Source organism: Copidosoma floridanum, unplaced genomic scaffold (genome assembly GCF_036245765.1).
Source record: "Copidosoma floridanum isolate Cflo_tuat_1 unplaced genomic scaffold, Cflo_Japanese_pri ptg000004l, whole genome shotgun sequence".
NCBI classification, from domain to species: Eukaryota; Metazoa; Arthropoda; class Insecta; order Hymenoptera; family Encyrtidae; genus Copidosoma; species Copidosoma floridanum.
In genome coordinates, this window is record NW_028321881.1 from 37,889,919 (window position 1) to 37,962,007 (window position 72,089).

The 72,089-nt window shown below is 34.6% G+C and overlaps 1 protein-coding gene across 3 annotated transcripts; it reads left to right on the forward strand.

Moving 5' to 3' along the window:
• Positions 1 to 1,976: 1,976 nt before the first annotated feature.
• LOC106642424 (palmitoyltransferase ZDHHC3) lies at positions 1,977 to 40,895 on the forward strand. 3 transcript variants are annotated; one of them, XM_089595881.1, is made up of 6 exons: positions 1,977 to 2,115; positions 2,224 to 2,461; positions 5,791 to 5,976; positions 6,238 to 6,459; positions 6,543 to 6,755; positions 40,201 to 40,895. In XM_089595881.1, exons 2-6 carry the CDS (start codon positions 2,231 to 2,233, stop codon positions 40,360 to 40,362), a joined length of 1,014 nt encoding a protein of 337 aa, XP_089452007.1. In that variant the 5' UTR covers positions 1,977 to 2,115; positions 2,224 to 2,230; the 3' UTR covers positions 40,363 to 40,895. The 3 variants fall into 3 exon arrangements, with proteins under 3 accessions (XP_089452007.1, XP_089452011.1, XP_089452014.1); XM_089595888.1 differs by lacking the exons at positions 1,977 to 2,115; positions 2,224 to 2,461 and adding exons at positions 5,383 to 5,398; positions 5,474 to 5,638; XM_089595885.1 differs by lacking the exons at positions 1,977 to 2,115; positions 2,224 to 2,461 and adding an exon at positions 5,186 to 5,638.
• Positions 40,896 to 72,089: the final 31,194 nt, after the last annotated feature.

Sequence of the window (72,089 nt, forward strand, 5' to 3'; positions counted from 1 at the left end):
CGTTCTTATGTACGGCGCTGAAGCACAAGTAGAAAGAGACACAGAATTGAGCGTGGATATCTGTCTCTTTCGCATATTGCCAACGGTGGGAAAGTTTCAGCAGCCAGATTTAGCAGAGATGAGTAGAGAGATTGCTAACGCCAATGCTACGACGCGCAACGACTTTTTGGCACTGATCGGAGCGCCCCACCACTGCCAGCCGTCGAACCGGGCGCGCATCTTACTACTCGTATCGGACTGTCCGATTTCTTGTGAGTTTTAAAATGTATGAATTATACTTATAGCTTAAGAAATTTATTTCATTATTATGAAATTGCGAAATGGCCTTGCCAACGAGAAGTATTAACTTACTAAATTATTGAATAGATTTAGTATAAAAAATACATTTATTTCGACGTATCGAAAAAAAAAAAAAAAAAAAAATAAGGTAACATTATTTATAAACTTGAATAATAAACAAATAAAAGAAATTTAACTAAAACGATAAACTACATTAAAAAAAAAAAAATCTTCAGAAAGTTGGAATCGATCCCGTGATAGCAAAATAATTCGAGCGGCGGTACAAGCATCAAGCAACTTAGCTACCAAAACTTCGTTGACAGTCATCTTAAAGCCACTTATATTCATTTAAAATCTTTGTAGCTTGTCCTACAGTTCATAACAATTATGAGGGAAAATAAAAAATTAGTGATTATAACTGAATTGCCATCCTTAAAAAAATAGCTGAACATTTTTTCAAAATAATACTGAATTTCAAAATAAGTATTAAAAGTAGGGGAAAAAAAAGAGCGGGAGCAAAAATCAGTTTAATATATATACGATTCACTCGGTTGCAGTCAAAAGAGAAAAACTTGTGTCGTCGCTTGCTTTGGCTGCGCGCTCAGATATATATAGCTATAGTCAACATTTCCACTCCTCTCCTCGTAGACACACATTCGGTATACCCCTTCCACGTCTCTCCAAAATGTGCGCCTATATGACCATTTCCACGCGAATCCATTCCTCTTCTCTTAGGCGCACGCTGTCCGATACGAGTAGTAAGATGTGTGCCCGGTTCGACGGCTGGCAGCGGCGGGGCGCTCCAATCAATGCCAAAAAGTCGTCTCGCATCGTAGCATTGGCGTTAGCAATCTCTCTACTCATCTCTGAGATTTAGTTTACGTAAGCTGCAGTTACATGGAGCGCAATAGAGCAAGCAGGATAGAATTGTCCCCATAAGTGACTGTGTTAAGTCTATTGCGCCGTGCAGTAGGGCTATGCTGCAGCGCAATAGACTTAACACAGTCGCTTATGGGGACAATTTTATCCTGCTCGCTCTATTGCGCTTCATGTGACTGCAGCCTTACCCCCACCGTTAAGGCCTACGCAGTCAAATTAACATAAGGTGCACAGTGCACAGTGCACAAGAATAACATTGGTTGGTATATCTATATCTGTAAAAACGTAAAGCACAACGCGTTGTGCATTATGTATATAGATATATCAACCAATGTTATTCTTGTGCACTGTGCGCTGTGCACCTTATATGTCAATTTGACTGCGTAGGCCTTTAGCAATTTGCGAGTGACCGTAGACATATAAAAAATAGACTGCTCGTTTTTATGTACGGCGCTGAAGCACACGTAGAAACAGACACAATATCGAAACTGTATTTATCTCTCTCAGCGCTCTCACTCACGTTGCCAACGGTAGGGAGCTTGCATCAGCTCCACATACATTACATAGTTCAAACTCAAGGAAAAATTTATTTGTCAATAGGTACAGATTTTTCATCTTAAGAATCTAATATCTGGAATCTATTGTGGCAAACACTGTGGACTGATATTTATTTATTACGCGCGAAATTTTAATATTTGTTGTTATTCAAGAAACAAATAACAACACAACTAAAAATTAGCAGTACAGCTATATATAATCATTACAAGACAAGCCACAGCTAAGCACACAAGTAATAATTTTGTTTGGACAAGTTTTAGAAAACAGCTCACGCATTCAAATTTCGCGCGTAAATGATCAATCAGGCGAATTGAAGATCAAGTTACCGACCAGTGGAAACGGATCAAAGTGACGCAGGCTGTCCTGGCTGTGTTCGCCTAAGGCTTTGTTTGTTATTAAGTATGTTAAGGTCACGTGATCATTTATCATAAGTGCGAGGGAAACAGCATGATATCACTGTCTCACTCGCACTTATCATAAATATTTATAGCAACATATATATTTCAGAATAGTGATGCTATACTTACCTAGGGAATCGAACAGCACACGTACTTGTGAGGAGCATCAAAACCGCGATGAAAACGAAAGTTTCAATTTTAGCAGTAAAGAAACAATTCCACATAATGTTTTTGAGAGTGGCCTGAACTCAAATTCGACTTCAAGTAATTCGTCGTTGATTCATTATTATACACAAGATCAGGTCAATCCTTGTGGGCATGAGAATTCTGCATCGTCACAAAATGATGTAAGTTGTACCAATAACAATATATGTATTTGATTTACTATATATACATAAAAGTGTCACAATGCATAAGCAAACATGTAAATTTATTGTACAACTTTTTACTGTAATCCAAGCCAAAGTTTATTTATGGCAGAGTCTTAGTGAACATAGGATAGTGTCTATTCGGACACGTTCCGTGTATATTCCGTGCGTTCCGTGTATACTCCGTAAAATAGTCCGTATACACTCCGTGTAGACAACATCTAGATGGCGTGCCTTTCCGTTATCTTCCGTAATCTTTCCGTAAAAATCGTTGTCTACAATACCTCACGTAGTTTCTAGTGGAAACAAAACTCCGTATACTTCCGTGAGGAAAAAAAAAGTTGTCCCTATCAATCCGTGAAGGCAATACCAAGTCCGTAACGATCCGTAAGAGAAAAAACAAAGTTCGTAACGGTCCGTGAGGACAAAGCCAAGTTCGTAATGGTCCGTGAGAACAAAGCCAAGTTCGTAATGGTCCGTGAGTATAAAAACCAAGTACGTAACGGTCCGTGAGGACAAAGGCAAGTCCGTAACGGACCGTTACGTACTTAATTTTATACTCACGGACCATTACGGAAGATAACGGAAAGGCACGCCATCTAGATGTTGTCTACACGGAGTGTACACGAACCATTTCACGGAATATACACGGAACGTGTCCGAATAGACACTGTCGTGAACATAGCACCGAACTGAGTCGAGTAAGGAAGGAATCTTTTTTTGAACTGAATCACATGGATCCAATATGTCTTAATGAGGTAAGCATATTTTATTCATTCAATACAAGTGGACTACAGCACTCGTTTCCACAAAGTGTAAATTGCGGTGAATCCCGAATTTATTGTGATTTAGAGGCTTGCGTGTAGTTTTTTTTCTCACTTTATTCAACGTTTCCAAATTGTTCTTTGTTTGTAGAATCTAGATACCCAGAATCAAATGTTATAGATTTTGTTTCTTATTTACATAAAAAACACGCCAAATATAGTTTCAAACTTTCACATGCTAGATATTTTGGAAAGTGTTACCCCACCAATGACAAATGGATTGAACGGCTTTCATTATCACCAAGCGCCAGACCATATGTAAAAATGTTTAAGCAAGGGTGCTTATTTACTTCATGTAAAAAGAGCAGACTGCGATCAGATAATTCTTACGGTTTAACAGTAGATGGAGATTATGTTAAACTTTTAGAATTTATCGTGGATTCAAATGAATCGAAAGAGTATACACTTTGTTATCCATTAGAAGTGGATCAATCTGACGATCCTTCGAAGCGAATAATCAGCGTATCGCAAGTATTAACACCTATCGATACTGATAGTATTCAAAAGGTGTGTGTTTATATCGTCTCAGAGATGCTTCCCGCAGAGTACGTTTGTGCTGTTCCAAATTTGTTGTACGTGTAAAGGCTCATTCCAATCTTTACAGTTTGTAATTTGCATTAGCATTTTTCGGACCATATAATTATGAAGAAATTGTATAAGAAATCAAAATTTTTATATCGAATATTTTGTACATTAGACATTTGATAAATAAAAAATGTTAATTTTTTTTGAAACTGAAAATTTATACCTATCATTTTTTGAGAAATAATTACATATCTACATTATCACTAAGTTTGTGTTCACATTAAGAGTGATTGTTAGTGTAAAACAAATTAATGTAAAAAAGTTTATGTATGTACGTGTATTCCATACGTATAATTTACACCCGTGTACATATCAAGTATATGTTTACGTATAATTTGCCCAAAAAAATTTGTGTGTATTTTTACGTCTAATTATACGTATATCTTACAGGTATAAATTATACATGTAGGATATACCCATGTATTTTCAGTTGGGATTATCACGTGACCTTAACATTCTACAAACGGAGCCTATGCAAACACAGCCCTAGTAACAAATTTACAAGTACTTGATTTAAAAAAATGTTTTGTAAATGGGTTTACACTAGATTGCATAGTCATCAAAAAATGTGTGTGTGTGTGTGTGTGTGTGTATTGACCCAAAGGCTGAATAACTTATAACTGATAATTAACAGATTAATACCTACTAAAGTTTTCTATCCTGATAAATATTTTGTAGAACCCGCAGTGCGCAGTACGGAGTAAACGACATGTACCGAACAACAGGAACGTAGCACTGGGACCAAAAGCCACTAGACAAAAGTTACTAGATTCTCTTATTCAATATTTAAATTTATCATTTACAAACTTTGTGACATTTAATCACATATTAATTTATATACCTCCGTAATCCGCAAATGAGGAGAAATCGAACCGTACAGGTAGAATTGGATTTTAACCCACTTTAGCACTTGAAACAAAGTTTTTTTTACTTCAGCGCCACGCCCAATTTCGACTTTTTATTTTGCAAATATCTCGCAAACTATTGATCCGCAAATAAAAATTCAAGTGGAGGATAAATCCGCAAGTAAGGAGGAATCGTTAAAGCCCTGAATGGGTGCAAAATATTAATATTTAATATTTACGGGCGCCAACTTCACAAGTCTGCATCAGCTGGCAGTTTACTGACCCCCCAACTTTGGCAATGTGCGAGAGAGACAGATACACACGTTCGATGTTGTGTCTCTTTTTACGTGTGCTTTCGCGCCGTACGTAAGAACGAGCAGTCTATTTTTTCTATATGTCTATGAGTGCCACACGTAATAATGAGCAGTCTGTATTTTTATATGTCTAATGTTGGTTACGAAAAAGACGTTTAGAATTTTGAAACGATTCAAAACTAAATCGTTCGGGCACCCTGAGCCTGGGCGCCCACATTTTTAAATACACTCATAAGAACGAGCAGTCTATACTTCTTACATATATGTAAGAAGCTATAGCTATGGTAGAAAGAGCCATGTTTGTACATGCATTAATGCATTAGCTCATTGCACGCCAAAGAAATAAAGGTTTTTTTGTTAAAATAAAGTTTGCCTGGGTATATTTGTTGATAACTATATTGTTACATATGCGGTTACGAGAAGGGTGATAATGATGATGCTGCGACTCCTGAGATCCCAAGATAAGTAATCTTGATGTCCAAGATTCAAGAGCTTATTGCAATGGATTATGGGTATGTAGCTTTCCATCACCATAGGGACAAGGACATTCACAATCGTTGCTGCGGTGGCAAGCTATGGTGCATCAAGGTTTACAACTCTCCTTCATCATCTTGTTTATTATGACACATTATGCTCTATGCTACTACTGAGGCTGCTGTTACTGTTGTCTAAACGGGTTCACGTGTCACATATTTGAGTAATTCGTCCTACCCTTTGTTTTTTTTTTATTCTTTTTTCAGGACATATGTGGCATCATTTGTGCTGTTCTCACTTGGCTGCTCATCATTTATGCTGAATTCGTCGTCATGGCAGTTATCCTTGTGCCCACGATCAACACCATTTACTCTAGTCTAAATGTAGCGATATTCCAGTTGCTAACTCTTCTGGCCTTCATTTCTCACCTAAAGACCATGTTCACGGACCCAGTAAGTGTACAGTCGATCTCTCTCGCTCTCTCTATCCCTCTTTGTGTGTTACTTTATATTAGTCATATTATCTATGTCAGTTGTTTAAAAATGATTTCATACATTGTTAAACAAACAAACTTATTAGTATTATTTGGACTTGGTAAAGTAATGTAAGCTTTATCTATTTTACTTATGTATCAAGTGTCTTAGTTGTTTCCTGGAACGTGCATACATTTATGCTTTTTTTTAATCAGTTAGTTATCAGCTTTACTTTTCAAGGGTGCAGTACCCAAAGGCAATGCTACAAAAGAAATGATACAACAAATGGGATTCAGAGAAGGTCAAGTAATCTTTAAATGTCCAAAGTGTTGCTCCATCAAACCAGATCGAGCACATCATTGCTCAGTATGCCAAAGGTGCATTCGAAAAATGGATCACCACTGTCCTTGGGTCAACAATTGCGTTGGTGAAAACAATCAAAAATACTTCGTTCTTTTTACTGTAAGTTAATACATTCTATGTTAGGATTATTCCGTATTTTACTTACTTAGTCATAACTTACCCTTATTTTATCATCATTGCAGTTTTATGTTGCCGTCATTTCTTTGCAATCACTGTTTCTCTGTATTCAACAATTCACAAGTTGCGTGAGGCAAGAGTGGCGTGACTGTACAACCTTTAGTCCACCAGCTACGGTAGTCCTACTCTTATTTTTGGCATTTGAAGCTCTTCTTTTTGCTGTATTTACTGCCGTCATGTTCGGTACACAGCTTCAAGCCATTTGGAATGATGAAACTGTAAGTAATATATCGATTTTTATTTTATCGACTGAATAACTATGTTAATTAAAAATTGGTTTATAAACGTTCAACGTAGGTGTCTTTTCTCCAGAAAGATTTAATTTTCGGTTTGGTAATTTTTTTAATTGATATAATAAGGAATAAAATTAACTAGAAATTATAACTATCAGAAAACTTTTTTAAGGAAAATCGTTTTTGGAATAATACAATAGAAATAATAATAAAACATCTCTATATGAGGTAAATCCAGACTGGACGACAAAAAATTTCTTTGTATGGATCAAAAGCCCAACAAAAAGTGTCATGAGGACAGAAAAAAATGTCAGAAAGTTGTCTGAATTTAAGCAAGAGTATTGCTGCCCTGCGGGCTGCGTCTATTTTGACGAAGTCCACCCACCTGAAAAAGAAAGACGAAATTTCATGTGGGATTACTTCTGTAATACCTTGTGGAAAGCCATGTGGCATTACATGATTACATATGGTTTGACGTATGGCATTACATAAGGGGTTTTAGCTTGGTAATGCCATATGTAATTCCACTTAAAAAAACACATAGAATTACGAAATCGTACAGAAGTAATTCTACATAAAATTCCGACATTTTTTTTCAGGTGGGAACTAATTTATTAAATATAAGTTGACGAGGGATCGCGGTACATAAAAACTACGTAATTGACGAATGATGAAACAAAATCCACATAAAAAAACAATTTTTATAAATTTAATTAAACGGAGGATGGGAAGGAACTGGGTAAAATACAAAAGAAATGCACTGATTATGAGCCACGAACGAAGATATATTTCGTGGCTCAAGGGAAAAACTCTGAAGAGAAAAACCCAAGAGAAGAAAAATTTACGAAAAAACAAACTAGTGAGGTTGAACTATAATTTCGAGATAAAATGTCTTGGAATGAAAAGTGCGCACGTGTGTATGTGTTGTTACTCGACAAGCTCGCGGCGCAAACTCGCGAACCGGGCAGATAACGCGGGCTATTCGAGGGTCTTTACAATCAGCTGCCTGCTGGCAGGTACTTACGGCGATGCGGAGTCGCTCCTCGACGATGCCTCTCGCAGGCCAAGTCTACTCGGGAGCAGTAGAGCGGGTACGCTGAGATCAGTAGGCGTCCCTACTGGCAGCGTTTGAAGGCCGAGATCGACGGTATCGGCCTTGGTGACCCTGAGTCCGGCGTCGCCTGCTATTCCAGCAGGATCCGGACACTCAGTACCAAGCACTGCACTGGGGAGAGCTCAAGCACAGCCGCCACAACAATCGCAGGAACAGGAAAACTCCGGAGGATGCTTCTCACGTCCACCAAAACAAAATTCGCTTCTTGTAAACCATAACAAAAACTCGCTTCACGCGCGCTCGCCGGTCCAAGCTAATCTCATCTCTTTTCGGCTTTTTTTTCTTTTCCCTCTTTTCCTAACTGTCCTCTTCGCTTTTCCTCTTTCCCCTCTTTCCCTATCGGTCCTAGCCTACCGATGATGGTTCGACGGTATCTCGCTGTCGCTGTGTGTAGAAAACGTACATGTGCGCGTCCGCACGTTTGTCAAAAAACTCACGAATCGACAAACGTCGCACGGTCCGTGAAGCAAATTTTCACTGTGCTTTACTCGCAGCACGCCGAGCTCCTCGAAGATGATGCAGATGACGATGATGATTTAGTGATGAAAATTAAGAAAGAAATTAACCCCGAAAAGGTGACACCCAGATGCCCATGTGCGTGATGATGATGAGAAAAGATGTAGAAGCCAATAGAAAGAATATAATATCCAACTATGCCAGATACTCGAGATCGCAGTTGACAACTGTAGACCGCACTGTACAGACAGAGAGTTAGGAACTGACCCGGTGTGCCCACCCAAAGTAGTAGCAAAATCCCCTCCCCTTTCAATTCTTCAACCCGCTGCAGCTGTCAGGACCCGTCAATCTCTGACACCTTATTTGAAAAACCATGAAAAAGTCAGTGAGAGAGAATGATGTAAGCAATTATAAGAGAGGGGAAGAGATCTATGACCCGAGGACCTGAATGAGAGCAAAAAAGATGGAGATGTAGTTGCATGATCGAGAAGGAGAGAAATGTTTAGCTAATGAGAGAATAGAGAGAGAGACATAATGAGAGTTGGTGCGAGAGCGGTTAAATGTACATTGGACAGTGGGTGCTTGGATACCCAAGTAAGAAGTTATACTTCTATAAAATTATATGCATGATGATATGATTATTAATATAAATTGCGACGAAGTCGCAGCATCGATCACACGGACGCAAGGGCATGGCGATGTTAATATCTAAGCACTATGGGTGCGTGTCTGTGTGTGTGCTCGGCGCGATCGGGCAATGACTCTTAGACTATGAGTCGTGCGCGCTCGCTTGATGAGCGGTACGGAAGCGCCTATACGCAACCTATAAGCACTCGTGCGAGAGTGCAGCGTTGGCCGCGATGGTCAAAAGTTTGCTGCCGATCGCAACCTTCAAAGCGCTTCATTATCAGCGCCACCGCCGGCCAAGCTATGAACTATCGCTGATGTATGATGAAATCCTAAATAATAACACAAGTGCCTATCACCCGATGACCTGGGGTACTCGCTGGCCTCATTATAAAATAATAGATCTTAAATAATAACAAAAGCCCCTATCACCTATCGACCCGGGACGCTTACTGGCCACTATATTAATGAATATAAAATTAACTCATATTTCAAGCGCCTACCACCAAGTGACCAAGGGTGCTTACTAATCACTTTATTAATTAATAAAATAATTAATTGATAACACAAGCACCTACCACCAAAATACCCCGGGCGCTTACTGGCCACTCTAATAAATAGTAAAATCCTAAATAATAACACAAGCGCCTATCACCTAATGACCTAGGGGGCTTACTGGCCGCTATATAAATTAAGAAAATGTTAATTAATAACACAAGTGCCTATCACCCGGTGACCCGGGGTGCTTACTGGCCACATTATAGAATAATAAATCTTAAATAATAAGAAAAACATCTATCACTCAATGACTTGGGGCGCTTACTGGCCACTCTATTAATTAATAAAATATGAACTCATAACACAAGCGCCTATCACCCATGGCCTGGAGCGCTTACTGGCCGCACTATTAAATAAATTGTTAACTACTAACACAAGCGCCTATTACCAAAGATCCTTGTCAAATTTCACAATTAATTGAAGTATTAAATTGATGACATCGCAATCCTATAAAACAGTACGTTTTGGACGCTACATTTTTATATAAGAGTACAAAAAAAAAAATTGTTTTAATGTATGTATCATATAATTATCCTAGTGCTATTAACGCCTATTAATTAATGAATATTAAATTTCAGAATCTTTTTAAGATTACTCTAACGTTGCATCATGAGTCTTTAATTTTCTAACAATTAATATTATCAGTAAATAATTGACCATAACCCTTACTGTTCCGTACGAAAGTAGTAAATAAAAATATCACTTCTTAAAAATTAAAATATTTATTTTAACAACAATGTCTCGTTACAAAACGATGTTCTTGCTTCGAAAATTCGCAGCGAAAATTCTGAAAGCGCTCTTGCTCAACACTTACTTTTTTATCTCCCGTCGCTAGTAACCAAAAAAACAAAAAACAAAATACGCTCGCCCATAGTAACATACAAAAACATAAAGTGAAAATCAATATTGTCTATCGTTGCTAAGACGATGACATTTTCTCCTCAAAAAACTGCCTCTCGGCCAAACGTCCGTGGGGAAGCCGTTTGCTCTCCCACCCCGTGGTCCCCCCCTTTTATTGAACACCTTAAATGTGTTCGGTGAGAGGAAATAAGTGTCCCCAGTCCGGCCCTTAATTGACCGGCCGTGACACTTCTATCTTCGTGAAGAGAAGTTTTTCGAGGTAGAAATGAATACTAAAAATTATTAGGAATATAGGCGAGTGTTTACAAAAGATACCGCAACACTTACTAATATCTCTCTATATAATAAACCAAAAAGGGCTTTAATTTTTATTTAAAATTTATTATTTATTTCGTTCTATTAAATACTCTTCTAGAATCATTTTTTTAAAATTGTAAATACAGCCCCGGGTCATCAGTTGGTAGGCGCTTGTGTTATACATTATTGTTTTCCAATTTATAGAGTGGTCAGTAAGTGCTCCAGGTCATTGGGTGATAGGTGCTTGTAGTATTAATTAACAACCTACTAATCAATAGAGTGGCCAGTACGCGACCTAGTTCACCGGGTGATAGGCACTTGTGTTATTAATTAATATTTTATTAACTGGTAGAGTGTACAGTAAGCGCCCCGGGTCCCGAGTTATCAGGTAATAGGCGCTGGTATATAAACGTCATATGTATACATTAGCGATAGTTCATAACTTGGCCGGTGGTGGCGCTGATCAAGAAGCGATTTGAAGGTTGCGGTTGGCAGCAAACTTTTGACCATCGCGGCCAACGCTGCGAGAGTACCTTTTTTCGAGCAACGTGTAGCACGATAGCTTGCACGTACGAATGCGTTCGTGCCTTTTTTAATGAAATAACCTACAAAATAATGCAGGATGCCAATAATACAGGAGAGCAGCTATCATAAAAAGTACTTGTCGTTATTAAAAACGGTTAATTGGGCAAATAATTATGATTGCAATTAGATACAAGACTTGGAGATATGTATTGCCTATGTAATTATGGAGCTGTGATTCTAAAATTGAAGTACACAATCATATTTTACTGCTTCAATAAATTGCTCCCAGGCCCTCCACAAGACAACCAATAGAAGTGGCACCCTACCAAAGGCAGATTGGTGTTGTCATAAAGTGATAACCAACACAAGTGACATCCTACCAAGGACAGATTCGCACCTGAAAGCAAGCGTGAGCGCCCTCTGGGTAAGTAACCACGAAATGTAGGTGTGATGCAGAAATACAGCTGTTACGTGCAAATAGAATAACAAATTCATAAATTTACGAAACTTCAAATTATCTATCTCTAATTTCGTCATAAAATTCATAAGAGGACTTGGTTGAAATCTTAATTTAATTGTTAAAAAAAAAGTGAGTCTCCTGAGAGCAAACCGTGAGCAGCATTTACGTTTTCTGCTGCTCACTCCAATTTTCCTAGGGTTATAGTATAGATGTATACATGAGTAAATTGAAAGGGTTGCAGTTATATCATTTTTAAATTGCAGACATGCTAGAAAAGCTTGTATTATAGTTCAACAATGTCATAACGTACGAAAGAAGTCTGTTGTACTTAAGTTTTCTAGAGAGCTTTCTTCGTTTCTTAATTCAATTGTAAATTTATGCTGAACTTCGATAAGTTTGTTTGTAAAAAAAAAAAAAAAAAAAAAAAAAATAACCTACTTTAAAAAAAACAGTAATGCAACACCGTGTTTGCATTTATACACCGATCACGCAAGAACACTGTCCCTTGAAATTTTTGTTAATTTTGTCAATTGAAAAATTCAATTTGTGAGTCTCATCCTTCAATCCGCTTGTTTTCAAACGCAGCGCAAACACATTTAACTGACGTTCATCTCGGCTTGGAAACCCACGATGTACCGATGATTTGCATTCAATACGTGTTCACACTCCACATATGTCCGTTTGTCTTTACCAACAAATTTTATTAAATTAACAATGCTAATCATTTTGTTATTTAATGTTATTTCATAATACCCATTGTATTTACACGTAACAGTTATGATTGTGTACTTCAATTTTAGAATCACAGCTCCATGATTACGTAGGCAATTATCTACAAGTCTTATATGTAATTGCAATCATAATTATTTGCCCAATTAACCATTTTTAATAACGACAAGTACTTTTTATGATAGCTGCTCTCCTGTATTATTGGCATCCAGCATTATTTTGTAGGTTATTTTATTAAAAAAGGCGTGCTATCTTGCTACATATTGCTCAAAAAAAGGTACTCTCGCACCAGTGCCTATAGGTGGCGTATAGACGCTTCCGTAGAGCGGCGCTGACGTGACTTAGGAATGAGAGACCTGGCTTATTGGTTGGTGGCAGGTAAATGGTTCGGGACGGTGCCTCTACTTTTGAAAGTGTGTAACGGTCTGAAACGTGAAGACCAGACCGGTGGAGGCACCGGTACGACTTGCCGGTCAAAACCTTATGCCAATAAAGGTTAAAAGATGACTAAATAAATAAAAAAGGGCGCTATTGTATAAATAGCCAATCAGCAATCGTTGATCAATGGTAGGCGATCGATCAAGGATTGTTGGTAGGGATTTTTCCGAGGTATCGAGCGAGGAGAAGTAGCTGGATAAAGCAGTTCGATTTTTCGCTATCTCCCGTTACGTTGTCTGATCGTGGTAAAAATAATTCGAGAAATTCGGAGTATCATCGAAAGCCTACTGTGTGGCTCACCATATTGTCAGAGTTTTCCTCTAAGGGTCTTATGACCGGAGAGGAAGCTTGAGGGTTTTGGCTGGCTGGGTGCGGTCGGGTGGCGTGAGTTGGCGATAGGATGGAAGCCGGAGCCGACATCTAGAACTAGGAGTCCATTGACATCGAAGGTCAAGAGTAAGCCAGTGAGTATGTGTTGGCTGTTTTTAGAGTAGTGGCTGTATAGGGTGCGCACGGGTCGTGACACTATGAAGAAAACATCACGGGTTTCTTACATACAGGGCGTTCTGATTTTGAGCCCGGAAAACTATATCACGAGATAAAGCTCATTAAAAGCTCTCAAAAAGCTCTTTACAAAATTTGGATTCGATGGATAATTAACGAGATATTGTTGATTTAATAGTCGATCAATTCCTCCAATGGCAGAGCATTAAGCCTCAGGAGGCGGGGCCTAAGCATTGTGGAGGGGCGACTACGCATAAACTCTTTAACAGGGAAGGTGATAATAGGTATGCCAGGAGACAAGGTTACCGACTGCAGAGATTTGATCAGTTACCGTACCAGCGCAAAATTCAAATAGCAAGGCCGAAATATTTTAACCGGAGATCTGATTTTTCAGGAATGATTACGCACGTCCACTACGCTTATTCAGTGCATATTTTTTTCTAAGTAAATTTCACAGAAAAACAATTCAATTCAAATTTTTTTGAACATGCATCGCCTGATTAAAAAAAACCAGAATGTGAGAGGGTCTCATGCGTTAAGCTCGAATACTCAGTAAAACTCTTGATCTATTAACGTTAAACTACTTGGGAATAAAATTTTAATTTTTTAAATACTGTAAAAGAAGCACATTTCACGCATTAACTTGGTCAAATTTTTTTATTTCATCAAACTTTTTAGTCTGATTTACGAAAAAAAAAAAAAAAAAAAATAATATATAAAATTACGATTAAATGCGTCAAGTGCGTTTATGCGGCAAACCTCTCTAACGTGTAAGATTTTACTGGCAAAGGATCAGCATTTAATCCATACAAAGCTCTATCGTCTAAAAAATTAAAAGTAAATTTAGAAACGCAAGAAAATCTCACGCGTTAAGCGCGATGGCTCAGCGCTAATGATTATGCTTGTTTTTCAATCAGTGTTTCGATAGGTTTTGAACCTCTTGGTCACTGTAGTACCACTTGACGAATGAATGAATGAAAAATTCAAAATACCGTACATCAAGCTTGTTTATTTATCGTAAAGCTCTTACGTTGATCGCATTATTATCTAAGATGACAACGTAATTATTCTTAATTCCTCCAACGTCCTCAGCATTAAAAGTTAAAGTAGGCGGTAAGGTTCAGCATGGTAAGCGTGTTAGATAGGCAGAAGCCCCAATATTTATTTTTGTTTACCTTTTTTTTTTCAAAACGAAGTTCTTTATGTCGCGTTACTCGGGGGGCTGGAATTTAAAAACCGACAGATTTTTTTTTTTTTTTAATCAAAAGTCTCTTCCACTCAAGTTTCTCCCCTTACCCCGTCCTCCTCACCTACTTTTCTCTACACACTTACCCTCTCCTCACTATATATGAATATCTGCCAACCGTGCCGTGTTACTCTTCTGCACACCTTTACCCACCATTCCCCCATCAAACAATTAATTTTTTAACAAATTTTAATTTTATTTTCCCACAGTAATTTTTCTTTGACTTTGAATTTTTTTCTTTTACAATTTGAAAAAAAAAAGAAAAAAAAAAAAAAAATTTAAAAAAAAAAGTGATTTGAACCCTCGACCTCCTGCATATGAGTCCTGTACCTTACCCACTCTGCTACGAGCGCTGCCGGCTGTAAAAACTCAGTTTCTTGTACTTATCGTGTGGTTCGTAACCATAATATTCCATTTTTATACGCATTCACTGATACTACATTTAATTCATGATAATTTAATTAGCATAAATATGGTTATGTAGATTAAATATAATAAGGCGCGTTATTACGCATTAAATTTTGTATTTTATGCATTTGATGCATAAAATACCGACCGATTTTTATTAAACCTGAGGTTTTTTTGGCATTACAGTATTGCTAATAATTACTGTTATAAATAAAAAAAAGTAATGAAATTAAATATGAAAAAAAAAACGAAATATGAAAAAATGAAATATAAAAAAAAAATTAAACAAGAATTGAAAAAAAAAAAAAAAAAATAAAACAAATAAAGATAAAAAAAAAATGTAATAAAATAAAACATGAAAAAAAATGAAACAAAAAATCGAAAAAAAAAAAAAAAAAAACAACAAACCAGGGGGGATAAATAGGTCATGGGACCCACAGTAAGAACGAAGTTCTTTAAACATGACATGAGTATAAAAACACAATTTATTAGGTAACAAGGGGGTCGCCAGACCCGTAGGAAGAACGAAGCTCTATAAACGTAAGTACTGCATTCATGTAGTTCACTAAACAAAAATTTGAAAAACGAATAAAAGAATAAATTAAAAAAAATAGTTCAGTACCCACGATGGTTGAACTTCGTGAGTACTGTATTTATGCACGACGTTCTCACAAAGTTCGACCATCGTGAGTACTGAACTATTCATTTTATTTCATTCTTTTATTCGTTTTTCAAATTTTTGTTTAGTGAACTACATGAATGCAGTACTTACGTTTATAGAGCTTCGTTCTTTCTATGGGTCTGGTGACCCCCTTGTTACCTAATAAATTGTGTTTTTATACTCATGTCATGTTTAAAGAACTTCGTTCTTACCGTGGGTCCCATGACCTATTTATCCCCCTGGTTATTTTTTTATTTTTTTTTTTTTTTTCATCTTTATTTCTAATTTTTTTTTTCCATTTCTTGTTTTATTTTTATCTATGAAGCAACATCTACTAAATTTTTATACTACTTTAAGATAAAAGTAAAATTCTTAGATAAGAGAAGCGCATCTCATGCATTTACTTGGTCTCATTTATTTATTTCCTCAAACGTTATAGTTTTATTAACTTCAATAAAAAAAAATTAATAAATAAAAACAAGACTAATCGCGTCAAGTGCGTTTATGCGGCACACCTCTTCAACGTGTAACATTTTATTGAAAAAGGATCAGCATTTAATCCATACAAAGCTCTATCAACCAAAAAATCAAAAGTAATTTTAGAAACGCAAGAAAATCTCACGCGTTAAGCGCGATGGCTCAGCGCGGATGATTATGCTTGTTTTTTAATCTGCATGCATGTTCAAAAAAATTAGAATTGAATTGTTTTTCTGTGAAATTGACTTAGAAAAAAATATGCACTGAATAAGCGTAGTGGACGTGCGTAATCATTCCTTAAAAATCAGATCTCTGGTTAAAATACTTCGGCCTTGCTATTTGAATTTTGCGCTGGTACGGTAACTGATCAAATCTCTGCCGTCGGTAACCTTGTCTCCTGGCATACCTATTATCACCTTCCCTGTTAAAGAGTTTATGCGTAGTCGCCTCTCCACAATGCTTAGGCCCCGCCTCCTGAGGCTTAATGCTCTGCCATTGGAGGAATTGATCGATTATTAAATCAACAATATCTCGTTAATTATCCATCGAATCCAAATTTTGTAAGGAGCTTTTCGAGAGCTTTTGATGAGCTTTATTTAGTGATATAGTTTTCCGGGCTCTAAATCAGAACGCCCCTTATATGGTTAGCGGCTGCGGAGGACGAAATACTGGTGGCTATACGCGACACGTGGTTAGGGGAAACTTGGGTCGCGAGGTGCACTTCGTGCCGTTCTGGAGCATAGCGAGTAGTGACTTCGGGTCGCAAGAAGTGGCTTCGTGGGGGCATCGTTAGTGGCTCGTTGGCGGGAATTCAGTGGCCGGTCTAGTGATAGCTACTTGATCGGCTAATAAGTTTTACAATTAACTTCTGTGCGGAGCACTTTGAGTTGCTACATCGGGGTACGACGGTCGCATCAAAGAGGCCGAAGCCGCTCAGGTGTACCCGTAGCATTGTACTCGGGCTAGTTATGTGCGTGAGCTAAACTGGCCGGGTACAACGTTACAAAATATACCGTCTATGGAACGATATTGTGCACAAAGGTGGTGCAATGATCGTTGGAATGAGTGTATCTACGTTAGTTGGGTGTGGTTTCAACAAATATTTTAATATTCAATCACTGAACCATTACAAATAATATATTATTGCACAATACAATATAAATATTGAGGCTGGCCAGTATAAACGAAGCTTAAGACTGTGCACTTTCATCGAATTTTCCGATGGTTTCAAAATAACTTCGTGAGAAAATAAGAAATACTCTTGAAAAACAGCAGATCGTACAACTGTACCTTTGTACACACGTTTAATTGCAAAAATTTGCAATTTAACATGTAACCTTACGGAAAAATCACTTAAAATTGCATTTATGAGATCTGTATAAACCTCACAATTTTTGTTTGTATGAAAGATTACTATTAGATAAACCTGTTTCATTTTCAAATAGATCTAAAGTTTATCTTCTTTCTTAATAACACAATAAAGAAGGGGTTAAGTACGCGTAAAAGCATGTATGTAAGTACATCTATTCGAGAAAAATAATTTTTACCGTTGCTGCATAAATTTGCGCTCCTCCCACCTCTTTGAATTTTGAGCTGAACTTCTCCCCATAGTAACTATTGTGACAAACGTCCTTAAGTCAAAAAATCATCTTAATTACAAAAGAAAAACTGTGAAATAAGAAAACGCAATAAAATAAAATTAATTAATGTAAAATAAAAAAATTAATTATTGTATTAATACAGTACAAAAACTTTTTTGTAATTATGAAAGTTTTGAACAAATGTAAAAAAAATTATAAAATCAATTATTTATTCATTTTAAAAGTAACAAATTAATATTAAATAAAGAAATGTTTATTATTCTATAATATAAAAGCTGCTTTGCTAATATATACTAATTTTGAAATTTTCGAAACATGCACTTAAACAATATATTTCATGAAATAAAATATCTATTTAATTTATAATCATCGGGTGGAGTAAGGGGACCGGAAGTACGCCAAGAGGGGCTGGGCGAAGGGGGAGAATCAAGCAAAATCCACTTCCGTTACACTTTTTCTCAAGGTCACCAATATGAAATCGTTTATTTACTCTGTAGGGCAGAACGCGCCTATATAAAGAAGTATGACTTAAAAAAAAATAATAAATGGCCATAACAGGTTTTCTCCTTTTACCGAAAAATTTGTAATTTAGACTAAAAAACGTTTCACATGAAAAATTTGCGCAGTTTTAGGACAAACAAAATAAGAAGTGGTGGGCTTGAATCGGCCTAGCTGTTGTTTCGCTAATTGACTAAAAGTGCCAATTCCAGTGAACTGTAGCCTTGGGCTCTTAAGGAATGCATAACAGGTTTTCAAATTGAAAGCTTAGGAACTTTCTAGAATTCTTGTGCACTGGCACTGCACAATGTCTTGAAGATTTAAAGTGCTCATAAAACAGTCTTTTTGTATCAGTTCCGCAGCTGATCTAAGGTCTTTAAGTTTGAAGTGTGAAGTTAGGATGAACTTATTAAGGCTCTTGAAATCTAGTATAAGACGGTTAGAGCCATCTTTTTATGCTTCTAAGAAGTAGGAAGAAAAAAACCGTCCTTCTGTTGTTTGTTCATCCTTCACTACACCTTTTGCTAATAGAGAATCTATTGCTATGCGTAACTTAGACTCCCTTGGTATCCTATTTTGTACCACGTCAAAAGTAAACGGAATCCTCAATCTGCATATTATGTCGAGAATAAATTACTTTGTGATTATTTTAGCCGAGTTATCACGAAATTGGGCCAATCATTTCATGATCTAACTTACTTCTAGCTCCTTGTTTCCAGTGGAGTAAACTTTAGTGGTTGGTGCCCTTGAGGCCCCCTCTTTTTTGGTTGTTATTTTTCGCTCTTCTGAACTGGAAGTTGGACCTGTACTGTGGTCCTTGTCGACCTACCTTCTAGAATAGCCGTTTTCTGCGCAGGCTTGGTTAGTTTAAAGATGACTTGAACTCCGAAAAGAATCTTTCTTTCATCGTAGGCATGTTTAGAACATTAATACGAATGCTGACAAAATATTCGAAGAGTTTTTATAACAACATAACCTTTTAAAGTTAGAAAAATAGTCGTACCTCGAAAGGGAAGCCAGATAGGCCAAAAATATTCCACATATAGAAAATAATTTTTGAGGAGCAAAAATATATGTTACATGGATTCATTCAAACAATCGTAATAATTCTAAAAATAATAAGTCATATTTCAATGGCAAAGCTACATATCCTAGCTATAAATTGATTTACTTTCTATTTTCTATCATACATTATAAGAATAATTGTCGCATGACCAAAACTTATATTCTTATTATTAATTTTAAAATTAATAAAAATTAGTTACATGCACGGGTAAATTTTAATATTAATTTATAAATACTCATAGAAAATGAATTAAATGTCAAATTACAATTTTGCAATGAATAATAGCTATATGTCAACTGTTTTTCTTAATCTCCATTAGATAGAGTGGACTATTTTACTTTTATGGTAGCCAAAATTTAAAAAAATTTGTTGGATACAATCATTCCGACAAGAATTGATTGTATGTAATATCATATCAAATAAATGAATAAAAAATTTTAAATGAAAAGAATTTTTGTCCCGCGTAACTAGACAAGAGTACCTTTTTTCGGGACACTATTGTGAAAATTTTTGTTTCGTTCTGCATTACACAACTAACAATTCGTACATATAATAATACTTATAATGTAGCAAACATGGAAGTACTTACAATGCGTGTAACAATGCATCACATGTAACATACGTATATGTTTTTTATGCACACGTGTTCTCGAATATGTAATAATAAAATTTTTACTATTTTAATATTGGATTCTCTAAGACCTATTGAAATTAGGTGGTTTCTAATCTTCTTAGTTTTTGTTATACCAAGTTCAATAACATTTGAGATGGGAGTTTTTTTTATATTATAGTGTAGTCACCCCATAAGAGGTATATACACTTATTGTATTTGAGAAAAATAAATAAAAGTCTCAACATACGGTGACCATCAGTCACTCCTATTCAAAAAATTTGTATTAGTATTTGTATTTGCATTTGTACTTTTTTTCTTTTTTTTTGTTAAAAACCATGATAATAATAATTTTAATTACTATTAATGTTTAAAGCTATCGTCAAAAAGTAAGTGAATGTACAAAATAACGAGAATGCGCATTACGAACGCCAAGGTACTGCAGGGAAAGAGACATCACACCACGAAATCAACCAATGAGCATATCTGCGAATCTCCCACTCCCGGCGTAAATTCCGAGCCGCCGAAAAACAGAGGTCTGCTGTATGATGAAGATGCAGCAAAGCTAGATTCCAGCTCTAGATTATCTGCTTAGCAGGTTAAAAGTAACTCGCTTCTCGGACTTCTAGACTAATCTCATAATTCATAACACTGACCTATAGCGACGTGCTTGGTGAAGCATTGCGTTTGATCTTTTCGCTCACGCTTTACGCTAGTTTTTCTATTCTTTTATAAATTCGTTATCATGAATTGAATTAATTCTTTTATGAATCTTCTTTAAAAATTTTCAATTATATTACTTATTTGATTAATCGTATTTCAAATTTGGACAATTGTTAAATATTTAAAGATAAGTTTATCTGCGAATGAGCGTTATTTATCGTTTGTATAACTTTGAGCCATGTGCTCCTTTGTATGTTGTATGATTGAATATATAATTATTGCTACCTATATCTTATTGCATGTAATTATTACTTTATAAACATTTTATACATACTACTTTCTCTTTTATGAGATTGTAGCAATAGACACAATAAGGTTATTTGTAGGTTTGGGGGTAAGGGATCCTATAACCTTTTCCTGGGCTGTTTGATATACCCGTAATATATTGAGTATTGATCGGCACCCAAACCTTCCATAGCTTCCTACTCGTTCACTTGTACATGGGATATTAGAGAGGCGGGAGATTATTCTCAAATTGATTTCGTTGCGTTAAGCAGAATGTTATGGTCTAGGTAAGCACTGTGAGCTCACGACTTCATCATAGTCAACAACGTGATTTTCTTCTCGATAATTGGCCGCAAGTCATAAACGAGAAGGTCACAATACATTACATAGTGTGAAAAGTTATAGTAAATTGTACATTTAAACTAGCAGTTACTTTTGAAAGTATCCTTATTTGTTACACTGCAGAATGAGTGAATTAACTCTCAAAAATACATAACCTTTGTAATAATTTAAAACAAATTAGTTACCAATTGGATTCGTGAATTACAGGCTTAAATGGTACATTACGTCACTAAGGCACAAAGTATAAATATGAGCGCCTGAAGGTCGTGGTTGTTGTATGTTGGTGCCCGAGTCACGTATAATGTTTTTCTTACCAAGGGCGCAAAGTCCAATTTTGTGGCCGTGGACACACTTTGCGCCCAGTAAATCACTTTGGGCCCTAGAGCAGAAAAGTACTTTGGACCCGGAGGGTGCAAAAAACTTTTCTGCCTGTGGGCCCAAAGTTATTACAAGGGCGCAAAGTGTGCCCACGGCGGCAAAATTGCACTTTAGGCCCATAGTAAGAAAAAAATTTTCAAATTTCTCTGCAAGCTTTACTATTTGCAGTTGCAATCAAACTTTAAATCTCGAGAAGAGAATATAAATTAATTTTTTACAGTTTTCTGTACAAGAGAAACCTTTTATCATCATAATGATTACAATTTCAAATAACATGGTTTAGATCTTCTGAATTAAATCCGCTGCTTTTGCATTTAGGGTTATTTATGATGTTCTCGTTATGTAAAGATTCAGCTAGGCTGCAATGGTTTGATCGCATCCTATTGATACATGGAAAATTGTTGTCACGATAATCAGCTATACCAAAAGTGATGAGCATAGAAAAATAACATACAGGTCTTTAGATTTCTGCAGCCAGTCTCATATTTTTACATACTTTTCTACATCACCGAAAAACGTGTGACGAGTCAGTTTTATAACTATACTAGTACAAGTTTTCAATAGCGTCGGTACAGGATTTTCCTGTACCATGGATAGTCTATACTTTATATACTGCGCACGGCTTTCTACTGTACCGCGCATAGTGCGCGCACTGATATAGTGGAGAGATGTGTATATATATATATATATATATATATATATATATATATATGCATGTATGCATACATGGAATTGTCACTGTGTCATTTTGGTTACATGTTTCGTGAAATGTTTGGCTCAATAATTATTGTTTGCGAGTGAAAAGCAGTTATGCAACACGAAATTGACTACAAGTGCTTACTGCACTAATTAATACATTTTATTCAGTCATACTCATATCTATATATTTTATAATCTGTTGTGGTGGATGCTGAAATGCTAACCCCTTGAATTTTTGGCCAACCACTGCCTACAGGATGATTTTTTTTTTTTTTTTTTTTTTTATGTGAAATGTTAAAACTCAGAGGATGTTGGTTATTTCTCATTTTTGTAGGTTATTCGTTGATTAAACTAATTTTAATTGATCGGTATATACGTTGAAGTTAATTTTTCAAACATGTCATAGTGGTTTTTTAATTTCAATATTAAAACTATTTAGTAACTAATATTTTTGCCTCTTCATAATGATTCCCTTATTTACATTGAAAATAAGTAGTGCATTAGAATTATGGACTTTTATCTTTAAAATACACGGCGAATATAATTGACATATGCATGTATTGACATTACAATACATACACACACACATGTATGTACGCGAGATAATGTACATACATTATGTGCATGCATATGTATTCGTACATGTTGGTGAATATCCGTTACAAGTAGGTAAAGCTACAGAAATTCTCCACTGGCGAATTACGTTTCTGTACTACAGAAAAAATCCGTACCACGCATCCGATTTCTACGTACTAAGCACAAGAAATAGTTGCACTCAGTAAGGTAGTTAAAAGTGTACTACCGCTACAAATATACCTGCACTAGTACAATGGAATTAAAGCCTGTAATTCACGAATCCAATTGGTAACTAATTTGTTTTAAATTATTACAAAGGTTATGTATTTTTGAGAGTTAATTCACTCATTCTGCAGTGTAACAAATAAGGATACTTTCAAAAGTAACTGCTAGTTTAAATGTACAATTTACTATAACTTTTCACACTATGTAATGTATTGTGACCTTCTCGTTTATGACTTGCGGCCAATTATCGAGAAGAAAATCACGTTGTTGACTATGATGAAGTCGTGAGCTCACAGTGCTTACCTAGACCATAACATTCTGCTTAACGCAACGAAATCAATTTGAGAATAATCTCCCGCCTCTCTAATATCCCATGTACAAGTGAACGAGTAGGAAGCTATGGAAGGTTTGGGTGCCGATCAATACTCAATATATTACGGGTATATCAAACAGCCCAGGAAAAGGTTATAGGATCCCTTACCCCCAAACCTACAAATAACCTTATTGTGTCTATTGCTACAATCTCATAAAAGAGAAAGTAGTATGTATAAAATGTTTATAAAGTAATAATTACATGCAATAAGATATAGGTAGCAATAATTATATATTCAATCATACAACATACAAAGGAGCACATGGCTCAAAGTTATACAAACGATAAATAACGCTCATTCGCAGATAAACTTATCTTTAAATATTTAACAATTGTCCAAATTTGAAATACGATTAATCAAATAAGTAATATAATTGAAAATTTTTAAAGAAGATTCATAAAAGAATTAATTCAATTCATGATAACGAATTTATAAAAGAATAGAAAAACTAGCGTAAAGCGTGAGCGAAAAGATCAAACGCAATGCTTCACCAAGCACGTCGCTATAGGTCAGTGTTATGAATTATGAGATTAGTCTAGAAGTCCGAGAAGCGAGTTACTTTTAACCTGCTAAGCAGATAATCTAGAGCTGGAATCTAGCTTTGCTGCATCTTCATCATACAGCAGACCTCTGTTTTTCGGCGGCTCGGAATTTACGCCGGGAGTGGGAGATTCGCAGATATGCTCATTGGTTGATTTCGTGGTGTGATGTCTCTTTCCCTGCAGTACCTTGGCGTTCGTAATGCGCATTCTCGTTATTTTGTACATTCACTTACTTTTTGACGATAGCTTTAAACATTAATAGTAATTAAAATTATTATTATCATGGTTTTTAACAAAAAAAAAGAAAAAAAGTACAAATGCAAATACAAATACTAATACAAATTTTTTGAATAGGAGTGACTGATGGTCACCGTATGTTGAGACTTTTATTTATTTTTCTCAAATACAATAAGTGTATATACCTCTTATGGGGTGACTACACTATAATATAAAAAAAACTCCCATCTCAAATGTTATTGAACTTGGTATAACAAAAACTAAGAAGATTAGAAACCACCTAATTTCAATAGGTCTTAGAGAATCCAATATTAAAATAGTAAAAATTTTATTATTACATATTCGAGAACACGTGTGCATAAAAAACATATACGTATGTTACATGTGATGCATTGTTACACGCATTGTAAGTACTTCCATGTTTGCTACATTATAAGTATTATTATATGTACGAATTGTTAGTTGTGTAATGCAGAACGAAACAAAAATTTTCACAATAGTGTCCCGAAAAAAGGTACTCTTGTCTAGTTACGCGGGACAAAAATTCTTTTCATTTAAAATTTTTTATTCATTTATTTGATATGATATTACATACAATCAATTCTTGTCGGAATGATTGTATCCAACAAATTTTTTTAAATTTTGGCTACCATAAAAGTAAAATAGTCCACTCTATCTAATGGAGATTAAGAAAAACAGTTGACATATAGCTATTATTCATTGCAAAATTGTAATTTGACATTTAATTCATTTTCTATGAGTATTTATAAATTAATATTAAAATTTACCCGTGCATGTAACTAATTTTTATTAATTTTAAAATTAATAATAAGAATATAAGTTTTGGTCATGCGACAATTATTCTTATAATGTATGATAGAAAATAGAAAGTAAATCAATTTATAGCTAGGATATGTAGCTTTGCCATTGAAATATGACTTATTATTTTTAGAATTATTACGATTGTTTGAATGAATCCATGTAACATATATTTTTGCTCCTCAAAAATTATTTTCTATATGTGGAATATTTTTGGCCTATCTGGCTTCCCTTTCGAGGTACGACTATTTTTCTAACTTTAAAAGGTTATGTTGTTATAAAAACTCTTCGAATATTTTGTCAGCATTCGTATTAATGTTCTAAACATGCCTACGATGAAAGAAAGATTCTTTTCGGAGTTCAAGTCATCTTTAAACTAACCAAGCCTGCGCAGAAAACGGCTATTCTAGAAGGTAGGTCGACAAGGACCACAGTACAGGTCCAACTTCCAGTTCAGAAGAGCGAAAAATAACAACCAAAAAAGAGGGGGCCTCAAGGGCACCAACCACTAAAGTTTACTCCACTGGAAACAAGGAGCTAGAAGTAAGTTAGATCATGAAATGATTGGCCCAATTTCGTGATAACTCGGCTAAAATAATCACAAAGTAATTTATTCTCGACATAATATGCAGATTGAGGATTCCGTTTACTTTTGACGTGGTACAAAATAGGATACCAAGGGAGTCTAAGTTACGCATAGCAATAGATTCTCTATTAGCAAAAGGTGTAGTGAAGGATGAACAAACAACAGAAGGACGGTTTTTTTCTTCCTACTTCTTAGAAGCATAAAAAGATGGCTCTAACCGTCTTATACTAGATTTCAAGAGCCTTAATAAGTTCATCCTAACTTCACACTTCAAACTTAAAGACCTTAGATCAGCTGCGGAACTGATACAAAAAGACTGTTTTATGAGCACTTTAAATCTTCAAGACATTGTGCAGTGCCAGTGCACAAGAATTCTAGAAAGTTCCTAAGCTTTCAATTTGAAAACCTGTTATGCATTCCTTAAGAGCCCAAGGCTACAGTTCACTGGAATTGGCACTTTTAGTCAATTAGCGAAACAACAGCTAGGCCGATTCAAGCCCACCACTTCTTATTTTGTTTGTCCTAAAACTGCGCAAATTTTTCATGTGAAACGTTTTTTAGTCTAAATTACAAATTTTTCGGTAAAAGGAGAAAACCTGTTATGGCCATTTATTATTTTTTTTTAAGTCATACTTCTTTATATAGGCGCGTTCTGCCCTACAGAGTAAATAAACGATTTCATATTGGTGACCTTGAGAAAAAGTGTAACGGAAGTGGATTTTGCTTGATTCTCCCCCTTCGCCCAGCCCCTCTTGGCGTACTTCCGGTCCCCTTACTCCACCCGATGATTATAAATTAAATAGATATTTTATTTCATGAAATATATTGTTTAAGTGCATGTTTCGAAAATTTCAAAATTAGTATATATTAGCAAAGCAGCTTTTATATTATAGAATAATAAACATTTCTTTATTTAATATTAATTTGTTACTTTTAAAATGAATAAATAATTGATTTTATAATTTTTTTTACATTTGTTCAAAACTTTCATAATTACAAAAAAGTTTTTGTACTGTATTAATACAATAATTAATTTTTTTATTTTACATTAATTAATTTTATTTTATTGCGTTTTCTTATTTCACAGTTTTTCTTTTGTAATTAAGATGATTTTTTGACTTAAGGACGTTTGTCACAATAGTTACTATGGGGAGAAGTTCAGCTCAAAATTCAAAGAGGTGGGAGGAGCGCAAATTTATGCAGCAACGGTAAAAATTATTTTTCTCGAATAGATGTACTTACATACATGCTTTTACGCGTACTTAACCCCTTCTTTATTGTGTTATTAAGAAAGAAGATAAACTTTAGATCTATTTGAAAATGAAACAGGTTTATCTAATAGTAATCTTTCATACAAACAAAAATTGTGAGGTTTATACAGATCTCATAAATGCAATTTTAAGTGATTTTTCCGTAAGGTTACATGTTAAATTGCAAATTTTTGCAATTAAACGTGTGTACAAAGGTACAGTTGTACGATCTGCTATTTTTCAAGAGTATTTCTTATTTTCTCACGAAGTTATTTTGAAACCATCGGAAAATTCGATGAAAGTGCACAGTCTTAAGCTTCGTTTATACTGGCCAGCCTCAATATTTATATTGTATTGTGCAATAATATATTATTTGTAATGGTTCAGTGATTGAATATTAAAATATTTGTTGAAACCACACCCAACTAACGTAGATACACTCATTCCAACGATCATTGCACCACCTTTGTGCACAATATCGTTCCATAGACGGTATATTTTGTAACGTTGTACCCGGCCAGTTTAGCTCACGCACATAACTAGCCCGAGTACAATGCTACGGGTACACCTGAGCGGCTTCGGCCTCTTTGATGCGACCGTCGTACCCCGATGTAGCAACTCAAAGTGCTCCGCACAGAAGTTAATTGTAAAACTTATTAGCCGATCAAGTAGCTATCACTAGACCGGCCACTGAATTCCTGCCAACGAGCCACTAACGATGCCCCCACGAAGCCACTTCTTGCGACCCGAAGTCACTACTCGCTATGCTCCAGAACGGCACGAAGTGCACCTCGCGACCCAAGTTTCCCCTAACCACGTGTCGCGTATAGCCACCAGTATTTCGTCCTCCGCAGCCGCTAACCATATAAGGGGCGTTCTGATTTAGAGCCCGGAAAACTATATCACTAAATAAAGCTCATCAAAAGCTCTCGAAAAGCTCCTTACAAAATTTGGATTCGATGGATAATTAACGAGATATTGTTGATTTAATAATCGATCAATTCCTCCAATGGCAGAGCATTAAGCCTCAGGAGGCGGGGCCTAAGCATTGTGGAGAGGCGACTACGCATAAACTCTTTAACAGGGAAGGTGATAATAGGTATGCCAGGAGACAAGGTTACCGACGGCAGAGATTTGATCAGTTACCGTACCAGCGCAAAATTCAAATAGCAAGGCCGAAGTATTTTAACCAGAGATCTGATTTTTAAGGAATGATTACGCACGTCCACTACGCTTATTCAGTGCATATTTTTTTCTAAGTCAATTTCACAGAAAAACAATTCAATTCTAATTTTTTTGAACATGCATGCAGATTAAAAAACAAGCATAATCATCCGCGCTGAGCCATCGCGCTTAACGCGTGAGATTTTCTTGCGTTTCTAAAATTACTTTTGATTTTTTGGTTGATAGAGCTTTGTATGGATTAAATGCTGATCCTTTTTCAATAAAATGTTACACGTTGAAGAGGTGTGCCGCATAAACGCACTTGACGCGATTAGTCTTGTTTTTATTTATTAATTTTTTTTTATTGAAGTTAATAAAACTATAACGTTTGAGGAATGCTAACATTATTAGACCACTCAAAAATTATCATAACTATTTCTTTTGAAATCAGCGGGCTCAATTATATATAATGTAAAAAAACGCCTAATTATAGATCAATTTTTTAATTCAGAAGTTTCTCGGTTAGTGTCCATAAATAATAAGAATAAAGATTAAATCAGTTTGCTGCATAGTTCAATTGATTAAGTCACCGATTACCAATCTATAATATAGGGTTCGATTCTAGGAGTCAGAAAAATTTGAAAATTATTTTTTTTACATATATAACATATAGTATATATTATATATACGTACGTATGTATATTCTATATGTACAATACATAATATATGCTATTATTTATTATACACTCTTCTATATAGCTATATATGTATACGGGTAGTACACTTTACAAACGAGAGAGGGGCGGCAGTAAGCGCGCGGAAAAAGAGACAGAGAGCTGAGCCGAGTTAAACCAGATATCGTGCCAATGCATGGTCGCTTCATCGCGTCGGTCGAACCTCCAAGCGTGCCAATAGATGTTTCACATAAAAAAAACGGATATGTCAGTTTTTCTAACCCGAATTATTATCCCATTATTAGAAAGATCATTTAGCTGTTCGATTACTGAAGTGAAAATAGCTTTGTTACCGAACAATTTTAAATATATTGAATAAAAAATAGTAGTCACAATAATATTATCTACTTATCTAGCTAAATGTGGTGGCAAGCATGTTTTTAGAGTCTTCGTCGTACTTTTTTTCCACAACTCCTCCTGTAATATGTTAGATACATATATTTCTTCATTACGTAACGTTTGTACATACTTCATGATTTCATCAAAAACTCCTGGTTTCTCTAGAAAAGCTTCTAAACAGTATTTCAGAGGAACATGTGCTGTATATACAGGCTTCATCTTCAGGGTCGAAGTGGTTGGTGTTGGCTAAGAAAAAACAAGCTCTTCCTTAATTTGAATACTTGTAGGTGGTACATAGGCACAATTTGTTTTGTAAAACTTCAAGCGTTTATGATCTGTCATGAAATTATTAAACGCATCTTTATTTTTTTCTAATATAAATTGAGATTTCTTAATGACTTCCTCTGTTGTGATAGCCTTTAACTGTTGATGCAATTGATTCTGAATATGTGGTATAAAAATGGCTGATATAAAAGAATGGAAAGATGCGATGATATAATCAATACCATTGCGAGATATGTATGGATTATTATACAAAGAGAGTTAATTTCATGATTTGTTCTTTTAAAGGAATAACGCTATCATGAATGAAGAACTGCGTACAATCCATCTTTGAGCGAACTGATCTAAAAACAAATAACAAGCTTTTGAAAATGCTTTCAGCTTTTTTGTTTAAATTAATATACTAAAATTATTTATGTCACTTTTTCATATAATTAAAAAAAAATTTTCTCGTAATTTAAAAATTTTTTAAATAAGTCCCTAATCTATCACGACACACCAAAGAAGTCTCTCGCCTTGTAAATAAGGTCGATAACCTTGCAGTTTTGTGATAGCATTTGAAAAAGGGTTACAAAAGCTATAATTAAGCATTTTATTGACACTTATATTACAAAATGTAAAATATTATATAGCACAAATCGAAGAAAATAATCGAAATATGAGTGTCACGTATTTATTACGTTACTGTGTTTATAAAATACAAAAATATTTTAACTAATTCACTTCTTAGCTTTGCTACCGCAGCTCCTCCATTTGTTTTGACAAAATTGTAAACTTCGCGTTCTAAAAACCACCAAACATGGTTGCATAATAATGGAAACTTCTCTCCTAATATTTTACAAATTTTGTAGCAAGCGTTTACAGCTCTTATGGGAGATTGAAGGATGTAACGATATTTATCAACGATAACATAACATTCCTTAATATTTTTTAAGTCAACTCCAACCATAACTACATGACGTTGACAAAACAACTTCATGTGTTCTTCATGTTTTTGATGTAATTCTGCAAGCAATGAGTTTAAACTTTCTTTGACGGAGTCAACTTTCTACAATTCAACGAAAGATAATTTTCACTTGTTTTTGTGTCGGATGTTACATAGAACTACAACGTATATACTATTCTACAAACTTTACAGAAAGATTAAAATTCGATCATAAAGTGGAATTTATTATTTAAAAAGTCTGAAACATGCTTTTTTGCCCATTGAGTAATTACTTTGAATTGAGAATAAGAAAGGTTTCCAACACAAGTGCGATAACCTCCTCCACAATAAAAATTTCCCCCAAATTTTTTTTCAGTGAGAAAATAATTGTAGTTATTTTACCTTTAGATAATATAAAAATGTTTTCGACACAAGAGGCTGATCTGGTATTCAATTGGTTTTATATTGGGACCTTGAAGTCAACTTGGTTGTTTTCTTAAACAAAAACGGTAAAACTTGCAATGTGAAAGTGTCTCGTTCGTCTGATAAAAAGTAATTAGGTAATTAGAATTAAATTTTCGTAACCACTTATCGTTCTGTGCGGATAATTTACGCAACTCACCACTGTTTTCTGTTACACTGCTTGTCCTAATTAAGTCATTAATAAAAGGAACTTTGCTTTTTTTGGCCAATTTAAAAATTTTCTTTGAAACGTCTGGGCAGTTCTGTAAGAAATCGCCTGCGTCTTTCAATTTCTCATCAAAATCCTGTTCCAACTGCAATAATGAAAAATTATATTTTCATATCTAGATACAAATTTAGAAAACCGTTAAGTCGATACCAGTTTATGACCACTACAAAGTTGCAGTGCAGGGAAATTTTCAAGAATTATCTTCAAACCGTTATTTTTAAAAAAACTCAATTTTTCTAGCAAATCAACTTCTTTCCATTTTTGTTCATACTCCTCTGTTATATTCTGTACTTGTTTTATTATACCACTCAGGGTAACTTTGGAGCGTTCTAAAATATATAAAGTTGTTTTATTACATAAGTTAAGAGTAGTTTTCCTATCTAAAGCCTTTTTGAGGAGCTGCTGCACCCTCGGTAGGAAAAATAATTTTAAACTATGTTGAAACAAAAGTAATTACCTTCATTGACGCTCTTCCTTTTTAATTTGGAAACTTCTTTTGTTACCCGGAAAGACCCTCTTAGCAAGCCTTCTATATTCTTGGAAGAAAGAGCCATGCGCTGCACGGTTGTTGGTTGGCTCAACATACAGCAGATCTTTCGAGACGAGTGAAAATAGTTGATCTATACAAGACTGGAAATTTAATGAAATTAATGCTGTTAAGAGGGTTGTTAGAATTTTTTAAATTTGAATAAAATAAAGGCCAAATTGATTTTACGAGCTTATATTTGCAGTCTAATTTTAAAATTAAATAAAGAGAATCGATAGTAATATTAATTTTTATAAGATAGTGGTCATTGGACCAATCAGCATCAGTAACGGACTGTGAGAGAGGGCTAAGATTGGACGAGACAAAGGGCAGATCTGTACTTAATTCAACAAATTTGTTTTTAGTAAGGGTAAAGTAGGTGGGTGAGCCACCATTTAAAATAAATAAAGTTTCTGGATCAAGTAGTCAAGAATCAGTCTATCATTGATGTAGCCTTGATCCCTGCCCTAAAATGAATGGTGTAAGTTTAAGTCACCCACTAGTAAGAAAGAGTGTAAGGTACTTAATTCGACTGCAGAAGATTTCCACTCTTCAAATTTAAGATTAAAGCGATAATAGGAGGGTCTGTTAATATTGATTTTGTATAAATTACCCCATGAGGTAGAGGACATACAACAATATTGCAGGTTCAACGGAACACTATCCAATACGATATCATCGAATACGGGGTTTTCCTGGATGAAAAGAGCAATCCCTTCTGTTAAATTAGTTGACCTTATTGTTGAATGGACGTGAAGAAAGGTGTATTTATTCGTGAGGGAAGCGTGGTTGGGTTGCATAAATAATCACTCGCTGTTTATGAGTTATTGTTTTGCTTTAATTATTATAGAATGTATATGAAACGGTTTACAATAGTTTTACTATAGATCCCTACGTGAATGCATTCAACGACAACAATACAATTGGTACAAATCAAAGGCACGTCTCGCCTTCCTCACGGAGGATTATTGTCCTAAATAATCACTGTTCTCACATGCAAGCACTGAAAACTTCGATGAAAATAAAAGAGCATCGTCAATAAGCATGTATGAACAATAAAGTATGATGTATGACACGTTATTTTTAAGGTACACTGATAACAAAAAATTAAGGTGCGTGTGCACGGTCACTTTGCGTGTAAATATATCGTACATCGAAATTCTCGATGTACGACACAGCGTACACCGAGATTTTCGATGTACGACGCAGGATGCATCCAAAATCTCGGTGAAACTTAAGGTGCCGTGTAGGATATTTATAAGTTGACACTTTACAGGTTATGTGGCTCGTATTATATGGTTGTGAGTATCAAATGTTCCTGGTTACACAAACGCATCATTAAAACTTTGTACCTTGCAACTTTTCTTCCTTGACCATATGAGGGCATAAAAGATATAACGTTGTGGTCAGTCTAGAGAGCATCTCGAACAAAGCGATGAGCTTCACACTTGTCCTTAAAATTAATTTTCACTTCTGAATTGATATAGTTATCATTTTATCAAACTTGTAATTAGGTGCTAACAAACTTACAACCAGAAACTTATTCAAATTTTTTCCATCTTGATGGTCTTGATTATACCTGAACCAGACGTTGTTAGGGCCATTGTTTGAGCAAGAAATAATCTGTATTTTTACTCTACTCACCCACGTCTCGTGGAATTGTATTTGCTGGTTGGACATTTTGTTGTTTATTTTTCTTTGTATCTTCCTCCTTTTATTCTTCCTCCTCTATAGGTTCAGTGTTAGAAAGTAGAGTGATGGCAAAGTAGGAACTTGGAAACCGTATATCAGGGACCGATAATAAGAATCGCGGATAATCATGGGGCTACAAACAGTACATCAAGGCACGGGGAACTCAGAGAGTAACCACTCATCCCAAAGGGCCGTAGTATCACATGATGATATCCGGAAAAGAAGAATGCGTGTTCAAATCACGTCGGGGTCACCATTGTGGGGTAAAATATTGGACCGACACTTAGGTCCAACGTGTTTCATCTCGGAGCTGTTGGTGGACTCGTCAGTAAGGCATACCCAACAGCTCCTGCCTTAGACACCTACTTAAGGTGCTCACACTAAACTGGAACTTCCTTATATACTAACTGATGGATAATCCTGCCACTTGTGGATAAGCACAAGAGAGAGGTGACACGCCTAGTGGACAGTTAACGAAGTATCATCTAGTGATACCAGAGTCCCCCACACTACCAGAAACTAAAAATCATAGCGATCGGTATACAATACAGTAGTGAGCGTCAACTAGCAGCGATTGTTGATAATTGTAAATATTAAATGTACTTTTGAGGGAGACTCAAGAAAAATAGTTTTCGGCACCCGCCCAGAACGTCAAATATTTGCGTGCGTGGCCTTATATTTCAATATACTATTGTTTGAAAATTGGAGATTTTTCTTGACAGACCAAGAAGCGAAGCCAACTCCTGAGCTATTTTCTGATTGTTTTTAACCATCTGTATACACATAAATACGTCTAATATTAGAATCAAAGAAAGTGATGAATAACTCGGCCTTGAAATCATCTGATTATTGGATTTTCTCGCTAGTTTTGGTGTCAATCTTTGGACTAAATAAAGAATCTTCAAAAGAGTTTGAATACTTAAAGTAAATAGACATAGACCTTATATATTATGGAGTCGTAAAAGATAAACGATTTCGAACCAGTTTAATAACAATGACGTGAAAAAGTGATAGTAGTGGATCAAAGATCCGTAGAGCGAATCTACGACTAAGTTACTTTTTATAGAAAATAACTAGAGTAAGTATCTGTAGAACAAGTACTCCAATCTAAATTTCATGAAAGAAATGCAGGATTCTGCCAAAATGTCATTTAAAGGAGGGCTTCTCCTATAGCCCAATGTTAATCAGAGAACATTAATCTGGCTGGAATAAAGGCTTCTGAGATAAGTTGTGGAACAAGGAGAAATAAAAAACCACAGTATTCTACTCTCGATCTGACTAGTATTTTTATAGCTATAATAAGACATAAAAACATGCTCCCAACCAAGTTCTACAGAGATAGGCCAGAACATCTGTCAGGTAGATGCATTTTTTAATAACATGATTAATACATGCATTCTAGTTGAATTTGTTGTCTATTATCATACCGAGATACTTGACCGATTTTTCAACCAGGATTTTAGTGTTTCTCGAAGTCGAGGAAAAACGATTAGTCCCGATGTTGTATTAATTAAAAATAACAAGGTGACATTTTTCGAGAGATATCTCAAGGCCTCTATTCTAAATACCATGAGGCACTTTAATAGTCAATTTATAGTGGGGATGTATCAATGCGTACTTGAAAAATCCCTCGGTACGTCTTCAATGGCACGTATCAAATGGGGTTGGAGTAGACCTGCTCACAGTTCGTTTTCTCCCAAAAACGGGAATTGCACTTCATTTGACTGTGTAGGAGTATCCAAGCTTGGGCTACTACATGACAGCGGTGCCAAGCCAAAGCGTCGGCCGATACGTAGTGTAAGGTGTATAACACAGAACGGCTTGGTTACCGTATGTGCGTTCACTGTACAGACGCTACTATAACAGCGAGTTATTCGTAACTACAGTGAAGTGAACGCATTGGGTATGTTCTCTCACTCTCATTGGTAGTAGCAGTAGCAGCCGAAGCAATAGCAGTGGTGGCAACGATAGCGACAAAAACAAAAAGTGTTTACCGTAGCGATGCAGCTTATCAGAAAAAAAATGCACAAACTTCGCGGGTCTTTCCCTCTCTCTCTCTCTTTCTCTCTTTTATGATCAAATTATACCTTAACGCTTGCAGCAACATCGTGAAACGTTTTTACAACTGCTTGCGATCGTTCGCGGTCTGCCCAGTTGCGCACGACTACTTGCGAGCGCTAGTGTCGCGTAGTATATGCTCTCATATGCGTACAACTGCTCGCAAGTGCTCGCATCTCGCAGCCTGCACAGCGTGACTACTTGCAAGCGCTCGCGTCGTTAGTATATGCACTCAAGCGCTCGCATCTTGCAGCCTGCAGTGCCCGACTACTATGCGAGCGCCAGCATATGCTGCCCCATGCTCAGAATGTCCCCACTCTGCCTGAACAGTATACATTTTGTGGATAGCTTCTTGTGACTTGTGCGACGCCTAACGTGCCCCGCGTTCCCCTTTCGCGCGCTTTCTCGCGCTTTGGCACGAAATATTCGAAAAAGGAGCTGCACCACAGATGGCAGATCTTTCATTAGATTTGTTCGATTAAGAGGTTTCGAGCGCTCGAAGTGTTCCTAACACCTCTAGCCTGAGCCCGCGTTTTTGCTCCAAGCGCTCCAAACGCACCAACTGCGTGCTCATAACCAGGTAACCCAAAAAAGCCGTAAGAGAGCCAGCTATGAATTATCTTATAATATGATAATACGAATTATCTACCCTCTTATCTGTAGATAATTCAGGTCTACGCAGCGCTCTCAGTGCTCTTGGCTCAGGTTATCCTAAAAAACCCGTAGTAGTGCCTGATTAGCTTTTCACCTAGTATTAGTAAATTATCTACAGATAAGAGGGTAGATAATTCGTACTATCATATTATAAGATAATTTATAGCTGGCTCTCTTACGGCTTTTTTGGGTTACCTGGTTATGAGCACGCAGTTGGTGCGTTTGGAGCGCTTGGAGCAAAAACGCGGGCTCAGGCTAGAGGTGTTAGGAACACTTCGAGCGCTCGAAACCTCTTAATCGAACAAATCTAATGAAAGGTCTGCCATCTGTGGCGCAGCTCCTTTTTCGAATGTTTCGTGCCGGAGCGCGCGAAAGGGGAACGCGGGGCACGTTAGGCGTCGCACAAGTCACAAGAAGCTATCCACAAAATGTGTACTGTTCAGGCAGAGTGGGGACATTCTGAGCATGGGGCAGCATATGCTGGCGCTCGCATAGTAGTCGGGCGCTGCAGGCTGCAAGATGCGAGCCCTTGCGAGCATATGCTAACGACGCGAATTCTTGCAAGTAGTCGCGCTGTGCAGACTGCGAGATGCGAGCGCTTGCGAGCAGTTGTACGCATATGAAATTATATACTACGCGACACTAGCGCTCACAAGTAGTCGTGCGCAACTGCGCAGACCGCGAACGATCGTAAGCAGTTGTAACCTTACACTACGTATCGGCTGACGCTTTGGCTTAGCACCGCTGTCATGTAGTAGCCCATGCTGGGATACTCCTGCACAGTCAAACGAAGTGCAATTCCCGTTTTTGGAAGGAAACGAATCATTGGAAAACTTGAGGAGATCTGTTTGCCTCCTTACTAATAACGATAATTCTCTAGTTTAACTGGCACATAAAGTGGGACTTAAAACGCTATCTTACGGCAATCCTTAAAATGCAATCAAGGAATATGCCTGAAAGACTTCTTTTATTGTAAAATTTATTTTGTATGGAAGTAACGAACAAAAATAAGTTATTAAAAGATTGTCCTTGCAAGTTGCAGAAAAAAAAGGACGCCATTTATTTCCATCCAGGTAATCAACCAAAAATTTACCATCTTTTCAAATATCTTAAGATAGTTGTTTCCCAATATCTAGGTCAATCGTATACATAGATATACAATACTAAGGTTACGTTCTTAAATCATCCCGTATTCAAAATATCAGAGAGGAATGTGAATGCCTTTGCGTACACTTATACGCACATAAACTTATACATTTATCTAATTATACTCATATGACAATGTGACGTTGCCACATATGCGATACTTACTTGGTTATCTACGAAAAGCAGTTTTTTGATTACCATTACTTTAAAACTATATGATAAAAAATTCTCAAAAAAATAAATGTGTTTCTTTACTGTCTAAGGAAGTTTTCATTAGTTTTTTAATTATTTATAAATATGGGGTAAGATACACTTTTTAAAATAATGGGGCTATGTAGCGTTTTCGCCATTGCTCCAATGTTAAAAGAGTTATTTTTTGACGAAAATATTTCAATAACGACGTGGTAAATCGGTCTCAAATTTTTCACACATATTTCGTATTATATTAGTTTTGCTGAAAATTTCGTACCTTTCTAGATACTTTTGATTTATAAAACAACTACCTTAAGGAAAAATAATCCCATCATAACACGTCTGACTTTTTGGTTATCTTTCGGGAAAATAGATGAAAAAGTATTCACCAATCTAAGAGAAATTGGTCACTAAAATATATGTCATTATATATGTCAAGTGAAAGTCTTAACAAATGTTAAGGTTGTTAAATAATTATTTCATAATTTATCCTGTAAACCCCATCAGATCATTTTACTTTCACGGTACTAAGAGCAAAAAACAGTTCAACATACAAAAAAGGGGCTAATAGTTAGAAGTCGAGTAAAAAGCAAGTGTCGAATAGGTCTAGACAAACGTGAATTTGTGATCAATGGGTAGACCTAAATTGTGGAAATATTTACGCGAGGTATTAAAAATTTTGACGTTAAATGTGGAAGAGACAGATGTGTCAAAGCCGTTTCCACAAGACCTTGATTCAATTCCGAACTAGCAGCTCCGTCTCGGCTTAGCCTAAGATTTACTGAGTGAAGCACTTTAGTGTGTTGACACGTCATGTACAATTATTACTTAAAAATTTGGCACCTATTCTTGACACTTCTCGGAATAAAAAAAATTTGAATGACAAAATTCTTGTTTGTGATCGAAGCAGTTTTTGTCGAATAGTAAGCTGTAAAAAAGTTTTAAAAATGGCCAACAATTTGCACTTTTTCACGTTATAATATACGAAAAAGGCTTAAAAAAGGATATATAATTAAAATGTTTTTTTTTTTTAATCACAAAACTTAACCACCAGAATAACAAAGTTGTTGAGCCTCATCCCTCTAAATTTTAGCGCCACAAGAGAGAGAGAGAGAGATAGAGCATACTTAGTAGTACTAACACATTTAACATTTAACATAGCTCACTCGCACGAGCAGCAAAGGGATATAAATTTTTTTACAACTTATTAAAGCAAAATCTCATGCCAAAAAAATATCTCATCGTAAAGTTAAGAATATCATTACCAGACTCACTAACTTTGGTTACAGGTGGCTTCAATTGTACTTCGACGCCACCTAGTACATCCTACTGAACTAAATCGCAAGGCTAGCATTTTTTGCAAAACTATGAGCTTATTTTTTTCTATTGTTAATTATTTTTTCGAAAAAAATCACACAAAAACCATTTAAGAAGTGTCAAGAACAAGTATGCAAAATTTCAGCAAAATTTGTTGAGTAGTTTTTGCGGTTAGCGATTACAACGTTTTTTTGGGACTTTGCCTCACACATTAGTGAGATATCAGAAATGTTAGCAAAATCATTCGATAATTTATAATAAAGATGTAAACAAGATCCTTTTTCGTTCTTTAGTGTTTTCCTAGTTGTTGCTAAAATTTTTTTATACTCGAATGATTCCATCGTAATTCTATATTTTAGGGGCTTCAATTTCGCCTTACGTAGTCTAACAGCTTTATCACATTTCTGGTTTCATTAAATATTTTTTTTGGGCCTGTGTTTTCCAGAGAGATGAGGTCTCTGAACAGGTCGTTTACATTTTCAAGATTCTTCAATGCAGGTGATAATAATTCCTACAAATTTGCAATACCTGTTTAAAACTGTAGAATTGATGAATTCGATGCCATCAAAAGAGTGTTTTGAGCTTTCTTACTTTGCATGCAACAAAAACCAAATTTTTTTTTCTTAAGTCGTATCTAAACTCTGACTTTAAAGTAAAATGGATTAATAAAAATGTCAATTGTTACAGGATAGTGGTTTCTAGACCAACCATAATTTTCAACAGTCCATTGTGAGATAAGAGCTAGATTAGATAAAACAAAAGATAATTCAATGCTAGACTCCGGAAACTTGTCATTGGTAAGGGTAAAATAGTTAGATGAACATTGATTCAAAAGATATGAAACATCTGGAATAAATTATTGAAAATTAATTTGCAATGAATACAACTATGACCGCTGCCTCAAAGGGGGTTATGTGAGTTGAAATCACCTACTAGCAAGTAAGAGGTTAAATTACCTAGTCCATCTAAGAATTTTTTCCACTCCTCAGATTTTAAATTAAGATGGTAGTGAGGGGTCTACAAATGTTAATTATTTATAGGCTACCCAATGACGTCATCGGAAAATTATCTAGTTCATCTTAGGACTTTTCCCACTCATATTTAAAATTAAGATGGTAGTGAGGGGGTCTACAAATATCTACGTATAGCCTATAGGCTACCCAATGAGGTCATCGGAGACTTATAGACGCAATCTAGACGCAATAGTATTTCATGTTGGACGGCACACTATTCAATACATCATCAAACACGACATTTTCCTGGAAGATGAGAGCAACTCTACCTCCATCATTAGGTTTGTCTATGGAGTTATAACTATTGATTTATCATTTTTTTATCATATAAGAAAATTAAATATTAGTACTGATCTTAAATATTATGCAAGTTCATAATTCCTAGAAAAGATTTAGTAGGAAAGTGTTCTAACAATTACAAGTTTTGTTTTAATTTATTTTTCATTACTTTTTTAAAACAATAACCGATTCGAAATTTTGACTTTCTGGAAAAAAGACATTTACCCTTGTTAGACATTGAAATTTTTAACGTGTGCATGTATTTTTGTACAACATGTATATACAACCACTTATTTTTATCCGTAGGGCATCGAACAGTTAAAAAAAGAAGAAGCTCGATGGGTACGTAACAGTAGGTGGAAATCGCTACAAGCTGTTTTTGGCCGATTTTCTATAGCGTGGTTTTCACCATTTACGTCGCCACCATATGCAAAAATTAAAGTAGATTCATACTTGTATTCTGTGTGACAATTGAAAATGATATTCTATTTTTGTACATAATAGAATACTTTTCTATTAAAAAGTACGCTTTAGATTTGGAAATATTGATAGTACATGATCTAAACTTTTTTTTTTAATAAGTATATGTGAACGCCATTAACGACCTCTTTAAATTATGAATGTATAAAGTATTAATAAGTTTCTTAATAATGTACAAATGAAATATCATTTCTAAGACATTTGATAATTTTATATTTGGTAATATGATCCAATCTCGTAAAGTCCATGTAGATCATTTACTATTGATTCTTACTGATTTTTCAGTGTTAAGAAAGTATACATTATAAGAAATGTGAATCGAGACTGATAATGTAATTTTGAAATACTCTTTTTTTAAAGTTTTTATCTCACTAACAAGCAATTAATTGTGTACACTAGTTATATATTCTATATTTATGCATTGTGCAATATAAAAAATGTTTAAAATACTTATGTATATATTTTAATGTACCTGTTTATAAAAAATGTCATAGCACCATTGTATGTAAATAAATAAATGTTTTTTTTCTAACAGTTAAGTAATTCAATTGCTAAATGTAAAGTAACTAAACACAGCCACAATAACTACCTCATAGCAGTGTGCTATAGAAATATAATAAAAATTTTATAATGTACTGGGTAAACAAATGTAGTTCTTCACTAGTTAATATTAAGTGTATGATTTATTGATAAAACTACGGTGATACACCAAGCTCTAGGGAGTCTTCGCGTGTCCGTCGTGCACCGTAAGCGCTCGTTTCTTTCTGCCTTCCAGTGCCGTACTCTTGCTTGCCTACGTCATGGATTACTTATACACTTATACTCGTGCGATGCCCTAAAATAATGACCTTACTCGCTTATACACCGCAATCCTCCCCCTTACAAATTTAATATTTCTGGGGGTTTTCGCGTGCATGACGAGCATTTTAACAAATCCGTTCTAGTTGTCTTTTCAGTAAGACTTAGGAATACATTGGTATTTAATTTTTTACTTTTGTTTACATTGACTTTTATTGTTCGATCACGTTGATAATTTTTCATGGATAAACTAATTTCACCAGCATGCGGTGTCTTACAGTGTGATTCTTTAGCATTTAACTTTACCTTTATAACTTGATCTTGACGCGATTTTAACTAATCTAAATGTCTTTCCTACAAAAAATTATCTTTCGTTTAAACTTAATATGAAACTGGCCCTTCACACTTAACGACTTCGGTTTGGGCCCAACTATTATTTCCATAATCTTTGGCCATTGCTTTGTTACCTGGTATAAACTCCATTGCCCTCTAACCATGAAAAAAATTCTTTTGGGCCTTTTGCCGTTTTTTTTACTATTTCTACCACTGTCACTTTTAACATATTTAGGTGAGTTCTGATCCTTCTCCCCGTCTTAGCTTTAGAGATACTCCGGTCGTCACATATGGTGTTAAGCGAATATTAAATAAAAATTTGAAAAGTGCATTACTCCTGGAGATCCCTTCTTCTCTATAAGCCTTGAACTTCTTCTTAAATGTCTTGACTGCGTTTTCTGCTGCTCCATTACTGGCAAAATGATATGGAGGTGACTCAAGATAAACAATGCCATTATCTTTTAAGAACTAGTCAAATTACACGAGCAGATGGGTACATTATCTGTGATTAGTTTAACGGGAAGCCCCCAGTCAGCAAAGTATTCCCTTAAAGTGTCGATGATAGATTTTGGGGAGATATACATCATTCTTTTTACGTAGATCCATTTAGAATGTGCGTCTATTTTAATGAGAAACATGTTGCTTTCCATTGAGCCCAGAAAGTTTGCGTGGAGACGGACGTTTAAGGCGTCAGGTAAATCCCGTATATGCAGGAATGCCAGTGGTGGGTTATCACCCAACCCAAACACGGATCGCAATACTTAGTAATTTTCTCGATTTCTCTATCCATCCCTGGCCATCATACGAAGGACTTAGCTAAGGCCTTTATTTTGATCACTCCCATGTAACCACTATGTAGCTCGCTTAAAATTGCTGGTCGTAGTAGTTCTGGTACTCTAACTCGATGTACCCACATTAAGTAATTATTTTCAATGAATAGTTTCTGTTCCTTATTTTTGTGTGGTTTAAATTCAATACTAACGTTCGCAGGCCAACCACACTCAACGTACGTCCTCCCTTCGTATAGAATCGCGCTGGAATTAATGTTTCTTGAACCTCATTCACTGAAATTAAATTAAGATTATCGCATACATAATTTGAATATGATCTTTTGTTTAGCCTCGCTTCATCATAGTAATTAACATTCAATTTGAAAAAGCAATCTGCTGATACATTTTTAATCCCTTTAACATGTTGGATGGCGTAGTCAAAACCCGAGAGGAAAACCGCCCATCATTAAAGTCTACATTAAAGATAACTCTTTGGTTTCACTAAAAATAAAAATTAAAGGCTTGTTATCAGTTTCTAAGATAAAGTTTACTCCAATGAGATACGAATGAAGTTCTTTTACAACATACACTATTGCAAACACTTAGCGATCGATTTGGGCATAGTTTCTCTTGGCCTTTGTAAAAGTTCTTGACGTATACGCTACCTGCTTCACTGATTTGTCCAGCATGACATGGGATAATACCGTGCTAATGTCCGTAGGAGATGCATCGCATGTCACTTTAATACGAAGCGTGAATCTTCGGGTTGAATTATGTTGAAACAACTTACGAAGTTAGACTGTTTTTAGCCATTTCAAAAACATTTTCATAACTATTAGACCAGTACCAAACTTTCATGATCAACAATTATCCTAAAATTTTTAATGAATTTAGAATGATAATTATTCATTCCCGGAAATATTTGTAATTCTTTTACATCTTTTGGTCTCGGCATTTGTGAAATTGCTTCAATTTTTTTCGCTGAAACATGAATTTCTTCTTTATTGATACTAAAACCTAAAAATTAAACTTCTTCTTCATTAAATTGACATCTATCTAATTTTAAAGTTGAGCCGACTTGCTTTAGTTTTGACTGTACCAATTTCAATCTATAATAGTGTTCCTTTTGGTTTTTACCCTGAACTCTGATCAGAGATTGGTAGGGAGATTGCTGACTGGAATGCTACGGAGTGTGCCCACTTTTTTCCACTGGTTCGAGCGCCCCATCGCGGCTAAGCGGCCAATCAGGTGCACATTTTCTTTTTTATGTAAGAAGCATGGTAGGGGTAATCCGCCTACGAGGAGAGGATTAGATTCGCGTAGAAATGTCCATATAGGCGCATATCTTAGAGACGCGTGGAAGGGGTATACCGAATGTGCGCCTACGAGGAGAGGAGTGGAAATGAAATGTCGGCTATATAGCTGTATAGCTGAGTGCACAGTCAAAGCAACCGACGACACGAGTTTTTTTTTTGACTCTGCAACCGAGTATGTGCTGTGTATATTTAACTGACTTTCTCTCACTCTTGCTTCAATGTTATCTACAAATCTTATTTAATTAAATTTTGGAACACATTAACTATATGCACAGACTTTTGATTTCGATACATTATTTTTTAATTGTCCCGTACTTATAACATTCGCAAATCCATAACGTTTCTAAAAAATATACAGCTATAACTATTTTTTAAGGTTTTCAGTACAGTTTTAACTACTAATGTATTTATTTTACACATCCTAACTGCTGTGAACTGTAGAGCAAGCTCCGAAGGATATTCATGAACGTATGTGACTTTAAAAGAAGGTTCATGTGTTTTTCGGATAGCTGAGATAGATGAGGCTTATGCCGCTTCGTGGATTGTTTTGCTCTTAAGGGTGAAAAATCCACATCATCGTGGATTTTTTTTTTTTTTTTTTTTTAATTCAATTTATTATTTTGTTTTTATTTCATTTATTTATGTTTCGTTCAAAAATATAGATGTCTTGTCTACATTTTTTTTAGGATACATCAAAATAAATATTATTCATTTGACACTGCTTGTTAGCTAGGCTATTTCACAATTTTATAATACTTAAATAACTTTTAAGGATTTGAACGTAATTTATGCATTTTAAAACTCCTAAAAAACTATGAACATCCTATTTACGACAAAAAAAGCCGGAGGCAAAAGTTTAAATTAGAGTACAATCATCAGCGCCCGTGTACTGCTATTTACTTAATGCTGAAATTGTAATCAGTAAATGAATTTGATAAACAAAATAATAAATAGTTTTGTAAAAATTTTAAAAATTGTTTGCAAATTTTTAATAAAGTGTGCTACTTTTATTCAATTTTAGAATTCCAGAAGAATAATGTTGAGTAAAACAGTTCGATGAATAAGTAATTAAAATTGTTAGGAACGATTCTAAGACAAAATATTTTTTAAAATACCGTAGTATTTTGTTTAAAAAAAAAATATAGCCTACCTTTTAAGGTGAGGATTGAAATAAAACTATTTGTAGGTTGTAGATTATTGAGTAATTTAAATAGTTTATATTAAATGCAGGAAAAGCATCGTAATACTTTTAACAATAATACCATCGGGTGAGTGCAAGAAAGAGTGTTTTCAGAGTAAAAGTCAAGAAAGAGCCTTTTTAGATTTCCGGGCAGAAGAAAGTCTTCTTAAACCAAAAAAAAGCCTTTTTATATAGAGGTACACTGAGGTGTACTAAGCTGGCGTCAATTAGTACAATTTAGCCCAACGAATCGTTTCTCAAGATTATTCACCAACATTTTAAAGTTTTTATTTGCTCCTCAAACAGCTCTCGGTTGGTCATGTAACTTTGTAGAAATCAACACGTTTATTGTATACTAGCAGCTCCCCGTCTCGGCTTCGCCCGAGACTTACTAAATAAAACACCGTAGTGTGTTGACATGTAATGTGAAACATTTTTAGTTAGAAAATTTTACACATATTCCCGATACATCTTAGAGCAAAAATCTTCTTATAAAAAACATAATTTTTCGGAATCCATATAGTTTATTTGGTCAAATAATAAGGTGTAAGAATTCAAAAAAATAATTATGCTGAAAAGTACCGTGCGTTCTTTATGCCATAAAATAATCGATGGCTATAAGAAGTTGTTGATTTACAGTTTCTTCCGTGTAATTCACGAAAAGGGCTATTTTTTGAAGCTAAATTTTTTTTCTCATATCTCACAACTTTATTACCAGAGAAACAAAGTCCTGGACCTTAAACCCAACATTTTTATTGCCACAAAAACAGAAATACATTTTCTACTTATTTAAAAATCTGAAGTAGGATCTTTAAAGATTTCAGAGATTGCTGTGAGAGTACAATGAAAAGCTGATCCCTCACGTAATGGACTCTGAAGTTGTCGATTTTGACGCTGCTGTTTCAATCTCGATAAATTTTCTGGGTCAGTTTCTTGACGTCAAAGTAAAATTGTATTTATTAGATACATTTGAAGTTTTTCTTTCAATTCACCCTCTTGCGACTTTTGGCATGCTTTAAATTTTTGTGACCCCTAAAGGCTGTTTTATGTTAACTTTGTTAAATTCTAATACATTTGTTGGCAAGGTAGTTCAACGTCCGATGGCCCTAAAAAAGACCGGTGAACTTCTTAAGTATACCCTTTCTTGACTAAAGTTAACAACAATTGTGACTGCCTGGATACCTCAGGGTGATCTTCTCTGGCCTGATGTTGAAGCCCCAGACTGATTGGGAGAAAAATTACAAAGTCCGAAGCTTTGGGGCTAGTTGTAGTGCTCTTTTCCAACGTCTCCCGGTATAACGTCGAAGATGTTGGTGTCTTAAGCACCTTTTTTATTTGCAGATTCAGTTGTTTTGGTGATCTTAGATGGGGAGATTGGTTAGTGATACTTGTCCAGTGGAGGCTGTCCCGTTGGCTCAAGTTTTTTTTCCTTTATAGCTGTTATAGGTTTGCCCAGCGCAAACCTTAGAGAGGATCAGTGATTCCTGGTTGAACGCTTAGAGTCGAGAGGGTAATATAGAGTCGTCGGTCACCGGGTTTTCCAGCCTTGCGAAGAACAACTTCGCAGGTGACGTTTGCCGGTGAATAGCTGACTTGGTGTAATAGTGTCCGTCTTTAGTTAATATAGTCTTTTAGTCGACGAATCGCTTCCGGAGATGGTAATAAAAATGTATTTGTTGGCAAGGTAGTTTACACTTAGGTGGCCCCTAAAAAGAACCGATGAAATTGATGGTTAAGTAGGGAACGTAAATACTTATAATGGCCCTAAAAAGCGCCAGTGGTGAAATTTCCAGGCTATTCTTATTCCTGATGATGAAGAGCTGGCTACGGTTGCTTGATTCTTACCCTGGGAGTCTCAATGTACGGAGACTGTGATGGAGGGAGGTACGCCGCTGACCAAAGGATATCTCGTCTTGGGTCGTTCCCCGGATAACCAACTGCTCATCTTTAGACGGGAACATGTGGGTCAGCGCGTTGGGGACGCGACGACCAAGAAGGTTGCCGTTGTGGCTTCTCGTGCCCCTCAGAGCTGTTTTCCCTTGCTTACATTTGTAGCCACAAATTCTCTAACTACACCAGGTGGGATGATGGGACTGCCACACAACTCTGAAGAGTTGGTGCAGATTTTGCTCTGGCTAGGTATGACTCCTGGTATTCTGGCAGAGACGGCATCGGTTGGAATTAATTTTTTTTTTTTTGATCGCACTCGTCGAGATTCAGGGTGAAGGGATACCTAGGTCCCTTCCCCTTTAGAGAAGAGTGTCGTCCGTAACCGGGATACCCAGTTGCAGGACTATCACCAGCATTCTCTGTACGGCTTGTTGAGCTGCCGAAACTCGACTATACCACTATTGATACGCTCCGGCCTATTATAACCACACTTATTTAATTATGTTGCAGGTAGCTTCGATTTTATGTCGACGCCACCTAGCGGATCTTACTGAACTAAAGTGAAAAGCTGGCGTATTTTTGCAAAACTTTGAGCTCATTTATTGCTATTGTTATTAAATTTTTCAAGATAAAAACTATACTAAAACCATCTAGGAAGTATCATGAATCAGTGTGCAAAATTTCAGCAAAATCGGTTCAGTAGTTTTCGCGGTTAGCGATTACAACGGTTTTAGCGACTTTGCTTCATATATTAGTTAGACTGGAGAGCAAAACAAGGAGTTCAACAAAAAGACATAAACGCCCTTCTAAAAAATTTTTTTACTTCTATTTTAAGGTGGAAATGTATATATTTTTATAGATCAATTACTAAAGCTTTAGTTTATAACATTATCGTCAATCACTAGACATCACAGGGTGCTCATTGGACAATGATTGAATTAATCAAGCATAAATTAATAACACAAGCGCAAATTACCAGGTGCCGTGGACAGCTTACTGACCAATAATTGTGGTGGCCATTAAGTACTCCATGCTAATTGGTGATAAGCGCTTCTATTATCAACTAATGCTGTATTAATTATTAAGATGCTCAGTAAGCGCCCCATCATACCTAATGATTTACGATAATGTATGGTGTAATGCTTGATTTATTGATATGTTTATATACATAAATGTAGCACCAACTTCTAATCGGAGAAATAAAAATTAAAAAGGCTCTTTCTTATATTCAGTTTGAAAAGGCTCTTTATGCCTTTTACTCTGAAAAGACTCTTTATAATGCTAACCTGACGGATTATTCAGAGTCAAGAATTGTGTGAGCTAAAAAAAATTTTTAACTACAAATTCATGTCTTATTAAAGCCAAGCTTAGGTCTGTTTCTGCTAGCAAAAGAATTGATTAAGAGTTAAGGGGGATGGATATTTCATTTTTTAAGAAATTTCTGAAAAAATTTGTTGAGGTATGTTTTAGTATCATGAATAACATTAAAATTTTAAAGGGCCTAGCCTCATCGTTAATGAGAAATAAAATCGTGAAGTTGGCCACTTATACACACGCTCTTATGAAGAATTTGTCGGAAAATGCACGTTTTGACTAGTAACTCTTAAAATTTTCTTAAGGATCTTTAAAAAACAAATATCTTAAGGTTCATTACGGTTAAAATAAGAATACAAAATTGGAGAAGCCTAGCTTCACCGTTTTTAAAATATAACAGTTTGAAGTCCAATTACAATGTTACTAGAATACCTATGTAGTCGTACAGTCTGAGATAAAAGTTATGTTAATTTGTTGCTTTAACGTTTGTGTTTGCTTTTCTAAAAATTTTTCTATTCTAAAAATCTAATTTTTGAATTATTTACCTGTTTTGTTAAGAATAATCATAACAAATACATCAATTTTGAAGTTGACAACAACCCCCTTAAAATAGTATCAATGTATATATTTGTAGTGCAAAATCTTTAAAAAATCTATAGTTTTCTTAAAATCCAACCAGTTGTCTATCCTAGTTTTCCATTTTTTTCTTAAAATCGTGAAGTATCAAACTAGTTTCATGTATTTACGTGCCTACTTCTTTATGATAAATTAATTTACCTATGATTCTTGAAAATTCATTAATAAAACTGTTAAAAAAGAATTTTAAAGATTTCAAAATTAAGCTACTCGTCATAAGAGTTCCGCGAGCTTTTTATTAAAAGCAACCTGTGTCATGAGGTTAAAAGTATCGATAATACGACTGTTACTATAACTACCAAAAAAAAAAAAAATTAGCTACCTTCCGTTGTATGGCTAGAGGCGTTTTTTGATGGTCTATCTTATCAACAACCAACAATTGTATAAATTTATGCAAATCATTGTATGTTGCATAAAACGTAAAATTAATTAACAGGTTGCGAGAGTTAAAAGTGCAATTTAAATTGTGAAATTCTAATTTTTTTTAAAGTACTTGATCTATAAAAATATGTATACTGTTACCTTCAAAACAGAGGAAAAAAATTTTTAGTAACTGTATATAATTTACGTCCTGTCAAGATTTTCGAAACTATTTCTGTCACATAAACATAACAATTTACCGTAGGTAAAAAGATTAATTGTTTATACATAATGCAAGTGGTTGAAACTCGTATGTGTTAAATAAAAAAAGCTTTATTCAGTCTCTGTAAGACTGTTTCATCTACAATGCGCACTATTTATAAAATCTAAAGGATCTGCTTTACTGTTTGTACATAAATGTAGTGCGAATTTTATCAATGTAATAACCACAAAGTATTAATGAGGAATTTAAATATAAGCCAAAAAATGTAATATATGTATGTGGATAAATATTCACGTATAATTGGATATAAGTTGTAATTTACTAAAATAATCATATTTGATATAATCGTAGTAAAAGTATGAGTTTTCTCCTGCCTCCGGCTTTTTTTGTCATCAATGGGATTTTCATAGTTTCTTAGGAGTTTCAAAATACAAAAATTATGTTCAAATCCTTAAAAGTTATTTTAGTATTATAAAATTATGGAATGGCCTTGCTAACAAACAGTGTCAAATTAACAATGTTTATTTTGATGTACCCGAAAAAAAATGTTGACAACACATATATATTTTTAAACGAAACATAATAAATGAAATGAAAACAAAATAATAAATTAAATTAAAAAAAAAAAAAAAAAAAATCTATCATGATGTGGATTTTTCACCCTTAAGAGCAAAACAATCCACGAAACGGTATAAGCCTCATCTATCTCAGCTATCTGAAAAACACATGAATCTTCTTTCAAAGTCACATATGTTCGTGGACATCCTTCGGAGCTTGTTCTACAGTTCACAGCAGTTAGGATGTGTAAAATGAAAAAATTAGTGGTTAAAGCTATACTAAATACCTTAAAAAATAGTGAAAGCTATATATTTTTTAAAAACATAAATGGTTTTGGGAATGTTAAGAGTACAGGGTATAGGGAGTAAATGTTAACAATACAAAAATAATATATTGAAATGAAAAGTCTGTGCATATAATTAATGGGCATTTAGTTTCACGATTTAATTAAATAAGTTTTATAGATAACATTGAAGCAAGAGTGAGAGAAAGTCAGTTAAATATAAATAGCATATACTCGGTTGCAGAGTCAAAAAAAAAACTCGTGTCGTCGCTTGCTTTGACTGTGCGCTCAGCTATTCAGCTATGTAGCCGACATTTTATTTCCATTCCTCTCCTCGTGGGCGCACATTCGGTATATCCCTTTCACGCGTCTCCAAGATATGCGCCTATATGGACATTTCTACGCGAATCTAATCCTCTCCTCGTAGGCGCATTACCCTTACCATGCTTCTTACATAAAAAAGAAAATGTGCACCTGATTGGCCGCTTAGCCGCGATGGGGCGCTCGAACCAGTGGAAAAAAGTGGGCACACTCCGTAGCATTCCAGTCAGCAATCTCCCTACCAATCTCTGATCAGAGTTCAGGGTAAAAACCAAAAGGAACACTATTATAGATTGAAATTGGTACAGTCAAAACTAAAGCAAGTCGGCTCAACTTTAAAATTAGATAGATGTCAATTTAATGAAGAAGAAGTTTAATTTTTAGGTTTTAGTATCAATAAAGAAGAAATTCATGTTTCAGCGAAAAAAATTGAAGCAATTTCACAAATGCCGAGACCAAAAGATGTAAAAGAATCACAAATATTTCCGGGAATGAATAATTATCATTCTAAATTCATTACAAATTTTAGGATAATTGTTGATCATGAAAGTTTAGTTATGAAAATGTTTTTGAAATGGCTAAAAACAGTCTAACGTCATAAGTTGTTTCAACATAAATAAACCCGAAGATTCACGCTTCGTATTAAAGTATATTAAATAATGTGTAAAAAAAAATTTATGTGTATATATATATATATATGTAAATAATAGTGGGGCTCACGCCCCCCTGCGTGCTCCGTGCGCCAACCTCCCACTAACAAATTGAGTAGACAAATTATCGACATTACTCGTATATTTATCAATGCAGGCTGAAAATTAGTTCACAACAGCAGACTACGTGACTCACGAAGGAGTTGAAAAGACATATGATTAACTTAACATAATTAAATTAACACAAATATTAATTTTCCAATAGTATTTTAAAATAATATTAAAGAGGGTCTTGCATTACACGAATTAGAATTAAAAATAAATGCTATAGTAGTGTTAATAAGAACTTTAAGTATATCAGAAGGTCTCTGTAGAGGCACTAGATTAAAAATAACAAAATTATTTAAGTATAATATAGAAGCAGAAATAATTATGGGAGAAAAAAAAGCAAAGTTTATAAGAATAACATTGAATACTGGCACCTTATTATCATTACCTTTTGTCTGCTATAGAAAACAGTTTCCCTTAGTATTAGCATGTTTTATATTTATTAAAAAATCAGAAAAACAGAGTTTTGATTCTTTAGAATTGTATTTAAAAAAACCTTTATTCTCTTACGGGCAATTATACGTTGCTTTATTAGGATGTAAGAATCCAAAAAGAATTGTTATTCAAATTGCATCCGAGAATAAATCAGAAATTTAAAATATTGTTAAGTTAAAAATTTTTCAGTAATTCAAAAATATGTAACTTTAAAGATTGTCACATTAAAGCAGACGTATGTTAATTCGTAAAAACCATGAAAAACAAATATGTGAAAAATGTGGAAATGGTTTTAAAAAAACAGATGGGTTAAAACGACACATAAAATGTCACAACATTAAGCTAACAAAATGAATTATTGTTTCAAAAGCTTAATTGTGTTTGTCTATTTAATTATACCTCCTTCTGAATTCTGTCTGTTTGTTAATAAAGTCCTCAGGTAATCAAGAATTTTATATTTGGGTAAAGTAAACATGGATCAGAAAGAGATTTGAAATGTAAAAGTTCAATCAAGTTAAACAAATAATGGTACTTAAGGGACACATAGTGAGTAAGGGGAATCGAATGGGGAAGAGAGGGAGACCTATGATCAGTGACTTGAAAAAACCCTAAAAACGAGGTACGACTTAGGTACTAAATTGCGTATATTTTTTAACATTTATGATGGTAGAACGTTAGATAAATAAGTATTTTATTGGAGGGGGGAGGTGGAGGGGGAGCGGGGGAGAGCTCACTGAAATATAATTTGATTAAAAATGACGTTAAAACAAGCAAATAACTACGTAAATTGAGGGGAGCTGAGACTTACTTTCGTCAATACTACTATATAATATAGGGAAATATATGTATAGCAAATATATACATTATTATAGGACTAGGTAGCCGCCGATGACTTGCCCAAAAATATAGGTATACAGCTTTAGCTAAAGCTATTACGTCACAGGACATTTCCACGCGAATTCACTTCTCTCCTAGTAGGCGCATTACCCCTACCATGCTTGTCAAATAAAAAAAAAATATATGCGTCTAGTTCGGCGCTTGGCCATGATGGGGCGCTCGAACCAGTGGAAAAAAGTGGGCATACTCCGCAGCATGGCAGTCAGAAATCTCCCAACTAATTTCTGCTCTTGCTTGGAAGACTACGAGGTCTCTCTTTCCAATCGAGTCTTAGTTGACAGTCCATTTGTTGCGCACCCTACGGCTTTTTACATAAATTTGTTCTTTGATTTATGCGTTTATTATTGTTATTATTAAATGTTGATTAATTTTCTGAAATACTGAAAGTGCAAACGTATGAATAAATAAATTAATGTTAATCTTAGAGTTAATTCGCATTCTTATTTTGTAAATCGTGGTAGTTTCACATGATTGTCTTTCATTTCGATTTTTTTTTTATTGTATTTCGAAAACAATTTTAATAATAACAATATATAAATCAAATAGATTACAACGATCTCCTAGTTTAATTCATAATTATTTGGGCTATTCCTTTACCCATCTGGGTTGGCTAGATCTGTTGATTCGAGTTAACAGTGACCAGCGACCTTTACCTATCCTCGTTATTTTCTCTCAACCCTCAAAAAGCTTCACCTACGCAATCAATTTTTAATAATAATAAAAACCATTTTAAAAGACAATTAGCAATACGTAAACCTTCTACTGTTTAGTCGTCATTTAAAATTAAAAAGTTTTTGTTGGGTCGAATACGAGTAAAAAAAAATAAAACTACGAAAAATTACGTGAGAAAAAAGCCAAAGGCACAAAAAAACTTACTTTATTAAAATACGGTTTTACAAATATAGTATACAAATATAATTTACATGTTTACGTAAATATTTACATATACTTACATTTTTATACATACGTATATATACATTTATTCATAATTCAATGCTTGTAACACTAATATTTATATTTTTTCTGTCAATACCATGTTAAAAATCGTATTCAATATATGAAGTATAATATTAATTATATTTCTATTTAATTACATGAAGTTGCTAAGTTAAACATAAAAAGAGCTTGTATTTGACTCTCAACTTATTATAAAAATTAGGAGAATACAGTGTGCATCCAATTAATAATGTACTTCTTACAAAATAATTACTTAGGACTCTTACAGTTTTTAACTAATGAATTTAAGAAATTTTATTTCACTATTTCTAGAGTAGTATATATACCACTGTCAGAAACGTAAGAACCATATTTCGCAATTTTAACATCTGTAAATTTTATAAATTACACTTTAAAAAAATGCATTGCTTAATGTACTTTTTTCCAAAATACTAAAAATAACATTTGCTTTTTTGGAATACTGACGATGAAAAAACTATACTTTTTAAAAGACTATTTATGAGTTTTCTCTTTGACAAAGCGTACAATAATGTACATACCACGTTTGTCAAAAAAAACCAGTGAACAGTGGGTGCTTGCGTACCCAAGTATGAAGTTATACTTTTATAAAATTGTACGGTAAAAAATGTAATTTTGAATTAAAAATACCTTCTAAGAAAGAATATTGTGTCCGAAGGTAGTGCAATTATTGTGAGAATAAGTATACCTACGTTAATACGGTATGATTTCAATTAATATTTAATGAGTTAACAATTATAAACACCATGTTACGACACAATACAATAAAAATAATATATATGCTGGCCAGTAACAGACTGTGCGCTTTCATCGAATCTTCCGGTGATTTCAGAACAACTTCTTACTGCCTACGCTAATTACATTTGTAACGTCACGCTCACATTTATCACAGACGATCCCAAACTTATTTCTTGTCCATAATTAATACCCAAAATATAATTGTATACAGAAAATTAAGAAAAACCATCCTGTAGTATAGTTTTCTTTAATAGGGTAGTATTACATGCTAGTGAACGTCCCTTCAGGACGTTCATCACACATAGATTTTTTTGATAGATTTCATTCAAACGTCAAACGTTTATTAAAATAGCATAAAAAATACGCACAAAAATTGCAGCTCGTTTGACTGTACCATTATTTTATACATGTTACATTTTAAAAATTCGATATTTAACATGTAACCTTACGAAAAATCACGTTAAATAGCATTTATATGATTTGTAGGAATCTCCCAACTATTTGGGTACAAAAGATTACTTTGAGATAAACCTATTGAATTTTCAAATAGAACTTGTGTTGGGTTTTAAATGAATTTAAAAAGAAGGGATCACGTATATGTAAAATCATGTATGTTAGTACAGCGAACATGAGAAATACAATTGCCAGCTTTACTGCACACTTAAGCGCTTCTCTCACTTCTCTGAACTTTTCCCCCAGTAAGTAACTATGGGAAGAACCTTCTTAAGACAAAAAATCATTTTAATAACGAACGAAAACATCGTAAAAAAATAAAATACAACAAAAATTAATTATTGTATTTGTACAGTGAAAAACAAATTATTTATTAATTTTTGAAAATATTGAAAAAATATGAAAAATTGTTCAAATAATTATTTATTTACTGTTACAGTCAAAATTGAATATAATTAAATATATAGGAATAAATATTGATTAAAACATTAAAAAGGTGTTCTGCTGAAATATACCAATTTCCAAGTTTTCTAAAAAAAAAGGTTTTTTTTAAAATTATTTTATTCAGTAAATAGTTTATTAATTTAAGTTACAATTAAACTGAGTAAATTAATGTACATTAAATAAAAATTTACATAAAGATTCTCTATTTTCGAACTGTTCGTAGCAGAATAGGTCAGGGCCTTGGTTAGTGAGCAGAAGGTTCGGGGTTTAACTCTCTTTAGAAAATTTTTTTTTTTAGAATTGGTTAAAAGAAAAAGAAATAAAATTTATAAAATTCAAAATTTGTGGCGTGGTGACGTGATGTGGCGTCATGTGGTGTAGAAGAAACCGCAAGTACGTCACGAGGTACATGACGAAGGGGTAAGAATAAAGCAAAATCCAGTTCCGTCACCTTTTCTTTTTCTCAAGGTCAGAATCTGAAATCATTGATTTACCCTCGCACATACCGCGCCTATATAAGTATAACTTCAAAAACTTGAATATAACCTTTTAATTACATTTTATTGCTTACATTTTTTTATACTTTGAGTGCTCTAGCTACTATTGAGTCGAGCTCTTAATGCACTTTTGTAAAAATACATTGGTATGCATTGTTTTGAAGAGAAAAAAATCAAAAATATTCTTTTAAAAATTTAGTTTCTTCAATATCATCATTTAAAAAACGCATTTGGAAGAAATATCTGTACAAACGTAAACAAAATCACGAGCACGTTCTATGCTCATTGTATGGAAGAGAACCGAGCATCTTCTACTGTCAGCTGGTCTTTTCACACGGAGCGAGACGTCTTTACAAAATTGCTTCTAAAATTTTTTAAACTTGTAACTGTTGTCTGAAACTTGGCAGAGCACTTCTCAAGATCTCAATCTATAATGCTGTGCAAAAAAAAAGTTTTTTTTTCGATAAATTATAACACACTTCTGTGGACGAAAACTAAGTCACCATCTACTTTTTTAAAGTTAATTTTTATCGTGCAAACAACATGTTTTCAAGTATTTTACATGAACTATCGGAAACAAGCTGCTTTAAAGTATGTACCGTTATTTTTTAATAACATTTAATGGTTTACCCTTTGAGCACTGACGAGTTGAACTCAGTGAAATTAACCGTGATGCAGTGAGTGGACAGTTTCATGCTCGGTTAATACAACTTACTTCGACACGTTGTCTTACGGGAGCCCCCGCGTACCCGTTCACCACCCGCCGGAAAAACGACTGAACCTCCTTAAGAAATGCATTTTTAAAACGTTTAACTCGTTAAATCTACTTATGTCAAAGTAGCAAAATTTAGTTTTTACGTTTCTGAAAGTAGTAAATATACATTAGGCAGTAGTGACATGTACAAATTATCACATTAATTGATGTAATAGTGTAAAAATCATAAGTGATTATTTTGTAAGGAGTAATTCATGAATTAGATGCACAGTGTCTTCTCCAAATTTTTAAAATATTGACTGTAGTCTACAAAATGTTAACATTCACACCTTTATCGCATTCATAACGTATCACAATACATAAAAAACTTTTAATTGCAATATGGAAAACAAAAATGTAAGAGCTTTTACAAACATACTTTGATGTTACAGAATTAGACATTTGTGAAATGATCAGACTTGTACCGAATTATATTTTATGCTTGCTATATTTTCGTTACACGATTTACAACGAAAATTAAAATTTTAATTAACATTATGAAAACAAGTTCCAAATTTTTTATAATGATGAAACATTCAAACATTCTTCACGATATTTATTTTACGGTTATGAGTTTTAATTTTTTATTAGCTTCTGCTCTGCGTTTTTTACTGTTATCTCTAGTAGTTCTAAATACTTTTAATATCAATACAATTTTTAAAGGTTTAACCTGATGTTCATAACATGCATTATTTTTATCAAACCACTCAGAAAAATATTTACTTGTAATTTTTTCTACTACGTCAGCTAAAGAAACAACTAATCTTCTTTAATGCCAAAGACTCGTATAATGTTGTTGAAATGCTTATAACTCACAAGAAATTATTTTTGAAAAAGTTCCGTAGGCCTTGCTAAATACATTATTTCTGATACTGTTCCGTCGGTATGTTTGTATTCTCTACATTTTATAGAAAGTTCGTCATCCGTGACTTGTTGATCTTGATGTTTTTTAAAAACTTTCTCACAATTGCGAAATTTGCTCTTTTGTAAAGCACTTTGAGCCGTGTAACCACTTAAGTAGGTGATAGTATTTCTCTCATACAACCCTTTGTTTTCAAAGTCTACTATTTCCGCTGAATCTATAAGTGTAAATGTTTCCATTATTTCAGCTGCCTGCAAAAGCTCTTCTATTTCTTGCATTTCCGCTCATTCAAATATATCAGGTAAATTTTTTGCAGTATCAGTCAATGAATCCGCATATTCATTATGTGAATTATTCTTATTCGAATTGACTGAGGAAATGAGCTTCTTCTATTTTAACGCTACCTCGGTGATGCGTACGAATAAAATCAGTAGAGATAATGTGTTTGAAAGTAAGACGGTACATTCGACAAGTTGGATTTGGATTGAAGCCACTCTTTCCTTGACATCTCGAATTAGTATGCTCGACACTATCAAACTTTGCGAAGGTAGCAAGGACTAGTGGCTAATTCAAAGTCCGGATCATTTAATTCGTTTTTAATGTCAGCAAATAGTTCTAATAAATAATCGGTAGTCAAAGGCAAACCAATAAAACACGGTGGTCACTCACTCGCTCCGATTTTCTGCATTTACTCGAACGTAACATATGTACTGTCCATTTTCTGGATCATTCCATGAAATTTTTCAGGCACTCTTGAATTTCTGGGTTATATAGTGATAGTAGTCGCTTTGGTTTTCAACATTACGTAGTCTGTATGAATTACAAGCATCAATTACAGTGTCCATTTTTCGAACAAACTCAGCTGACCGCTCCCACGTATCAAATATCAACCCATTTTTATATTTTTTTTAGCAGCTTTACCAGCCATTTTAATAGCCACAGCCATTCGTCTACTCAAAAGTTAAAAAGCTAAACCTATTTTCATACATTCAAAGTTATTCGGATTAAAGCGACGTCCATGCGCCCTCGCACAAAACCCTGAGGACCCCCAAAATACTTTAGGTCTTCATTCCCCCTTGCTTCCATCAGATGAATCTGCATAATCTCGCCGAATAACCGCGACTTCAATCCGTACGCTCCCTTCAGAAGCATTACGGCCTAAACCCTATACAACACATACACAAATCACAAGTACGCTTCCAAATACACAATATCCAGGGGACTCACACATCTACACACACATAAAATAACACCAAACTACACCTTCTCTAACTCTATTCCGGCGCAAACCAAGATTCGAACTCCGCCCAGATGCGTAAGTGCCCCTCCTCTCATCCCTTTAAGAGCGAGCTGGCCTCCGAAATTCTCTGTTATTTTCCTTCTTCACTCTTCTTTTATGCCCTTTTTGTCTTCTAAGGGAGTGGTCCTAACGGACCTGTCCCTTGTGGGGAGGTTAGTTTTTAATCGGTAGGCACACTGGGTGAATCCGACAATACCACTGGATTAGCTGGGGCGTCTATAAAGATTTTCCCCTCCCCTCTCCATCAAACAAACAGAAAAAAAAAGATGCCCATCTCATAAAATTTCAGTGCGCATATACGCTTATTCATAGAAAGTTTACTTAAATTTTGTCTGATTTTTTTAAGAACGTTATCATTTTATCCAAGCTTAACATCTCTTTTGGCTATCCAACGTCGAACAGCAGATTCCCTAGATAATCTAATCCCTAATTTTATTAATTCATTGTACCCCGCAACCTTATGATCTTACTAATATATAAAGCAAAGTCGCTAAAACCGCTGTAATTGCTAACCGCTAAAACTATTGAACCAATTTCGCTGAAATTTTGCATAGTGATTCTTGATGATTCCGAGATGGTTTTTGCACAGTTTTTTTTCTTGAAAAAATTAATAACAATAGCAACAAATAAGCTCAAAGTCTTGCTAAAATAAGCTAGCTTTGCGCTTTAGTTCAGTAGGGTCCGTGAGGTGGTATCGAGGTAAAACTGAAACCACCCGCAATCAAAGATAGTGAAGAGTGGTTATAAGTTTCCCTATCAAGTTGTCGATTATCGTAGTCGTTCATCGGTAGTACACCAAGAATAGATATGTTAGTCGTGCAGTTGGGCATTTCGGCTACCGATGTCACTTTTCTTTCATGGGCAAGTGAAATAAATCGGTTTTTACCCCAGATCGCCAAGAAAACCGAGTGCCATGGCAAAATAGACCTTCCAAACGTCAACTTCTCCGCGGGAATACCACACTGACAGATTAGTGGAACGCCCTTTGTCCTCGCACGGTTGGATAGAGTCCTTATGTAACGTACGCCTACCGATCCAGGCAGTGGAACAGCTGGCGAGCCACTTTAAACGCTAGGCGGACCACCGTAGTACAGCAGCAGTACTATCTTTACAGTACAGCAGTTGTCCCGGTATCTATTGCATGGTCTGTTCTGGTTCATGGTACAGTATATATGTCCACAACACAAGCTATTTTTACTATCTATTAGATAAGTTACTTGTATCTTATAGATAATAATGTATGTATATGATACATAGCACATCAGTATTGGACATATCTATATATACTATTCACTGTATAGGTGCTACCTGTGCGTTACTCTGTCACAAAAATAACAACTACAGCCGCGTGTATATTATAAGTATTTATGTATACATACGTATTTATGAAGATCCTGAATAGTTCATCTTTTTTGTGATAAATTTTTTAGTCTCAGAAATCGAAAACAAAAGCAAAAAATGCTAAAAGGGTGTCGACTTAAAAAAAATGATTTTTAAAGTAACGAAAATTCGAAATGTTTTATATTATTTCTAAAAACTTTTATACATATTAACCCTATAACCATATTTTATAAAAAAAAAAAAAAAAATAAATAAATGAAAAAAATATAACGGAAACTAGTTTAGAGAACTTCGTTCTTACCGTGGGTCCTATGACCCATTTATACCCCTGGTTTGTTGTTTTAATTTCCTTTATATTTTTTTCATTTATTTTATTTTTTGTTTTCATTTCTTGTTTTATTTTATTTTATTTTTTTCATTCAATTTCCTTTATTTTTTTTTTTTCTGTTTTTTTTCCATATTTCATTTTGTTGTCTTTTCATTTTTTTGTATTTTCTTTATTTTATTTTTTTTTTTATTTTTCTATTTTATCTTCTATTTTTCATTTCCTTTTTTTGTTTTTGTCATTTCTCGTTTTTTTCATAAGTATTTTATTTTATTTCAATTTATTATTTTTTAATATTTCATTTTGTTAATTTCTTTTTGTGACTTTCTTTTTAATTTTTTTGTATTTTGACTGCTTTCTTTATTTCATTTTTTTTAATTTTTCTATTTAATCTTCTTTTTTCTATTCCATTTTTTATTTCATTTTTTTTTTCATTTCATTGTATTTTTTCATGTGTTTTTATGTTCATTTCTTGTTGTTTTTTTAATGCATTTCGTTTTATTCATTTTTTCAAATTTTATTTCCTGTATTTTTACTTCATTTCCTTTTTCATTTTTTTATCGTTTCATTTCATTTTTTAACGTCTTTGCGGATTCCATTCCCGTTTTTGGTTTCATTGATTCAATAAATTACTATATTTATATAATTATGTCATTGTAAAATAATTAGTTCGTCGAATTCAAAATAAGCGCCCTTAAAAACCATTGATACGTTCTGCAACTCTATTGTATGTTAGTTTAAATCATTTACTTATAACAATATTTATTAGCATTATTTTAATGCCAAAAAAACATAAGGTTTAAAAAGAATCGGTCGGTATTTTATGTTTCAAATGCATAAAATACAAATATCAAATGCGTAATAAGGCGCTTTATTCGATTTAATCTACATAACCATATTTATGTGAACTAAATTTTTTGTTTTTTTAAATTAATTATTTACAAAACAAATAAATCATTTATCATTAATTGAATGTATTATCAGTAAAGCATATAAAAATGAAAAATAAGTTACGAACCACACAATAAGTACAAGAAACCGATTTCCTATAGCTGGCAGCGCTCGTAGCAGAGTGGGTAAGGTACTCGACTCGTATGCAGCAGGTCGAGGGTTCATATCTCTATACTGGAAAGTGTTTTTTTTTTTTTTTAGAATTGAAGAAAAAAAAATTCAAAGTCAAATAAAAATTATTGTGGGAAAATAAAATTAAAATTTGTTTAAAAATTAATTGCTTGGGAGTGTGAAGGGGAATGGAGGACTAAAGTGTGCAGGAGAGTAGCGCGGCACGGTTGGAAGATACATATGGTGGGGTGAAGGGAAGTGTGTAGGGAACTGATGGTGAGGGCCACGAGGTAAGGGGGGAAACTAAGGAGGAAGTGACTTTCGGTAAGCCACTCCCGTTTCATCAAATCTGTCGTTTTTAAAATTCCAGCCCCCGCAGTACGCGACATAAAGAACTTCGTTTTAAAAAATTATATCTCCAAACTGTAAAATAAAAATTTTAATTCAAACAAACTATTATAAAAAAATAGTTTTAATTTTTAATTTTTATGATATTTAGTTTATATAAAACTAGATTGTAAATTATTATTATGTATAAGTTACCAGTGTCATTTACAATAACGTAATAAGTGGCAAATAATAATACAGAATATGTTACTCCTCGAATAAATTGATGAACTTTAAAACATACCGTATTATTTTTAATATATTTTAAAGCGACACAATTCATAAACGTGCATACATACAAACGCATTCAATAATATACATATATACATCTATATACGTATGTACATATGTGCGTCGAGTATGCATTATAATATATTATACTCGACGCTCGGCACGCGAGCTACTGTGGGTACATCTAATGTACTCGTCAATAGCACGTTAATAGCACCATACTTGTGGCACATTGCTTGTGCTGCAAGAGTGGAGCGCCTGGCGTCCCACTCTAGGTCGTCTCTCGTCCCAACGTACGTGGTAGCTCAGCCGCGCCACCTGAAGGACAGAGGGCGTTCCACTAATCTCTCAGTGCAGGAGACGTGTCTAGCTAGAGCACAACCTGCTCCAACACTTCAGAATTTTGTGACCGTTTAACCATCTGGCCTGGTGCTGTCAGAGAATTTTCTACTTCAAATGCAAGCCAGGGGAAATAGCTTTCAAGAGTACGGGCAGCCACAACGGCCTCCTTCGTAGTGGTTGTCTCAACGACCTACCTACAGAGGTATTCTCCAGGCCCACTTTCCCGACTAACGGTGATCGGTTGGTTATCTGGGAAAACGACCTAAAGACGAGATATTCTTTGGTCAGTAGCGCACCTCCCTCCAGTACGATCTCCGTACACAGAGACTCCAAGAATAAGAGTCAAGCTACCCACAGCTGGCTCTTCATCATCAAGAATAATAATAAGGAATAACTGAAAATTTTACCACTGGCCCTTTTCAGAACCATTGTAAGTATTTGTGTTCTCTACTTAACCATCAATCTCATTGGTTCTTTTAAGGCCACCTAAATTTAAACTACCTCGCCAACAAATTTATTTTTACTGCCATTTCCGGAAACTATTCGTCGACTAAAAGACTACGTAAAGCCGGCCACTATTGAACCAAAGCAGTTATTCACTGGCAGACGTCACGAGCAGAGTTGTTCGTCACCAGGCTGGAAACCCCGGTGACCGACTACCCTATATTACCCTCTCGACTCTGAGCATTTAACCAGGAATTACCAATTCTCTCCAAAGTCTGCGCTGGGAGGACCTAACAGCTATGAAGGAAAATAAACTTGAGCCAACGGGCAAGCATCACGAACTAATGACCAACTGAGCTCTATAAAAAAAAAAGAAAGTGCTTTAGACACCAACGTCTTCGGTGTACGTAAGATGTTAGGAAAGAGCTCTACAATTAGCTCTAAAGCTTCAAACGTTGTAATTTTCATCGCGATCAGTGTGGTGCTACAATAACAAGCTAGAGAAAATCAACTTGAGGTATAGAAGCAATCACGTTTTCTGGAAACTTCAGTCAAGAAAAAGTTTACTTAAAAAGCTCACTGATCCTTTTCAGAGTCACTGGACGTCAAACTAACTTGTCAACAAATATATTACAACCCAATAAACTTCAAAAAACGCCTTTAGGGCTCACAAAAGTCTTAACTATGCTAAAAGTCGCAAGAAGTCGAATAAGAAGGAAAACTATAAATGCATCTAATGAATACAATTTTAGGCGTCAAGAAAATGATGCTGAACATTTGTAGAGATTAAAGCAGCATCAAAATCGATAAGTTAAGAATTTATTAAGTAAAACATAAGCTTTTTACTATAACCCTTATAGTAATATTTCGAATCTACCAGATTTTCAAGTAGTCAGAATATGCATTTGTATTTTTGTGGCGATAAAAAATGTTGAGATTAAGCTCCAAAACTTTGTTGCTGTGTTAATAAAGTTGTGAGATGAGAAAAAGAATTTTTCTTTAATTACATATTATTTGTGAGTTTTATATCTGTACAGCTTTAAAAAATAGACCTGCTAATGGATTATACGGGAGAAACTGCAACTCAACGGCATTTTAGGGCCAACGATTTATTTAAGGCATAAGGAATGCACGGTACTTTTCGGCATAATTATATTTTTTTCACTTATTACAGCTTCTTACTTGACCAAATAAATTGTATGGATTCTGAACAAACATGTTTTTAACAAGAAGATTTTTGTTCTGAGAAGTGTCAGAAATAGATGTAAAATTTTTAACTGAAAACGTTTCACATTACATGTTAACACACTATGGTGTTCCATTTAGTGAGTCTTGGGCGAAAGACGGTGGGCTGTTAGTAATACATAATTTGACATACATTTTGCTTGTCAAGTGTCAACTTTTGTCTATTCTTTGGTTTGAATTGGATTAATATTAAAGTTTCCGCGATTCCCTGAAATCCGTGTCTTTCATTAAATTTGTAATTGTTTCTGTTGACTTGTTTTGTAACATTAAACGTATCATCCTTTTCACTAACATTTTGTTCTATATGCATTTGTAATAGTATACTGTCTAGAGTTTTTTGCTGTTCTTCACCATCGATTTCCGTATGTTCCTCACACTCTAAACCAAAAGACTAAATTTGGGCGATGGAAAGACGAAATTAATCGATTTCGACCTTTAAAAGGCTTAATCATAAAATTTCTTCTTTATAAAGAAGAAACAATAGAATTCGGTCTTTTTAAAAGACAATATTTTATAGTTTATACTTCACAAAAGAACAAATATCAGTTTAGCCTTTGCAAAAGATTAATTTGGATAATTTATAAGTTTAAAAAGACAAAAATAACAAATTTAATTTTTCTAAAAGATGAAATTTCGTTTTTATACTTTACAAACGAATTAAAGTGAATTAAGTCTTTTTAAAAGAATCAATTTTATGTTTTGAGGGTTTGAATTTATCTTGTTATCAATACAAATAAGGACAACTCAATTAAGTGTTTATGATAGATAATATTGTTCATTGTATGAGTAAATTAAATATTTAATAACAATGTACTCGTATGCGACGTAAATAAGATATTTTTTAGTGTACATATGCGAGGAAAGTATTTAATACTTTTAAAAAGTAAAAAATAATAAATCTATATAAAAACACTGTTTAGAGAAAGCTGCATTGATATTCATCAATTAACTTAAAATGTTTTTTTTCTAAGAATTAAAATTTGATGCAGGCAACTACATGTACAGTCACTATAAAATTGAAATTAGCTAATACAACCAAATAATTGCAATGTGCCGTACTTAGTGTTAAGACTTAAAAAATTAATGAAAATGCACAATTGTATTCTTTAGTACAGTAATTAACGGTGAAACTGTAAAATAAAATACACTGTTTTTTAACATAGTCCAAAAAAAAAGTTTATTATACTTCGTTTACAACATTTTTCCTTTTAATTATTGCAAAGAGGCCCTGAAATTTTATAAATTCAATTTTTACATTTCTCCACTCATCCTTCAACTTCATAATTGAATATTTTCTATGTACCTAAGTGTGTAATCCATACATCATCACGTTCTTCTTGTGTTTTTCTATCTGGAAATCGAAAAAGCTGAGCACCAGACAGCTTTGATTCTGTATAGCCTCGGTATTGACAGAAATCATAAGTGATTGTCACCGCCATTTCTATTTATAGGCATATGAAAATTATTTATACGTATAGCATATTAGACGATGAAATTGTACAATCCTTACGAAAACAAGCCCAACTTGCCAGGTTTTGAAAAATATGATCTCAACTGACCAGGTTCAAACAATTATCTTTTTTTCCTTTATGTATATTACCTAGTACAAGTAATTAATAATCATGATTATTTCTTTGATAACTGTGATTGTCTCTTTACACACTGTTATAATTTACACAATGTTTTAAACATACAACTACGTAAATTTTCATGTAACCTTGATGATTACTAAACTATAAGGTAGTATTATATGCACTTTTTACCAAATAATCCAGTTCACTTACTTTCCAATTTATTGATTATGAAAAAATAACAAAATAAATATTAGATAATAAAATGTTGTTATTGTACTCCTCAAAGTAATTGAAACTGGAGGATTAGACGGTTTGACATACTTACTAGGGGAAAATGTTAACAATAAACCATGAGTTACCACCAACAAAAGAATCATCCAAAATAATTTTGATCATCTGGATAAAAGAGAATAGTGTACATATATTGTTTGTTATAAATGCTGTAGAGCAGTTAATACATGCTTCTAACAAAGTTAATTATATTCGATTAGTTATTATTTAATAACTACATCATTTTATTTTCAGTTTATTAAAATTATTTTTCAATTACTAGTATACAGAATGTACCATTATTCGCGTTTACGTATGCTGTCTATTTAAATGGAGCGCCATCAATGGAGGCATCGCAATGGAGGCATCGCCTCCGCATGGAGGCACATGCGCACTCATAGTATCTGAACAAAAAAATTCTCACATTCGACGTTTTCCTCGCTATTTTCTCAAAATTTAACGCGTTGATCCTTTCTTTTTTTTTAAACAATAGATTCCTTATGATCCAAACTTCGTGTACCAATTTGATGTGTGGGCCCACAGCTTATTATTGCTGTCTGGTAGTCAATTGAATTTCAAGTTTCGTAAGGTTACGTGTAAAAATGACTAATTTTCACAAGCGATCTGTACCACACTCATTCATTGTCCATATTTAATATCCAAAATATAATTGTATACAAAAAATTAAGAAAAACCATTCTGTAGTATAGCTTTCTTCAATAGGGTATAGTGTTACATACCAGTAAATGTCCCTTCAGGACGTTCATTACACACAGGTTTTTTTGATAGATATTATTCAAATGGCAAACGTACATTCAAATAGCATAAAAAATACCCAAAAAAATTGCAGATTGTTCGACTAAACCATTATTTTATATATGTTTAATTTATAAAAATCGATACTTAACATGTAACCTTACGAAAAAATGGCATTTATAGGATTTGTAGGAATCTCCCAATTTTCTGGGTACAAAAGTGTACTTTTAGATAACCCTATCGAATTTTCAAATAGACCCACAAGTTGGTTTTTAAATGAATTTAGAAAGAGAGGATGAAGTACGAGAAAACGTAAAAGCATGTATACATATACATACACACACACACATGTGAGTACATCCACATGAGAAAAACAATTGCTAGCTTTACAGCACACATTAGCGTTCCTCTCACTTCTCTGAACTTTTCTCCCACAAATTTTGTGAAGAACGTCCTTAAGTCAAAAAATCACTTTAATCACGAATGAAAAAATTGTATAAGAATAAAACACAATAAAAATTAATTATTGTAATTGTACAGTACAAAAAAAAATTTTTTGCAATTTTGGAAAACAAATTAATGATAAGTAAATAAATGTGTATTATTACATAATATGAAAACTGCTCTGCTAGTATATACTTATTTCGAAGTTTTTAAAACATGGATCTAAAAAACATATTTCTTCATATATTATCTATTTATTTAATTTATAATCAAACCAAATTAATTAATACACAGTAAATAATAATTTACATAAAAAATAAGTAACGAACTGTACGACAAAATTTAGTAATCGATATTCCAATATCGGGAACGCTCATAGCAGAGTAGAGAAGGGCTTTGACCAGTATGCAGGAGGTCCACGGTTCAAATCTCTTTGGAAACGTCATGAAAGGCGAGGTGAAGAGGGAGAATCAAGCAAAATCCACTTCCGTCACACTTTTTCTTAAGGTCAAAATCTTAAATCGTTGATTTACCCTCGTGCATAATGCTCCTATAGAAGTATAATCCTTCAATATATCCTTCAAAAAGTTATTCGGCAGCGTGTCTTGAACCTGAGTTTTTCAGATTCAACGTGCGGGCCAAAGAGTGAGTCAACTCGACTATGACAGCTACGGTCCGTAGAAGCATTAAATTGTATTTAAGCTGTGAAAGTGGGTGGGGCTTAGGTTAAAGGTACTGTAGGGGGAGCTCTTCCTCCACTGCCTGGCAGTGCCTGCCTGACGTGGAGAAAGTAAAATTGTTGTGCACTTGCGCGAGAACTCTTGGTTGTTAACATCACTGGCTTCAAGTGCCCTTTCACATACCTACATTAAGCCGCAGCATACTTCGCATAACCATAACATAAACACTTATTATCGCTCGAACCTTTTTTCACGATCGCTAACTCGCTGTTTTCCTGATCTGGTGTGTTGATACACTTCTTATTCCCACTTAGTTTACCTCTGACAAGATTCACTGAACTCTCATGGTCGCCTTTGGGCAGCATGTTATTCGCGTTTCTTTGTTGATTCCCATGGCACACCAGACATAAATCAGTCCCGTAAATTATCATTCAATCTGTTTCCAAATTTACAGTGGGTTGCCAATTTTTTAAGATTTGAGCAAAACATGCTCACCGTGCCTCCTTCCTCTTAAATGCACATTTTAAACTTATATCTTTTCGTGGTAACACTAAGTGGTGGTTGCAAATATTTAATTATTAGTTCCGTCAATTGTTTATACATTTCCTCTGCTGGCAGACTGGACATCGACAAATTTCTTAACAGCGCATAACCTTTCTTTCTAATGAGGGTTAACAAACAAAGGCACCTTTTTCATTGCACTTACATCGTTTACTATAAAATACTGATCCAGTCTCTCTTGCCACAAAGTCCACTCTTCGTTTTTACTGAACGCTTCAATTGATCCAATCACAATTCTAGAACCCATTATTTCATCCAGCAAGGCCCGTGTGTCATCTAGCTTTTTTTATACTCTTCAATGGTCATATCTTCTTCAAAGCCTCTTTTCTTAGCACCGTGGTGTCGTTAATTAGCTCTTTCACCTCTTCCATATGTACTTCACACTTTGCACTAACTAGACTGCAACCCCTTTTCTCTTGGTCTAATCGCGGTGTAAAGATGACGATCAATAGTTGTTAAGGTTAACCACCTGTTAGAGGGTGGGTTTGTTACCAAGTCCAAAGTTCATTGAGTCGTCGGTTAAATCAATGATATGAAAAAAAAAAATTGTTTTTTTTTTATTTATTGAATAATCTCAGACTCTCTGCGATTTCTACAGCAATTGTTAATGATTATTCCTCAAAAAATTTTTGGAAAAGTTTTTGATACGATAATATGATTATTCGCTAACGTGTTTTGTCCTGGAGTTATTGGTATAGACTCGTTCGAAAGGCATATCTAACCTGGATGCCCTTGTTTGCAGTTAAGACACTTGGGAGTGAGAATGTTAAACAGACCTGATCTGGTCAGCTTAGGTCCATGCAGACCTATAGAACGGTCCACATAAAGTTTGCTTGATCGTTCTAACATGGTATCCATAATTTGGTTTATTTATTTACAAAAACAGCATTTTTTAGAACAAATAAATTGCTTTCAATGTATCGATTTTCATGTCATCACGTTGTGTACACAGGTACGTCGATATTTCCGGCTAATTATATGTTTAATAACTTTTATACTTTCTTTACACAAAAGTTGACATATATATTTAAATTCTGAATTAAGCAAAATGCGTCAGTAAGTCTCTAGAATCGATTTTTTAATCAAGCATTCAAAGCTTTTTTCAATATCATGAACACTCTTCTGTGGTTTAACAAAATGAATAAATCGTTTGTTACCGTCCAGAGTTTAATCTTATTAATTATTATTTATTACAATAAGTACTAACTATTAACTACGATTTTTTTTCATAAATTTGATTGTGAAACATTGCACCCAGTTCGAATTTTAAACTTCGCACCTGATGGTACCACCTGTTGTTCACTACTGCAAGTACTAAAGCGGCTTTTAGTGTATAAGAGGCACTAATAACCAATAAAGAACCTGATAATACACAACAGTGGTCAGAGCAGTACAAATTTCAATAAATATTACAGTACATTAAAACTACATCCTTACTGTATACTTCCTCTATTTACTTAACTCCCTTAACTCCGTCGTTTCTTCCCATTTGCAATGCGACCCAATATCTCATGACCTCCCCCCTCCCACCCATCAAACCAGAAGTAGAGGAAACTTATTCCAGGGCTGAGACTAGATAACTGCCTGTCTGAAGGCTATGAAGTAGTTGCATTCCTTAAATTTCTTTTCCAAAAACAGAGCAGGGACGTCGCTACTCAGTTTCCCTAAGATTTTTTCAGGGAATTCCAAAAACTACTGACCTCTTCCACTGTAGGTGATCCAGCTGAATGGGTCTAGACCATTGCAGTAATCCCTAGTGCATTCACTTTTCGTCGACCGACGACCCTCGCCACACCATCTCTAGCTACAAGCCTAGAACTACTCGAGGGCCCATCAAGTCACACCTTAAGAGAGTGGTCCAGCTGCTATTTCCGCTACAGAACCAAAGATGAGTCGACCAAGGACGGATCACCGATGTGGCACCAAGTAAGCAAGAAGATGAAACTTATAAATATGTATATGTAAGAAAAATAATTGTGAAAAAATTCACCATACTGGCCAGTAAGTCGTCTCGCCCCCTGCAAATCACTACCTAGTCACCTAATTATTTCAAATATTGGCTTTTTAAAATATATTTTTTTAAACTCATTTTCAAATTTACCTGCTCTTCGTGAGTCTCGTCCAATCATAGAACGAAAAAAAAAGACATCAGTCACGTGACAATTAATCTTTTAAGGTAGGATTTTAATTAATTGAACTTGAATTTTTCTACTTCAATTAATAAAATTTAGTTGGTTTCACGTCCATTTTTCCATGAGTGAGAATAAAACTTTACTTCTCTAGCTAAAATTATTACCCTGAAACATAGGTATGTTAGAGTGAAATTTGTTAAAACAAGTGATAAAACTTTTTCATACATATTCACGCGAAGCGTCCCAGGCCCGCTGCGCGAGCGCTAAAAGTCACTGTTTTTAGCTCATTTTCTCGGTTTTACTCCTATCCTAAAAAAATGTTAAAAATAAAATTTTCGATGTATTTTTCAGTCAGCTTTCCGATAGTGTGGTTAGTTTTCTGAAAAAATTTTATTTTCACCGAAAAAAAAAAAAAAAACATGCTATATCTCAAACACGGAAAATTAAATATTTTTTTTGATAGGCTAAATGAAAAGCTGAGGTTTTTTTACATTGAAAACGTCTTTTTGCACAGTGTGCTCTCACTGAAAAATACTAGTAAAATAATACCAAAGAGTAGACGTTCGGCCGTCTGAACGCCCGGCGCGGTGCCGCGCCGCGCTCAAGTTAACTATGAATATTACTAATTTAAAAATATTTTCTAAACAAATAATAAAAGCGATAAACGGTTGTCTTAAAGTACTTTCACTTAGAGCTCGGCTGCAACCAACTCAGCCTTTATAATACTGGGAGAGTGATGCATCTTGCCTTAGACGAAAGATATACTAAACATCAGTATTGCACAAGTGATCAAGCTTGATGGACAGATATCCTGATAGTCCCATGTAAACCAAACAAGCATAGTCGAAATGAGGCACAACGAGACTCACGGCAAGAGTAGTCCTGAGTCGAGGTGAAAGGGTACCGCTCCTATACCGAAGACGATACAGCACCCTATGAACCCTTGAGTATATTGATGCAACATGGGCGCTCCATAAGATATCTCCCGACTGAGTCACCCCCAAGTCCTGAACCGAACTGGCGAACAGGATCACTCTACCGTCAGCCAGCAGGGGAGGCAGAGCATCAGTGTTAATTCGCATCAAGTTCTGTCAAGTGGCCAGAAATATGGCGTGCATCTTTCCAAAATGGAGTTAAAGGCCGAACTCAGCCGTCCAAGCCACGACCCTCGCAATACCCTCATTGTACCTACCCACAGCCCCAGGCCTACATTGTATATATGAAGCGTTTCACGTGAAACGTCCCAGGCCCGCCGCACGAGCGCTAAGATGCACTTTTTTCAGCTCATTTTATCGACCTTACTCCTATCCAAAAAAAATGTTGCAAACAGCATTTTCAATGTATTTTTCAGTCAGCTTTTAGTAGTATGGTTAGTTATCCGTAAAAATTTAATTTCCACTAAAAAAAAAACAAAATATGCTATATCTCGAAAAAGGCATTTGTAATATTTTTTTTAATAGGCCAGATGAAAAGCTGAGGTTTCTTTACGTTAAAAACGTCTTTTTGCACAGTGTGCTCTCACTGAAAAATTCGAGTGAAACATTACCAAAAAGTAGACGTTCGGCCATCTGAATGTGTACCGAGGCCCGGTGCGGCGCCGCGCTCCGCTTAAGTTAAGTAATATTATTAGTTTTGTAACATTTTACTATTTATTTAACAATGAAGTATGCTTGTACGTTATTACTTAATATAGTATTGTATAATTAAAATAAAATCTTTGTTTTTTTATATGATTTTAAGGTAGAATTACAAGAATTGTCTGAAAATAATGCGTATTTTAGTTCTAAATTCATTATAATAGCCTTGCATATTTTAATTTATTCAAC

Excerpts from the sequence above, each read along its gene's own strand:
- LOC106642424 (XM_089595881.1), top strand. The coding sequence starts at position 2,231 with ATGCTATACTTACCTAGGGAATCGAACAGCACACGTACTTGTGAGGAG. Across the intron at positions 2,462-5,790 it reads CTGCATCGTCACAAAATGAT|GACATATGTGGCATCATTTG; the intron begins GTAAGTTGTACC and ends TTCTTTTTTCAG. Across the intron at positions 6,756-40,200 it reads CCATTTGGAATGATGAAACT|GGCATCGAACAGTTAAAAAA; the intron begins GTAAGTAATATA and ends TTTTATCCGTAG.